We start from the raw sequence: 60446 nt of genomic DNA on the forward strand, positions 1-60446 counted from the left end.
GCAAAGAAAAAAAATTAAGAATACATATGTGTGTGCATATACAGCTAATTAATATTGTTGAGGAGCAGTGCTGTGTCTGTAGGGTTGACCACCATTACCGTCAAAGTGTTCCCTTCCATTGCTGTAGCAAAGCAATAATTTTCACAAAAATGGTGTTCCCTTCATTCTGCCCACATCTCCCAATTAATTTTCCACCAGAATCCACATACAGTACCATCTTTAAAACAACCGAACTTGATCAAAATAGATCACCATATCCTATAGTACAAAAACTCTACCTTCAAGGATTTTTTTTCTTATATCAATTTATAATATATCACTTAAATTTTAGGGTAAACTACCACTTAACTATATCTTTCTTATTTTGAACATCGAGCTTTTAATTTTATCCATAAGACCATGTAACTATTTAATCGTTGCCAATCAAGCACTAACCGTTAATATTTTATAGAGATGCTGACGTGATAATTAATAAAATTGATATAGTAATACATTTGGTCTTCATTATTTACAAATGGTGACACTTTTCACCTCATAGTTATAACATAAATCAATGATGAATAATTATTAAATGTAGTGATAATAGTGTCATAATTTTAGTATTAGATTGAATTTTGAATAAGGGTAAAAGAAAATGTAAATTTTGTTAGATCGAGAGAGAGGATGCTAAACGGTACTCAAACATTATATCTTTAAGGTACCTAATCACTTTAATTTGGAATTTGAGTAATTATGTACGAGGACGTATTCGTTCATTGAAAAACAAAGGGTTAGAAGACCTCAAATTCTCCTATTGAAAAACAAAACAAACTATAACTAAAAACAGTCTAATTCGTTTGCAATAAAAATGAACAGAGATAATCAACACAGACACAACTCCTACACTTTCCTTTTTGTTTTGTACATGCACATTGTAAATTCCCTGGTTAATTATTAGGCATTTTGTTCTCTAACAACTAATTAATAATGTCAGAAACTAGAGCCAAAGTGCTCCGGCCTCCTTGAGAAGTGGCACTAAGGTTCCATTAATATGGGATGCCATGACTCGGTCCATGGAACCGATCAACTTCCCTCCGATGAAAACAACCGGCACCGCCTGCGAGTTGCCAAGCAGCCTCATTAATGCGGTCTCCATGTCTTTCCCTCTAGGGTCCTGGTCCAACTCGTACACCGTAGGGTTCACTCCCATTCCACAGAATAACCTCTTCACAGCATGGCACATGCAGCAGCTGCTCAAACTGAATATCACCACCGCGCTCTCCGACGCCAGTTTCACCACCCTCTCCATCGGATCCGACCCTATGCTCCTCGTCGGCAAATAGAAACCCCAAGAATCTCCTTGATAATGCATTATTCCCTCTTCTAAACAAAACACACTTTTTTGGGTGATGAAGTTAGTGAGAAAAGGTAAAATTGGTGAGGTAGTGAGGACGGTGTCGAAATAACATAAGATGAGGGCTTTTATAAGGATGAGAGAGGGCATTGTTGTAAATAAAGAGAGGGTTTAGCCAAGGTTGCAGCGCATGCGTGGAGGAGATGGTGGTAATTGGCTTAGGAATAGGATTCTTGTCCGGAGCAAGACGACAAAGCATGCATTTACACTCGTAGTGGTCGAACAGGAAGCAAAGGTGTCAGTTGTGGAAGGCGGCTAGGGGTAATTTGTCTACTCTACAGAGTAAAGACTCGGTTCCAACTTTTTAATACTAATTACTGCCTTTTTTATTTGGCAAATCAGACATGAACAAAAATATTACTAAAACGTAAGTCTAGAAGTGTGTGTATTATATTTAAAAGTAGATTTTAATTTTTATTATAAAAATTAATATTTTAGACTCTTAAAATTATTTAAAATTTTAGTTTACTCTATTATAGAAAGATATATTTTAATCTTTATACATTTTAAAAAATAATTTATCTAAAATTTTAAAATTATAATTAATTGATTTTAATATTTTAAATTTAAATACCATTTTCCCTCTAAATAAGATTATATGCCTTGTATATAGGGAGAATCATTTCATCAAAATTCGACGAGTTTTGAACTAATCTATCATAGTTGATATTTTATTTTAAAAATTTAAGATTGAATTAGGTTTTTTTAAGGGTGAGGTCGGGTTCTGGTTTATGTAAAAAAATTAATTGACATAATATTATAATTATCCCTTATACATGTTTAATGATATTTACAATAAAGCTCTTTATAATTTAATTTTTTTTTTAAATTAAGTCCTTATTTTATCAAATAAATATAATTTTTAAATATATATTGAGATCGGGTCAGGTTGAATAGGGTTTGACCTAAAAATTGAGTTGAGTTTCGAGTAGGTTAGATCCTCTTAAATGCAGATCAGATCAAATACTGATGGATATGATTAATTTTCGAGTGAAATTCGAGTGAAGGCAAAAATCCGACCCATTGCTATCCTACTTGTATGCATCAATTATTAACCTCGGAAAGTTGTGTGCTTCAACATTGATTTTCAATTTGTAAACTTCTGCTTAGCTACTAAGCTTTCATTTGAGTGTGCAAATTACGTGTTTTGAATTTCCAATGCAAAAAGAAAAGAAAAAAGCGAGAGCTATAGAGTTAGTATAACAGTAGCAACAGTGTTTCTTCCATTTGCAAGTCTTTCTATACTGTGGATCAAGAACAGAAGCCGCAACTTTATTGATATATCTTTCCTAGAGAAATACTGTTTGCATGTATAACACGTTGGGTGTTATGTTTTACAGTCAAAAAGATCAATCTTATCCCTTACCATTACTTTCTTCTTTACAATCTTTTGTAATGTTTTAATCAAACAACAGATTTCCTTATTTTGAATTAGTCTAAGAAACTAAGGATTCCAAACTCATCAGCATATAGTAGTGTTTTTTATCTGTTTATCTAGAATTAGATTCTAAAAACTTTGTTCAATAATATGGACTTACCTAAGATTTTATGTTAGAGAACGTATTTATAAAATTCTAAAGACGAAAACATATTATCAATTAAAATGATAAACAATTAAAAATATATAATAATTTAAAATTTTCAAAGTAATTCTATCCTGTCCGGGTCATCCCGAAAGGGAGTAACAATGAAGAAAAGGCAAGCCCAGCACATATTATAAATGATAGTAAATGATTGTGAAATTAATAAAACTAGATGCATGGTATAAAAGAAGCAGGCAAGCATTTTGCTTTAAATATTTTAGCTTTCTGCCAACATGTTCACCTAAAGCAGAGACAAAGCCGCAGTTGCTACATAGTATTAAAAAAAAAAAAGAGAGTTTCAGAGTTAAGGCGTGGCCTGCTGCACCAACAGGCAATCTTGGGGCGGAGGGTACGGTTTTGCGCCGAATACCGGCTTAATTTCAGGTTCCTTTGTTGTGGGTCGGGCAGATCCGACCACATTCTTTACTTTATGTTGTTGCTGTTTATATCACATTGGTTTTTTTCCTCTCACGGTGATATTAGCAGCCCAGCATTCAAAGCATGTTTTTTAATGAAGAAGAATGTTTTTAGCAGTCGAGCATTCAATTCTCCTTTTTAATGAAGAAGAATGTTGTTGGACCTTGCTAAGGTCGGCTATTCGTCAATTAATTTTCATTTATATAAAATTATTGAGCTTCATAAATGAATTTGGATAAAGATAAGAGTTTATTTTAATTACTTAATTTAAATTTTAATGTTATTCAGATTCAAGATTTAGTGTTAATTAAAATTAAAAGTAAAAAAGAATAGGAGTGAATAAAAAAAATAAAAAGAAAATAATTTTTGAACGTGACTGATAAGAAAGAAATCTGATGAAAAAGAAAATGAGAGCGATCATTTTCTATCTTCATGTGTACAAACAAAACATTCTAATTTAAAAGGAAAATTAAGAGATGTGAGTTAGTTTAAAATATGTATTTTTTAAAAGTTTAATTTTATTCTCTTTTATTTTTAACTATATTAAGCGATACATAAAAATTATACTTTTATTAATATTATCATCCTCCTTATCAAGCGATAAATAGTATTGAGAGAGGAGTCAATAATGCTTGTGTACGAGTTATTTAAAAAAAATTCAATATTAGCAAAGAGGATAAATGTTGATTATTTAGGATTGTGTATCTTATCGAGGAGGATGGATATAGATTATATTTGTATTGTGTCGAGACTTGACGATGATATAAGATCTAAGTATTTATAGATTATAAAATTATCATTTTAAAATTTTATAAATTCATTTTTTATTTAAAAACTTACATTCCTAACATAAAATTATGCGTCCATCCTAGTGATCAAACTAAATTCAAGCAAAAATATATAAACATTTAATTTTAATTAATGAAGTTATATGCATGCAATGCTTCCTTTCCAAGGTAGAAATTAATTAAGGTTTTATTATTTATATTTTTTAACCTCAATGTAATAATAATCTCTATCTAACATATTTTCTCTCTCCACTTGGCATGCTTTGTACATCAATCTCAATAATATTCCTTGGGGAAGTTCTGATGTGAGGCGGTTAAAAAACGACTAAAAAAAGGTGTGATAGGTTAAACAAGTGACCGGTTAAAAATGGCTAATAATGTAAACGGTAAAAAAATAGGCGCTATAAAAACAAGATGGCGCACGATTGCAATTCTCTCTCGGCGTACATTAGCAGGACTAATGGAAACTGATTTGTTGCAACTGCGTTCCCGGTGATTCGCTCGTTTCTTCTCTGATTTTCTTAATCGTCTCTTTATTCTTCATCAGTGTTTCAAAGTTTGCCTGGGTTCTGATGGATTGGCGAAAGATTTTCTCATGCTCTGCTGGGATTCAGCTTTGATACTTTCCCCCAAATTTGCGTGATGAAACGCCGACTGTTCACCCACCTCCTGAAGTTTTCGAAGAAGGAATTACATAATGAAGACTCTCACTTGTTGGGCACTTCCTTGGAGCAGCACCAAAGTTCTCAGCACTACAGCAAATTATAGAAAATTTGTGGAAAAAACCCTTACAGGGTACTACGGTGCAGACCAGCTATGCAGGTAATAATCTTTACCTCTTCTCTTTTAATTCAGAGAAAGCTAGGGATTGGGTTATGGAGAATGGACCTTGGCATATTTTCAATAAACCCTTAATTCTACGTAAATGGGAGCCTAACATGTCTAAGTTAGATTTTGATCTGTCTAGAATTCCATTATGGGTGCATTTATATAATATTCCCCTGGAATTGTTCTCGAACGAAGGCTTGAGCTACATAGCTAGTGCAATTGGCTTTCCTCTTTCTATAGATTCTGTCACAACATCCAAAACTAGGCTTGAATTTTCTAAAGTCTGTATTGAGATCGGGGCAAATGATTATATTCCTAGGTATATTGATGTTATTATAAGTAATGGCCAAACAGCTTCAATTGTTGTTGAGGTGCCTTGGATTCATCCTTGTTATAAGAATTGCAACGTGTTTGGTCATAGTACAAAAGGATGTAATCAATTCCCTAGTTCTTATCAAGCTTCTTTACTTGTCTGGAAGAAAAAGGAACTGCAAATCCATCTTCTCTTGCGCTAGAAGTTATTAGTACTGATGATAATCAAATCCATGATCTTTGTAAGGATATTGAAGAAGGGATTAAATCAGGCACTGATTCGCATACTCAAGATAATGTTTTGACTGATTCTAGTACTTTTAATTTCCCTAAAGATTCATCCCTCACTGTTAAAGATCCAGAAACTGCTCTTGTTCATGTTCTTAAAGAAGAATGTAGGTCTTCCGAATATGACATGAAAACGGATTCCTCCTCTAATCCTCTAACAAAAAGGGGCAGGGGTAGGCCTTCGAAATCTACTAAAGCCTTTACAGGATCTTCAAATAGATTTGATTTACTCAGTTCGATTGATGAGACACAATCTTCCTCAGAAAACCTTGTTGATAAATCTCGAGATACTGCTCGGGGGGTAGCTGAGCTGATTAAAGATCCCAAATTAAAAAAAAGGCTCACATAGAAAAACACAAATGAGCATCAGTAAGTAGTAAGGGAGGAGACATGGGCTCCTCGTCACATGGGAAATGATTCTCGTATTCTGGAACGTAAGAGGGTTAAATAACCCTCTTAAACAAGGCAGTGTTCTTAAAAAGGATGCCAAATATAATGTTGCAATTCTCTGTTTGATGGAAACTCGCGTGAAAGTGGATAAATCTGTTAATATTCTTGCTACTTCCTTTACAAATTGGAACTGTATTACCAATTATGATTTTGCGAAGAATGGAAGAATTTGGTTACTTTGGAGAAAAGATATTGCTCTCTCTTTATGTTTTGTTTCGGCTCAAAGCATCACTGTTAAGGGATTGTTTAATGATGTTCCTTTCATTATCACTGCAATCTATGGTGGTAATAATGGAATTTTTAGAAGACAACTATGGAATGATCTTAGGCATATTAAAGCTAATTTTAGTAACCTTCCCTGGACCTTGGAAGGCGATTTCAATGTGATTCTGCACAATTATGAGAGCTCAGACAGTGAGCTTATGGGAACGATCACTTGTTCTGATATATTAAAGTTTCAAGAAGCTACTCAAGATCTGCAGTTGCAAGATCATCCTTATTTTGGGCCTACTTTTTCATGGAGCAACAAGGAAAGTGATAACTATTTGGCTCGGAAATTAGACAGAGTCTTAATTAATCCTTCATGGTTTGAATGCTTTCTCCATTCTCATGTGGAATTCATGGCTCTGGGTCATTCTGATCATTGCATGGTTTTGGTGAACTTAAGTGAAGAGGTCTATTCTAGTGAACCGAAACCTTTTAAATTTTTTAATTGTTGGGCTCTCTACCTAAATTTTCTTGAAACTGTGAGACACTCCTGGAATTTAGAGACTGATGAAAATCCTATGATGATTTTATTCAACAAGCTTAAACGTCTCAAATCTAACCTCAAAAATCTAAATAAGGATTATTTTAGTGACATTTCGGCTTGAGTCATTCAAAAGAGAGCTGAACTTGAAATGAAACAACTACTTACCTTGAAATGTGATGGTCCCTTAGAGAAAGAACTTGAGCTACAGAGAGAATTCAACTTGTTAGAAGTAGCTGAATCGATGTTTTTAAAACAAAAAGCTAAAGTGCATTGGATTAAGGTAGGTGATAGATGCACAAAATTTTTTCATTCAGTCATTGCTACCATGAACAAAAGACAAACTATCAGAGCTCTAGTCAACAATCAGGGAGATAGACTTGATTCTTTTGAAGATATGTCAGTGGAAATTATTGAATATTTCAAGAATTTGTTAGGCTCTAAAGATCCTAATTCCAAAGGCTGTCCTACATCTCTACTTAAAGATTTGGTCCATCCTATTTCCTTGGATAACAAAGAAATGTTGGTTAAAGAAGTTACCAATGAGAAAATTAAAGAAGCCATTTTCAGTCAAGGCAATGACAAGGCTCTAAGTCCCAATGGATACTCCTCTTTATTCTTAAAAAAAAGCTTGGTTGGTGGTTGGTAATAATGTTCTTAAGGCTGTCAAATACTTCTTCCAGGAATCTTTTATCTACACGGCTTTTAACTCGACCACTATTGCTTTAATTCCTAAAATGCCAAATCCGAGCAAAGTTTCTGATTTCCGTCCTATATCTTGTTGTTCAGTGATCTACAAAACTATTACCAAGATCCTTGTTAATAGGATAACTCCTATGCTTCCCTGGATTATAGCTCCAAATCAATCTGCTTTTGTCAAGGGAATAAGTATAATTGACAATACTCTTCTTGCTCAAGAGATTGTCAAAGGTTATGGGAGGAAATCCATCTCACCGAGATGTGCTTTAAAAATAGATCTTCATAAAGCATTTGACTCCATTAATTGGGATTTCATTTCGGCTGTCCTTAACGCTTTGGATATCCCATCCAAAGTCATTGAATGGATTACAGTGCGCTATTCGAATGCTCGATACTCTATTGCCTTCAATAGAAGCTTGATTGGCTACTTCAAGGGTGCTAGGGGGATAAGACAAGGGGATCCACTATCCCCTATTTTATTTGTCCTGATTATGAATGTTCTGTCCACCCTCCTCAACACTGTTGCTTCTAAAGGAATGTTTTCTTTTCATCCTAAATGCAAGAATCTTGGACTCACTCACTTATCTTTTGCTGACGATTTACTTATCTTTTGCAAAGAAAACCTTGAGTCTGTTTTGGGTGTCACCACTGTCCTGGACTTCTTCTATGATTTTCTGGACTTAAATTAAATGCTGGAAAATATGCACGGTTGGTATTTCTCCCCTCAACATCGAATCTATCATAAGTTCTACTGGCTTTAAACATGGAAGATTACTTGTTCGTTACTTGGGTGTCCCTTTGGTCACCAAGAAACTTTCTGCTAAAGATTGTCAAGCCCTTCTTGATAATATAAAAAACTGGCTTCACCAATGGTTAAGAAAGTATATGAGTTATGCAGGAAGAATGGAGCTCATCAAGAATGTTTTTTATAGCGTTGCAAATTTTTGGTGTAGGCAACTTGTCTTGCCTCTTTCCATTATCAAGAAAATTGAACAAATGTGTTCAAGATTCTTTTGGAAAGGTTCGGATACTAAAGCTACAGGAGCAAGGGTGAGCTGGAGAAATATTTGTTATCCAAAGTCAGAAGATGGATTAGGTCTAAAGGATATTAAATCCTGGAACTGTGCGAACTTAATTCTACTTACCAGAAAAATTCTTGCAGATCAATGATCACTATGGGTAGCCTGGACTCAAACTAATACTATCAAGAATCAAGATTTATGGACCATGACTGAACCTCCTAATTCGAGCTGGATATTTAAACGTATTCTAAAAATATGAATCATGGCCAGATTATTGCTGCTATACCCTGCGAGTAACACCAAGCAAAGTATCTTGGCATAATCTGCTCTGGTTTTCTCTCCATGTCCTGAAGCACAACCTTATTTCTTGGATGAACATACTGGATCGTCTTCCAACCAAGGATAGATTACAACGTTTTGGTATTTTTACTAATGCTGAGTGTATTTTCTGCCATGATGATAATAAAACCAGAGATCATCTTTTTGCCTCTTGTAGGTACACGGCTTCTATATGGAGTTCTCTGCTCCAACTGTCGGGGTTGAACTTACAGTTCACCAATTGGTCCAGTCTACTCGAATGGGCAGTAAATTCATGGAAAGACAAGTCCTTGATTTCCACTATATTGAGGCTCTCTTGGTGCGATCATAATTACATCATTTGGGAGGAAAGAAATCGTAGGATATTCAAAGGCAAGAGTCGAACTGCTGAAGAAATTATCAACTATGTTAAGATGATTGTAAGGGCTGTCTTATCTAATAGGAACAGTAATAGGAATGATAACAAAAATTTAGATCTATGTAGCAATTAGGGTATTGATTAATTTTGTTTGTACATTGGTTCCCCATTCTTTGATACTTTGATTGTATTGTTTTGTAGCAGAATCTGTTATTTTGGGTAATAAAGCTTAATTATCCAAAAAAAAAATAGGCGCTACCTATTATATTAAACTATATATCGGTTTTTTTTAAGGTTGTTAATAATGCAAACGGTAAAAAAAATAGGCGCTACCTATTACATTAAAATACCTACCGGTTTGTTTAAAGATTGCTAATAATGTAAACGATAAAATAAAATAGGCGCTACGTATTATATTAAAATACCTACTGGTTTTTTTTAAGGTTGTTAATAATATAAACGGTAAAAAAACAGGCGTTACCTATTACATTAAAATACCTACCTGTTTTTTAAAGGTTGTTAATAATGTAAACGGTAAAAAAATAGGCACTACCTATTACATTAAAATACCTACCGATTTTTTTAAGGTTGTTAATAATGTAAACGGTAAAAAAAATAGGCGCTACCTATTACATTAAAATACCTATTGATTTTTTTGAAGGTTGTTAATAATGTAAACGGTAAAAAAAATAGGCGCTACCTATTACATTAAAATACTTACCGGTTTTTTTAAGGTTGTTAATAATGTAAACGGTAAAAAAAATAGGCGCTACCAATTATATTAAAATACCTACCGTTTTTTTTAAGGTTGTTAATAATGTAAACGGTAAAACAAATAGACACTACCTATTACATTAAAATACTTACTGTTTTTTTAAGGTTGTTAATAATGTAAACGTAAAAAAAATAGGCGTTGTCTATTACATTAAAATACCTACCGATTTTTTTAAGGTTGTTAATAATGTAAACGGTAAAAAAATAGGCGCTACCTATTACATTAAAATACCTACCGGGTTCATTATGACAAAACCGGTAAAGAGCTACTGAATATGTTGAAAGTGTTGTTACTTTATAAAAATGTATTGATACATAATAATATAACAGGTAAAAAATGATAAAATCAGTTTCATTATGACAAAACCGGTAAAGAGCTACCAGATATGTTGAAAGTGTCGATACTTTTTAAAAATGTATCGATACATAACAATATAACAGGTAAAAAAAATGACAAAACCAGTTTCATTATGACAAAACCGGCAAAGAACTACCTGATATGTTGAAAGTGTCGATAATTTTTGTACATGTATCGATACTTTGTTGAAAGTTATATAATTTATGTTTCAAAATTTTTTAATAGTGCTTCATGTTTTCCGCCTACAATATTAATATAATAATTTCATTTACACAAAAAATTACTTAATTGTTTAGATATTTTATAAAATATTATTTAGAATTTAAATTTAACGATTTTAACCAAAGATAATAATAAATATGTAATATCTATGTTTATTTTTTAAAATTCAATAATAATATATACCGTAACATAAAAATAAATCATTAGACGCGTATAATTACTAAATTAATATCTTAAAACTCAATCAAAAGATAACCTTAAATTAATGTTTTCCACAGTGAAATAATTATAGACACTTATATATATGTATCGACACCTACCGATAACCAAAGTTTACCGGTTACCAATTTTTTTAATAGTTTTTCATGTTTTCTACCTATAACATTATGAGTCTTTCAACATAATAGGTAGCGTTTTACCGAATTTATTATCTTATTAAGTTTTCGATCACGCCATTTTTTAACCGTATATTAATCGCATTTTTGAGACAACCCCTATTCCTTGAGATGTTCTTTTTTACAATCTGCTCAAATACGTTATATTATAATTAATTATATGGAGCTCTGGAAATCATGAAAATTGCTGACAGTTAGTGAAGGTGTAGTGTAGTTAAGATCCAAGTCTTAGCAATTAATATATATACCATAAGCTTATGTAATTATGACAATTGTCGTTTTGATGTCAAAATAAATTCATTCTTCTCAATTAATAAATAAAGGAAATACGTAGTAAAGAGAAGTAAGGGTCGATCCACATGAACTTAAAAAATTCTCAAATTTCGATTTGAATTGCCTTGACCAGGTGATATGAGTGGATAAAAGGTATTTTGGTAAAAAAAAGTATTAAATAATAAATAACGATTTAAAGTAAAAATAAAAAAAATAAAGTTGAAAATAAATATGGTAAAAACAACCTCAAGCCTCGCTTTGACTCGATTTTCTTCGGATAATCGAATTAAATTTTTCCTTCGAGATTCACGTCGGTTACTTTGTCTACAAGGACAATCCTCGTGACTCTACTTTGTATAACGAATACCCAAGGCAATCTTTGATTCCGACTTCGGAAATTGATCTGATCAACATCAATTGTCGTAGATCAATATCCGTTTAAGTTCGTGAAGACCAACTCGGATTGTTGTTTCAATAACTACTAATTCCGATCTCAATTCCCTCTTAGCAAGACAATTTCGCCAAGTGTGTTCCCAGGAAGTCGAATGTGCTTTCAATAAGCCAATCATTCCTCCCACATATTTAATTGCAACAACATCTTGACCAAAGTCAATTTTTAATTTTGAAAATTGTTTTGATTTTGAAAATAAGTGCAGAGATTGAAAGAGATATTCCGAAGTTATTCAAGTGCTTTTCAATTCTCACGTTGAAATTGAGTTATCGCGTAAGCTCTCGGCTTATGAAAAAATTAGCTAAGCATGACAAAAGTCATACTTAGCATGCTTAAAAATAAAACTTAAAATAAAATAAAAATGACAACTTGAAAATAAAATAAAATAAAATAAAACAAAGAACTTTATAAAACTATAAGTAAGAAGAATATTGAAATCTGAGTTGTGAGTTTAGGATTACCCCAAGATGGTATTTATAACCTCCAAAATCCTAGACATAAACACATAAATTAAAAAAAAAACCTAAATATAATTCCAAATGTTTTCTAAATTCAAACTTTAAAATTTAAAAATAAATCTCCTAAGATATCTATGCTCGTCCACCTTCCAGAAGGTTCTGTCTAGATATTTTACAAAATTGCTACTGATTGGACCTTCTAGAAACTATCACGTCATGCCCAGAGTCGTGCCCATGTCTCCAACCGTGATCAAATAATAATAAAAATACAGAATGCACCCTTTTTACTACTAATTCTGGAAAGTAAGATCCTACACAAAAATAAGTATAACACAACCAAATCAGCAGTAATAAATCCATAAGATCGAAGAATATACAAACAAATATTATCGATTTAGAACACTCGTCAAATTAAATGTATATACCATTGATTTTCATTTTTAAAATTTTCAATTAATAAAATAAACCATGAATTCAACAATCAAAATCTTTCAACAAATAATATATATACCATAAGCTTATGTCATTAAATGTAGTGCTTATGTTTAGTTGCTTATGTAATTAATAAAATAAACCTTGAATTTGTTTGTATTATAATTTATAATTTAAATTATGAAATTAAATGTAATGCTTATGTTTAGTTGCTTACTTTCTCTATAATATTAGTAATTAACATTTGAAATTGATATTCCAGAAATACGAAATTGATAAGAGTTGGATGGATTTGTCAAGGGTAGGCGAAGAATATCGAAATAGAGTCGAAACTTTTCTAAATTTAGCTTTTGTGAATGCAAGACAAGATAATATGATTATTTGCCCTTGTAAGAAGTGTGCTAACATTAATTGACACATTCGTGAAGTTGTCTACGAGCATCTAGTTGTTTTTGCCTTTGTCCGAGACTATAGAAAATGGATATTCCATGGAGAGTTTACATCTCATAGATATTCTTCCACGAGTAATTCGACTTATCTTTCTAATTCTTGCCATCAATCTGTTAGAGAAATGACATGGAAGGTATGGTGTGAGATACATTTAATATGCACAATCATCATCAATCTATTAGAGAAAATGATTGTACAATAATGTTAATATTTCATTGAGATGAAAAGAAGTGGATGTGGTAAAGAGTCAAATGGAGAAGCGGCAAAGTTTTACAAGTTACTTAATGAATGAATGAAAAAAATTATGAGGGATTAAAATATTCAAAGCTCTCTTTTTGCATTCGTCTTTTCCACTTAAAATACTTGGGAGGGTGGACTGATAACTCTTGTACGCAGTTATTAGAGTTTCTAGGAGAAATGTTTCCTTTTGCAAAAATCAATCAATCATGCAAATATATGAAGAAAATGATAACAGATTTGGGTCTTGGTTATGAGAAAATTCATAGTTGTCCTAATTATTTCATGTTGTATTGGGCTGATCGAAAAAATCAGGAGTCTTATCATGTATGCGAAAAATCTCAATAGATGACTAGGGACGCAAAAAATATAAGTGATTATGAATTTAAAGCACGATCAAGAAAGAAACCAGTAAAGATTATGCGATATTTTCCTCTAATAACTAAGCTTCAAAGACTTTTTATGTCCTCAAAGACTGCTGAGTCTATGAGGTGGCACCATGATGGAAGAACCAATGACGAATTATTACACCATCATGTAGATTGTTTAGCTTGGAATTCATTTGACAAAAACTTTCCAAGTTTTGCAAGAGAACCTCGAAATGTCATGCTCGGTCTTGCATCTGATGGGTTTAATCCTTTCAAAATCATGAGTACTTCGTATAGTACTTGGCATGTTATACTTGTTCCCTACAATTTGCCTCCATGGATTTTCATGAAACAATAATATTTTATCTTATCCATGATAATCCCTGGCGATTAAGGTCCCGAAAATGATATTGATATTCTATGCAACCTCTTATTGAAGAGTTGAAACAATTATGGGTAGAGGTTGAAACATATGATGTGTTAAAGAATGAGAACTTTAATTTACGCGCAACTTTATTATGGACAATTAATGACTTCCCTGCTTATGCAAATTTATTTGGTTGGAGTACCAAAGGTTGTTATGTTTGTCCTTGTTGTGTTGCACAAACATGTTCGAAGTGGTTGTATAATGGAAAGAAGTTATCTTATATCGGTGGTTAGCTGAAAATCATAAATTTATAAATCAAAAGAATGTGTTTGATAATACTAAAAAGTTCTGAAAAACTCCTAAGAAAATAATCGGGTCTGATATCTTCTCGATGTTGAAACATATCAAGTTTACTTATGGAAAGATGAATCAACAACCGAATACACGATCAAAGAAAAAGGCAAAACATGTGTATGATTGTGATGTTGACCAACAGAGTGATGATGAGTCTGATGAAGAAGATGATTCAAATGTGGTAGATTTGTGGAAAAAAGAAAAAGTATTTTCTTCAAGTTGCCTTATTGGAAGAATCACATTTTGAGACATAATCTTGATGTCATGGACATTGAGAAGAATGTTTGTGAGAATATTATTGGGTCCATTCTCAATGTCGAGAGAAAATTTAAAAATAATCTAAAGAGTCGACTTGACTTAGTCGACATCAAAATTCAACATGATCTTCATCTGCAGTTGTATCCTAATGGAAATCTTGGTTGTCTCCTTCTATTTTTTGTGATGTCGGAGAAAGAAAAAAATTGTTTTGCACGGTGTTGAAGGATATAAAGGTCCCATATGGGTATTCATCAAATATATCTCGATGTGTCAGTGTTAAAGATTTAATACTTTATTCTTTAAAGTCGCATGATTATCACATATTAATGTAAGATTTAATGACAGTAGCTTTACGCGGTTATATGTCGAGCAAGGTGACGTCTTGTATAATTAAACTTTCTAATATAGTGAAAGTTATTTGTGGGAAAGTTCTTATGGTTGAAGAACGTGAGAAACTATAAGATCGAGCCGCCTTGACTTTATGCAACTTGGAGAAGATATTTCCACCTTCATTCTTTACAATTATGGTGCACCTTCTAGTTCATCTTTCTCACGAAGCTAAAGTTGGTGGACCAGATTTCTATCGATAGATGTATCCTTTAGAGAGGTGTTAGTTGACTTATATGTATTAAATCACTATTGATTATACCTTTCATCACAATTATTTACATAATATTTTGTTTTGTGTCTAGGTTCTTGTGCAAGTTGAAGTCTTACTGTCATAATAAATGTTATCCAGAAGGATCAATTGCTGAAGGGTATTTGGCAGAGGAGTGTATGACCAAATATAAGTGAAGTGTTCAGTACTAATGACTTAGCTGAGACTTATTTGTTTGGAAGTTATGGTGAACCATTCGACAAAGTTGAAATTGCACACTTAGATGATAAATCTTGGGAACAAGCACACTGATATGTTCTTTTTCATCACGATTCAATAGATCCCTTCAGCACTTAAGTTTTACGAACTAAATCCTAATGTATTTACTTAATATTTTATATTTCTCATTCTTTAACAACATAATCTACTTTATAGTGAGTTTAAAGAAGTATTGATATCTCGTGCATGCTCTCGAAGATTACATCGACGATAGATACATAAGTTATTCATAAAAACTTTTTATGAATGATTAGGGAAAACAATAAGCAACTAAATCATTGTGCATAGTTGTAAATAATATATAACTCTTGTTTTAATATATCAACATAAATGTTAATTAATTCACCTTTCAAATGTAATAGGTTTGGAGTGGGAGAGAAGTTAGTGAATATGTTCAATGGCTTTCTCAATGTCCGAATAGAATTGTTAAAACATATAATGCCTTTTTCATTAATGGGTTCAGGTTCCACACGAAATCTCGTGAAAAATTAAGGATGACACAAAATTATGAAATAATTGTTACTTCTTCAACTACAAGTTATACTAGTGCTAAGGACAATCATCTTGTGAAGGGAGATGTAGAATATTATAGAATTCTTATGGACATTATTGAGTTAGATTATTATGGAAAACGAAAGGTTGTGTTGTTTCGGTGTAACTGGGTTAATGTAAATACTACTCGAGGAATTAAAAGAGATAAATTTGGTTTTACAATGGTGAATTTCTCTCAATTAATTCACACTGGTCAACAATTGATGAATGAGCCATATGTATTTTCTTCTCAAGTCAAACATGGTTTTTACTGTCACGATCCAATGGATGAGGGTTGGTATGTTGTGCTCCATAATAACCCCAGTGAATTGATAGACAGTAGGGATGAAAGTAGAGATAACATTGAAACAAGATCAGAAGCTTCACCTTTTGTAGCACAAAACTTAGATGAAACTATCACTAATACTACTTCATAATTTCAATGGGTTCGGGAGGACGTGGATGAAGATATTTATGAAAATTGATATGACATAACAATGTAGTAAGATTTTATATCTTAATTGATTAATTTATAATATTATAACTTATAACATGTTGTCGTTCAATATACTCATTAATAGTAATATTTTCACTAAAATTGTTGTTTGTTTGTTGCAAATATTATGCCCATGAGAAAATTAAGTGATTTGTGGATTGTTCGAGCTTCTCAAAATTAGGAAGAAACAAATAATAAGGAATCGAGTGGTGTTGGATCTTCTGAAGTTTTGAATATTGTTGAAGAAGATGTACAAATTGGAGGTAATGTTCAATAATTTATTTAATTGTTGGTTCATTTTCAAAACTTACATTGAATTATTTCTTATATAGTTGAAAATGGTCGAAGACGAAAGACTAGATGGCGTACAACGTTGAAGGCATTATAACAACTTCCTCCTGGGAATCGTGTGAAAGTTTCAAGAAACGATGTCGGTTAACCTATTGGCCCATAAGCACGTCTTCTATTTGGTTACTTAGGCATGGTTACACGTAATGCTAATCTTTTACCGATCAATTATGAGTCATGGCGTGAAATGTCAAATATTAGCAAAATTCAAGTTGTTGATTTTGTTAAGATAATAATGTCATTATAATAGATAATCCATTACAGCTCAATAGTAATTTATATTTACTTTGAAAACTTATGTTATTTGTAGGAGAAATTTTCTTTAAAGGTCTCATACAATTATTTGAAGCAAAGGTTAGGGAAGAAATGGAGAGATCACAAGAGTTATTTAAAAAAAGAAATATTTCAAAAATCATCTCATCATTGAAGAAAAACTGCAAATTATCCCACCTGGAATACTCAGGTATCAATGAAAAGATGCAATCAGGTTTTAAAGTTCAAAGAAAAGAGAGGTATGATGCATTTTTAAAAAATAATATTATGTCATTATAATATTGACTGTATAAGTACAAAATTTAAATTGTAGGACCAAGAGCATGTTGGTGTTGCTAGCAGATAACAACAAAAGTTTACTCACACAGCTGGATCGAAGAGCTTTGCTTGTATAACTAATTATGAGGTATTATTGATTATTCACATAGTGATTCACAGTTGGTATCACATAGTAACGAAGATTATTTATATTATTAATTATTTTTTTTTAAACTTAATTTTTATTATACATTATAGGAAAATGCGTCTAGTAGTAAAGTTGGAAGAATAAATCTCTTCGACATGACATATACAAAAAATGATGGTACTCTTATGACTGATGATGCTAAAGAAATTATGGTACATTTATTGGACACATGATTTGAATTATGTTATATTTATATCTATAGTATGGCATTTTATTTAAAATAATGATTGAATTGATTATTAGGAAAAATTGAGGGATAAAAAGGCGAAGTATTAAGCTACGACTTCAAGTTATGGTATTGTTAATGCGGATGAGATCGAAAATCAAGTTATTAATGAAGTTTTGGGTCTTGAAAGATATGACCAAGTTTGCTTCCAAGGATCATTCGTTATCCCAACCAAATATTTTGGATCTAATGCATCCCAGTACATGTCATCACACAATCAGACTTCCCAATCAAAAGTTAGTCGTTTAAAACAACAGTTGGCTCAAATGGATGAAAATTTTGCTCAAATGGATGAAAATTTTGCTCAAATGAAAGTCGAAACTGAAGCGAGGGAAGCAAAGAGAGAATCAACATATCAGAAAAAATATGAAGACTTTCAAAATCAACATCAAGCTATGATGCAGATAATACAAAAAAATAAACCCAAAAGTCTACCATCTTAGGTGTTATTTTAGATATATGCTTTGTTTATTCTAGTTAACAATGTTGAACTACATTATATTTCACTTTAATGTAAACTTTGATTTATTATTATGGATTTCAAGTTTGTTGTTATGGATTTCAAGTTTATTGGATAATGCTACAGGTTAAAATTTTAAATTTGAGTAATAAAAGAGCAAAAAATATCATTTGAAAAATTAGTTTTAATTAGCTGCGTTTGTATAATAAAACACCACTAAATACATAGTTAATACCGGTGTTTGTAAAACAAAATGCCACTAAAGTTCAAGATCTTTTGCAGCGTTTATATAGAAAACACCACTATATATGTAGTCAATAGTGGCGTTTTACATTCACAAACGCCACTATATATCAGAATATTTAACGGCATTTTTGGGAACAAATGCCACTAAAGAAAAGATAAATAGTTGCGTTTAAAGAAACACTACTAAAGATCATAACCTTTAGCGTCCTTTATAAAAAAATGTCGTTAAAAAACATAACTTATAGCAGTGTTTTTTATGATTTTTTATACCAAAAGGTTTTTTAGCGGCGCTTATATAACTAAAAAAAAGTCCACTAAACAATAAATTCTATGAAATGTTATAATATATTCAAATATATGTTATATTCATTTGTTGTTATAACTTTTATGATTATGTTATGTTTAAGTTTGAAATATTATACTTCGTTTATGTCTTAATTACTACATTGAGTTTCTTGAATTTAAATTTATTTTTTAATTTTTTTTTGTATAAATTTGGTCGTATTAATGTGTTCTATTTTACATTTTAAGGTTCACAAACCAATTCTTAATATTCTATTAGAGTAAATTATTTTGTTTTTGAAAACTCTTAAAAATATGACATGTACAGGTCTTTGGGACTAATTGTGTTGTGATTCCACATTTATTATGTCAATGCTTTGTGTTAAATTTATGTTATGTTTAGATAAAAAAAATTCTTTTAGCAATTACTATCTAATGGGAGGGGAAGAAGAATTTTGCTCTTAATTAGTATTGAACCCACAACTCAAGAGAGAGAAAAGACGTCAACTGAGAACTTTCAACTATCTACTTTATAGATTGTTGACATGTTTGGATAACTTAATAGTTTATAATTAATGCAAATATTGTAAAATACGATGGTATGCAAAGTGTATGCTTTAGTTTAGTATGTCCATGGTTAAATGATATGCGAATACATTTGACAATGTGTGTCATTTGATAAGTATCGTGATATGAGTCTTGCTTGAATATTAATTTTTCAAGTTTATATATTGAGGTATGTTAAAATCGAACATTAATGATGTTGTATTGACCTTTAAAGTATCATATTATGTATAAAAAGTACGCTAATTTGGTTATCTATGAAGTTGCGGTAAACTATATTAAGAAAGATTTAAAGACCAAATTTTGGATTTTTTTTAGAAATTTAATTTTTTTTATTGATTTGAGATAAGTATAAGATAGTATCTGCTCAAAGAACACTTTCAAACATTGAACGCTCACACCCTTGGTATTCCTGATGCTCGAACCTGTGACCTCAAAAGATAACAACAATTCTCTTATCATCGAGATCGTTTAATTTGTACTTAAAAATTAATTTTAAATATGAGTATTTATATAAATAATAAATGAATATTTTTTTAAAATACCATCTTAATATTTACACTCACATAAAAATATTGATATCTAGATTGAATATCGATATCATAAATTTATGTTTCTTTTAAACTTTATTGATTAAATTTTTTGGAAAATATATAAATAACACGTGCTAAAGCAATATTATTTTAATATATCATATGATATTAATATCTCAGAAAAATTAAAACTTAACATTAAAACTTATCAAATTAATTAATTAATTTTAATATTTAATTGATTCAATTCTAAATTTAAAATTTTAATTAAATGATCATTTTTAAAATTTTAATTGATTTTTTTAATAAGGTTGATATCATGTATCTTTGAGCCAATAAAAAATACACAAATACATACATATTCCTGGTTCATTTGTAGTGGGGGATTTGAAAAGAAATGAGGTACAAAGAACTCACTACAAATTCATAAACTGGGGGTACCTACATTCTAATGCCTAAATCAAACAGGACATTCATCGGAATCTTCCAAGGTTTTCGCATCCTTTTTGTTGGCCTCCCCTGTCTGTTCATTCTCTGTCTGATCCTCATTTGTCCTAACATCTGGTTTAATATATACAGCAACTGGATAAACTTCGGAGGGGCCTAATGTGCTGAGCACAACACCACCTTTCATTTGTTCCGGTAGCTTCTTTTCCCCTACAGCCGTTTCGCTGTTCCGGTAAATCGCGTACAGCAGCATCTGGAGCATCCCCAGGACGAAGCCGACCACGTTCGGGAGCTGTAAACAAACCAGAAAAAAAATCAATTTGTGGCTCTGTTGATGGATAAGATGGACTCGTCGACCGTGAGTGGTTCATCCCTTTTAGATTGAACGAAGAATCGTTGTATGTAAGATGGCTGGAAGTGGAAGAGAAAAAGGAAAAAGAAAAGCTCTCCCTCTCCTCATAATTGAGGGAGATATACAGTGATTATATCTAACGATGCCAGATATAGGATTATTATATACGACTATTTATGGGTTGACAAGTTAAATAGATTTGGTGGTTAGATCTTTGAATTTCACACATGCGGATTGTTCAGATTTTTCAGTAATTTTGTCTTTAAGAGTCTGTTTGCATATTGTAATTGATTTAAGAGATTATTGGTGACTTCTGATAGAAGAGGGTATCTAATTTCAGGAGAAGGATCCCGTAGGTATAACAGGCTCAATGTTGAAAGTAATGTAAAAGTAATTGAACAAGACAACAACTTACAGCTACACAGAAGTCCTTCATAAACAATCCATAAGTGAACCACATTACTGCACTTATTGTTAGGAAAAACGACAAGTTGAAAGGCATGAACTCAACGCTCTTTGTTCGAATTACCCGAGCCTGGGGATAATAAAATACGACACGGTTAATAACTTGAAGAGATTAATGTCCAAAAAAATGGATCATTACAGAGTTTTGTACTGACCACAATGTTCAAAGGAGCTGCAAAGACGCATATAGAGAAAGCAACACACATCCAACCAAGAACCTGGATACGAACTGAACCTTTCACCAGGAAGTGTGTGAGAATCAAAATCAATGAGAACAACCCAACGTTCAGAGCTACAAAAAGTTTTATAGCATATGCCTACAATTTCAAATTCAGAATTAATAATCAAATTAAATCATTGAAGAATAAAAAAAAGATGAATCTGATGATATGAATTAAGTACCCTGTTGTTCTTGGTAGCATAAGTTATGAACATAGATATGTATATAGTTTCCACAACACATCCAAAGGAGTTGATGGTGATGAGCAGGAAAGCATCTTTTTTCATCAAGGCGTAGTAAAGCCATAGCATGGAGCTAAACAATGCCACCTCGTAAGGCAGTGACTGGAAACTCTCCGTTGATTTCTTTCTGTATATTCTGTAGAATGTTGGTCTGAAAATTTTATGCAGAAAACAAGGGTTATTATTATTATTATTATTGATAGATAAAACTGAAACCGTTGGTTTTGATTTAAAAGAGAAGATGAAATTCTTTCAACAACAAAAAAATAAGATGAAATAGAGCGATGCTTACACTGGAGCCAGGTATACAAGGACTGAGATGATGTTACCTGCAACCAATTGCAAAAGAATTCATTAGTTGATTTGTATATTAATCAGAAACTTCTGGTTGCTCAACTAGAAAAATGCATTCATGCAAATGCACATCGGTATTGTTTCCACATAAATGAATAATTTCATATGATTGGGAAGGTGGATCTTAGGTGTCAACACTAAGCGAAACACGTCTTGTACCTTTTTGTTAAAAACCAGAGGCCACTTTGAACCACGAAGAAAGAATAAAAATAGTACGTGTATTAATTAGTAGTTTAGCTTAACCAAATAATGACCAAAAACATCCAGAACAAGGCAAAAGAATGAAGAAGCTAAAGCCCTAGCGTAACGTGTAAAATATATATTGCTTAAAGAGAGGAGAAAAAGGCTTCAATGAGCTCTCTCCAAAGAACAGAAAACTAAAGCCAAGAAGATAGAATACAAAGCCAAGATGCCAGCATTTTTTGTATTGATTATTACCTAAGACTCCGAATGCAAGTGCCCAGGAATGGTGATCTGCCATTTCTTTGTATTAAACGAAGGAGAGAAAGAGAAATGGTAAACCCTAGAGCTCTCTCTCACAAACTCTTTATGAGGGTTTTTGTCATGAAGTGAGAAGAAAGAGAAGAGGGGGTTTATATAGAGAGACGAGTGTATGCGTGGTGAATCATTGATGCAAAGCACGCACAGTGTATGCGTATCAAACTCCTCCTGCTTGCATGACAAGTGGAAACATAGTAGGTAGCTTCGCATAAAATCATTTATACTTTTTTGGTCTTACAAAATTCTCCCATGTGCCTTATTACTCGCGTGCCCTTCGTTCCAACTTATTTGGCAGTTCATTTCCTATCCCCATCCTCACCCTCACCCCCACCCCCACCCCCATACTAATACATTATCAGTAGGTACGGATAATCAATAAAAAAATATAAGAAGAAATCTAAAATATAAAAGAACTTAAAATTTTTAGGGAGTACAATCGTATCCCAACACTTCTCTCAGTTCATCTTTGATTATTAGTATATAATTATATATATTAATATTCAATATATAAATATATAAATTACTATGTGTTTTGATAGGTTAATAAAAGATTATTAATATTAAGATAGTGGTGGACACGCGCCGAGAACGGCACAACATCAGCAAAAAGAGAGTTTGTAAGATAGTAGAAGAATTAATTTACGTTACAGAGTGACCGGAAAGGTGTCCGTCGAAAAGCCGAGATTCAAGTGAAGTAATGTAAACACAACCTTTGGTTCTGTTTAAGATGACATTATAATAAGTTAAAAGACACAAAGTGGAACACGCTCATCCACGTCAGCCCTAATTAATTCATCTCTCTCAGAAGTAATATCTTTTGGTTGGATTGCGTTTTGATGTTGTGCATGGCAAGGGTTTCGTATGGTATACGATAATCTGAGACCCTTTTTTTCTGTTTTAAACCTTCTTTTCTCTACGCCTTGCTATACGAGAAAGAGGTGAAAAGCGTGGATTTGGACAACAAACCATATTGTTTTCATATTAACAGTGGTCAATAAGTAACATGTTTTTTTATGATGCAAGCAATTGAAGTTATAAAACAAAGTATAAGAGGGTTTTTTTAGAGTAACATGTAAGTTTTTGTTAGATTATTAGTATTTTTTTTTTATTTTCTATGAAAAAATAACCTCATATATGTGTCTAAATAATTTCGTGATGCATCATTATTTGGTAATGCACCAAAAGGATAATATTCTTCCCTTGCGATTAGACGTACAAATAAATAAAAAAATTTCGATCTTGCAATGTTTCAGAAAGAAATTATTAATGACGTTGTAATTTCGTCGTTTGAGTGTATTATAACATTGGAATTCGTAGTTGTACGTAAACGTGTGTCGACAAAATGTTACATCGCTTGGATTTCTAGGATTGCTTTAAGGTTTCCTTTTTATGGAACTTTATGATGTGAAGCATTCATCACCCACCAAATTAAATTATTCCAGATGATGCCGTTGCTATTCATAGCTCTCTACTCATTCATTCATACATACCGACAAAATTTAAGATTTTCCTTAAATAATCTCCCTCTCCGAATGACATCAAATACATATGAATGATATATGAATTTGGTATTTAAGTTTTTTTTTTCAATTGGGTACTTGAACTTAATTACTTGGTTCGAATTGATATATGAACTTGATTTTTTATTCAAATCCTTTTTATGGAACTTTATGATGTGAAGCATTCATCACCCACCAAATTAAATTATTCCAGTCCAATGATGCCGTTGCTATTCATAGCTCTCTACTCATTCATTCATACATACCGACAAAATTTAAGATTTTCCTTAAATAATTTCCCTCTCCGAATGACATCAAATACATATAAATGATATATGAATTTGGTATTTAAGTTTTTTTTTCAATTGGGTACTTGAACTTAATTACTTGGTTCGAATTGATATATGAACTTGATTTTTTATTCAAATTGGGACTTGAACTTGATTTTTGCTTCACATAAGTGCTTATCATTTCTAATCAATTTGAATTAAAAAAATTATGTTCATATGTTAATTTGAACCAAAAAGCTAAATTTAAATATCTAATTGAATAAAAAAAAAGCTTAGTTATCAAATAAAATAGTAAAGTCGAGTTCATGAAACTAATTAGACAAAAAAAAACTATGGTATTATTGAATCTAACCTTAAAGCAAAATTCAAGTATCAAATGTGTTGGGAAATAAAACGAGTAAATTCCCTATAACCAGGTTAGTGAGAATACGAAATAAAAACAAAAAAATAATACCCGAAATTGATAACGGAGTTCGGCCAATTATGCATACGTCTCTAGACTGCTGCAGATCTTTTACTAAAGAGAAAAAATTTACAAGTGCTCACAACTCACAAGAAAACTCTCTAAACTCTTTAGTAGTGGGAGAAAGAAATGATTTTGGGATGATTTTGAAGCTAAATGGGTTAGGGTATTTATAGTTGAAGCTTAAGGACTAATCTTATAAATATTCTAAAGTTTAGGGACTTAATTTGGTAATTATCCCTTCCATTTTCAATAATTCCATGCTGTCTAATTTTGACAAATTAGCAGCCCCATTTGTCATTTAGAAAACAACCGCCCCATTTGCATTTAGAAAACAGCTGTCCCATTTGCATTTAGAAAACAGCCGCCCCATTTGCATTTTTATTATTGAATTTCAACAATCTCCCACTTGAAGACTGATTTTAATCTGTCTTCACACCTCGATCAATGCAGCAGTATTTCTGGTCTTGTTATTCTATCATGCCAACTGAAGATGAACACAACTTCAGTTTGTCCGTAGTCACCGTCTTTGTCAACATGTCTACCGGATTTTGATATCCTCTAATATTTTCAAGTTTCAAAATCCCATCTTCCAGAAGAGACCGGATAAAATGATATCTCAATTGTATGTGCTTCGTCCTGGAATGAAAAGAATGATTATTTGCTAGATAGATAGCACTTTGACTGTCGTAATACTAAGACATTATTTTCTTGTTTCTTGCCTAACTCTTCCAAGAAACATTGGAGCCAAACCATCTCCTTGATGGCTTTCGTAACAGCGACATATTCTGCTTTAGTTGTGGAGAGAGCAACTATCTTCTGTAGTTGAGAAACCTAACTCATTGCGGTTCCTCCTAGAATATAAACATACCCTATAGTGCTTCTTCTGATGTCAACATTTCCGGCTAAGTCAGCATCTACATAGCCTATCAGTATCGTATCTCCACCTTTGAAATAAAATATTTTGTTTGTGGTACCCCGCAGATATCTGATGATCCATTTGACTGCTTCCCAGTGTACCTTGCCTAGATTATTCATGTACCTACTAACAGCTCCCACTGCTTGAGCAATATCTGGTCTGGTACAAACCATGGCATACATCAGACTTCCAATTGTTGAGGCATACGACACCTTCACCATGTGTGCACGTTCTTCCTCCGTCTTTGGTGACTATTCTTTGGAGAGTCTAAAATGAACACCTAAAGGTGTACTTACTGGTTTAGCATCTTGCATGTTGAACCTGGAGAGTACTTTGTTGATGTACTCAGCCTGTGATAACATCAAAGTCCCTGAATTTGTGTCTCTCTTAATCCTCATCCCAAGAATCTGCTTTGCAACGCCCAGATCTTTCATTGCAAACTATTTTGACAATTTTTGCTTCAAGTTTATAATATCGTGCATGTCTGAGCCTGCAAGGAGCATGTCATCAACATACAACAATAAAATAATGAAGTTGTTGTCGAACTTCTTGATGTAGAAACAATGATATGCTTGGTATCTGGTAAAACCACTACTACTCGTGAAACTATCAAACTTCTTGTAGCACTGTCTAGGAGCTTGTTTTAAATCATACAATCTCTTCTTAAATCTGCATACCAGGTTTTTCTTGTATGCCTCTATGAAGCCTTATGGCTGTCTCATATAGATTTCCTCTTCCAAATCACCATGAAGGAAAGTTGTCTTTACATCTAACTATTCAAGATGTAGATTCTCTGCAGCTACAATTTTCAACACCAGTCTGATTGTAGACAGTTTCATGACTGGAGAGAAAATTTCATTGTGATCAATACATTCTTTTTGTTGAAAACCTTTGACAACCAATCTTGCTTTATAGTGTTTGCTCCCATCGTGCTCTTCTTTGATCCTGTAAATCCACTTGTTATAGAGCGCTTTCTTGCCTGGTGGTAGTTTAGCTAATTCCCACGTCTGATTTGATATAAGCGAGTCCATCTCATCTTTCATGGAAGACTCCCACTTGACTGAATCCTTCATCTGCATTGCTTCATCATAACACTCTGGCTCACCATTGTCAGTCAGCAACAAGTAGTGCAAAGAAGGTGAATAACGCTGGTTGGTTTAGGAATTCTGGAGGAGCGACTCAGTTCTGGTGTGCTTGGTTCTTCTTGAACTGCTTTAGGACTGATCTGAACATTATTTCCAGAAATCTCCTCAAACTCAGCAAATTCATTTGTTTCATCTTTGATATTGAAGTTACTTGATTCTATGGTTGACATATCTTTGTACATCACATTCTCATTGAGAATGACATCTGTACTTCTGATGATCTTTCGATTTTCGTAGTCCCAAAATCGGTAATCGAACTCATCACCACCATAACCAACAAAGACACATTTGTTGGACTTGGCATCAAGTTTACTTCTTTCAGCAGAATTTATGTGTACATAAGAAATACACACAAACACTCTTAAGTGTGAAAGGTTTATTTCTTTTATGCTCCAAACTTCCTCTAGTATTCTGCAATCCAATGGAACCTAGGGCCCACGGTTGACCAGGTAAGTTGCAGTGTTGATAACTTCAGCCCATAGCAATTTGGGCAATCCGACATGTATCCTCATGCTTCTGGCACGTTCATTCAGAGTTATGTTCATATGCTCTACTATGCCATTCTGTTGCGATGTCATGGGAATTGTTGTCTCCATCTTGAACCCATTGTTTGCGCAGAATTCTCTGAATCTACTATTTTTGTACTTTCCTCCATTATCAGACCTCAACCGCTTGACTTTCAAACCAGTCTCATTTTCCACCATGGCCTTCCATTTTTTGAAAGTATCAAAGACTTCTGATTTCTTCTTCAGAAAATAAACTCACACCTTTCTTGTAGAATCATCGATGAAAGTGATATAATATAATGAGCCTGCAAGAGATGGAACTGGAGATGGTCCTCATACATCAGTATGAACTAACTCTAACTTTTCTATCTTGAGTGTCTTGTCAATCTTTGCAAAACTGACTTTCTTTTGTTTGCCAAAGATACAATCCTCACATAGTCTGACATCTATATTCTTTAGATCCGGCAGCTTCCCTTTTGACAAAAGTGTCATCACCCTTTCTCACTCATAAGGAAAAGTCTTTGGTGCCATAGGTTTGATTATCCATCAGCATCTGCTACTGCAATGATATTCTCCAAATTTGAGGTTACATAGAGAGTACTAGTATTCTTACCAAAAGCAATGACGAGTGCTCCTTTGGTAATCTTTCATTCACAACCTGAAAAGGTTGTACTATATCCTTCTCTATCAAGCTGCCCTACAGAAATCAAATTTCTCTTGAGGCCAGGAATATGTCTCACTCTTTTCAGCTTCCAGGTGGTCTGGTTTGGAAACTTTAATTGGATGTCTCCTTTTCTGACGATCTTCAAGGTTTTATCATCAGCTAAATGAACATTCCCAAAATCACCACTGGCATAGTTCTCCATGATTTCTTGGCATGGGGTGGAGTGGAAATATGCCCCTGGATCCAAGATTCATGATTCAATCAGACTGTTGACGCTTAGAATCATGACATCACTTGTCTCCTATGTTATGTTGGTAGATTCCTGTGCGCCGGTATTTTTCTTCGGTGTTCGGCAATCTCTTTTGAAGTGGCCCTTCTTGCCACAATTATAACAGTTAAAATCTTTCTTTCATGTTCTTGATTTCCCCCTTCTGGATTTTGATCTACCACGATTTGAATTTATTTATGAAGTTCTTCCTCTAGACTCCGTGTGCAAGGTTGAGGAGCTTGATGCTTCACCCGATTCTCTCCATCGAATTTCTTCACTCGATACCAGATCCAGAACATCGTCGAATTTCAATTTACTGTTTCCCGATGAGCTACTGACTGTTGTAACAGTAGCATTCCAACTGTCTAGTAGAGATGATAAAAGAATTAAAGCTCGAACTTAATCATCGAATTCAATTTCCAAGGAACTCAACTGGGTTGTGATTGTGTTGAGTTCATTTATGTGTTGAGTCACTTATGCCCCTTCTGCTATCCGCAAATTGAATAATCGCCTCATCAAGTGAAATTTGTTTGAGGCCGATGGCTTCTCATACATACTAGAGAGAGCCGCCATAAGACCCGTCGTGGTCTTTTCCTTTGCTATGTTGAAAGCAACATTGCGGGATAACGTCAGTCGGATAACTCTGAGGGCTTGTATGTCGAAAAGAGCCCAGTCTTCATTCTTCATGCTCTCTGGTTGTCTTCCTGAGAGAGGTTGATATAGATTTTTCTTGAACATAAAATCTTCAATTTGCATCTTCCAAAAGCCAAAGTTCGCACCATCAAACTTCTCAATTTTCACCTTCCCTTCGTCTGCAGTAATCGCTCCCACTCGAATCTGGCTTCTTTTGGATCGTTTTTGACAATTCTTGTGAACCACCGTGTATTAGAACACCTCCATCGATAAATTCGTATCGTCGACCAAATTTTACTATTCACAAAATTCACTATTCATATGAATAGTAACCTCGAAAAAACTGGAAAAATTCAACACCAAAAGCTCTTGATACCAGTTGTTGGGAAATAAAACGAGTAATTTCCCTATAAACAGATTAGTGAGAATGTGAAATAAAAGCGGAAAAATAATACCTGAAATTGATAACGGAGTTCGACCAATTATGCCTACGTCTCCAGACTGCTGCAGATCTTTTACTAAAGAGGGAAAATTTACAGGTGTTTACAAAACACTCACAACTTGCAAGAAAACTCTCTAAACTCTTTAGTAGTGGGAGAAAGAAATGATTTTGGGATGATTTTGAAGCTAAATGGGTTCGGGTATTTATAGTTGAAGCTTAAAGACTAATCTTGTAAATACCCTAAAGTTTAGAGACTCAATTTGGTAATTATCCCTTCCATTTTCAACAATTCCATGCTGCCTAATTTTGACAAATTAGCAGTCCCATTTGTCATATAGAAAACAGCTGCCCCATTTGCATTTTTATTATTGACTTTCAACAAAATGTATATTAACCCTATTTTTGCTACCAACAAATGTTGAGTAAAGTGATGAGGCACACATTAACTTCAGAGAGAGAATCAATGCGAGAACATTAGAGATAATATTACTGGGAGGGACAACTATAAAACCTAAACATAGATAGTAAAATGATGTTTGATTGCATCTTTAATCATTGGGTAAATATACATTTTAAGACCTCAATTTGGCTTCAATGTTTTATTTGGTGTCTAAAGTTTCTTTTGTCCAATTAAATATATGAACTTAGCTTATCGATTCAAATTGTTACTTAAACTTAATCTTTTTTTACAAATTGCTATTTATGATAAATGACATATTTAAACCAATTTGAACCACTAAGTCAATTTTAAATATCAATTTAAATCAAAAAAGTTAAATTCAAATAACTAATTGGACAAAAAACATAAGTATCAATTTGAACATTGAAGCTAAAATTATGTATCAAATATATATTTACCCTAAGTCTTGGCTTCATTTGATTTTACTTGTGGCCGACGATCATCACATCCAAAAATAATAAGAAAAAAAGGCTCTATCCCTATCATTTGGCTAATGGACGTGCTCATAATTTGTGGACAGAAAAGAGTAAGGAATTTAGTTAAAATGAGCGTGCATTTACAGAATTTGTTACTCATGGCAAATGGCTTGGCTTGCTGGCTCTCCCTTCGTCGCAAGGAAATGTTCATTCTAACCATCGGTGGTTTCGCAGTTTTTTGAGGTGGTGACATCGTTATCTTAAAATTTAAATTTTCTTTAATTAATCATCTATCTTGTTGATATTGTTCATTTTAAAATTATATTTTTATTCATTTCATTCAAAATTTTTATGTTATTAATACACATATATATAAACACTTTTAAAAAATATTTCTAGATTCACATGCTATGCTTCCAACAACCAGCTATTTTAATTTGAAAATGGACTTATTTGTAATATAAATATATTCAATGACATACATATGATTTTATGTTGGGTGAACTTATAAAATTTTAAAAATGATAAACTTATAAAATTTTATGGACAAAAGTATATATAACCAACCTAAAATATAAGAGAATTCAAAAAAATTAAGAGGACAATCGTCTTTTCCCATCCCCTCAATCCATTCTTAAATATATTTATTTAATACATAATTTAAAAATTAGATTGCATTATTATTATATGGAAAAAGGACATTTCCTTTATAATTGAATCCTGAGAATTGTGTTGAGGAGATAGAAGAAAGTGCGTTGGTCCACGATGGCCTTAAATTCACTAATTATTGGCATGCAGATAACGACATCATTATTGGTTCTGTGGTGCGGTGAGATGTTGACCACGTTGTCTCCCTTTTTCTCTTTTCGGATTTCCTCCGTCTCTTAGCCTAATCAAACACTGTTGCACCAATTCATTATTATAACTAATATCCTCCAATCATTCCACCCGTCATCATGTTAGGTAATTCTCCATGGAAGGAACACATGAATAATTAGTGCTTAATAAGATTTCCCAACCATGTTGAGGAATTCTCCATACGTACAACTCTTAAGACTACTCTCAACAATTGTTTGACTCCTTTAATGTAAACATGCACGAAGATTGAGTATATATTAATAATAATATTATTTGACAAACGTAATCATTATGTTATGTTTCTCAGACATATACGTGTACTTTCTTTTTAAGAAAACATGTGGACAATTATGCGGGATAATAATTTAATTTAAGATTAAAAAATATGAAAATATGTGTAATTGAAAATGCGATAAAAATATAATATTTGATATTGAATGCGACATAAAATATTAATTTTTCTTAATATTTTCAGTTGACTATTAAATATTACGAAAAATATAATATTTTTTATTATCAATAAAAAATATTAAAAAAATTATATTTTAAATTGTGTCTAATTTAAAATGTTATATTTTTTATTATATTTTCTATTAAACTTAAATCTACTGTTTTTAAATCTTAAATTAAGATATCGTTTCGAATATTTTCCCGAAACATATACTATGTAAATCAAAACACGTGGTGCTTTTTATAACTTGATTATGCCGACGCATGTTGATCATCTTCAACGTAAACGTATATACGTGGCAGCCCCAGCAGTGAAGACTTGAATGATCAACCTTGATTTCTTCAACTGACAAGATAATTCGGTAGTGTTTGTTTTTACTGTGCAAGCTCTTTAAATCACTTATGTCTGCGTCGCGCAGACCACGCGCAGACATTAAGCTTCGCAGACTGTTTGTTTTTTAGAAGACAGAAGTTCTTCAAACGTCTGCGCGAGTTCTTCTTGGTGCAGACTTGATTTTATATCTTCAAAGGTCTTCAAACTTCTTCAAGAACAATTATAAAATATAGTTATTTATTAAAATAATTTTAAATAATTTAATAAGGTTATTTATTTTAAAATAATTTATTTTAAAATAATTTATTATAAAATAATTTATTTTAAAATAAATTATTATAAAATATGGATTGATTTATTTTAAAATAATTTATTTTAAATAATTTATTAGTATGGATTGATTTATTTTAAAATATGGATTGATTTATTTTAAATAATTTATTAGTATGGATTGATTTATTTTAAAATATAGATTTATTTATTTTAAATAATTTATTAGTATGGATTGATTTATTTTAAAATATGGATTGATTTATTATTATAGTTGTATGGATTGATTTATTTTAAATAATTTATTAGTATAGATTGATTTATTTTAAAATATGGATTGATTTATTTTAAATAATTTATTAGTATGGATTGATTTATTTTAAATAATTTATTAGTACGGATTGATTTATTTTATATAATTTATTAGTATGGATTGATTTATTTTATATAATTTATTAGTATGGAATGATTTATTTTAAATAATTTATTTGTATGGATTGATTTATTTTTAAAATATGGATTGATTTATTATTGTAGTTGTATGGATTGATTTATTTTAAATAATTTATTAGTATGAATTGATTTATTTTAAAATATAGATTGATTTATTTTAAATAATTTATTATTGTAGTTGTATGGATTATTTAAATTTCAGTATTGTAAAACTAAAATTATTTAAATCTCAGTATTGCAAAACTCTTTTAAGTTTAAAAAATCAGTTTATTTATATTTCAGTTCATTTTAGCAGTCTGCAGACGTTAAAAAACAAATAGTCTTTTTCTTGCAGACTGCAGACTTTTGGTCCACCTCTTCTGCTGCATATGTCTGTAGATATGATCCGCAAACTGCAAACATTTTACCTCTGTAAAAACAAACACCACCTTGGTAGTTTCCATCCCTCAACCCTCAACTCATCACATCATTAACGTACGTTTTCATGAAGAGGAAGCATTTCTATTAGAATCACCCCTGGCTGCAAAGCTTCCTCTTAACAACTCTCCCTGTTTCTGTCATCACTTTCACGTCCCCAATCATGCATTTTTTTACCTAACATTTTTCCTTTTTTCTGCCCACCCGCAATTAAGATGAAGCCGGTATTACACGAATTAAATGATTTTATTAGTTAAAATATTGGTTATTATTTTTAAACGTCTTGAATTCAAGTCCATTTTTATAAAGATGTTTAAATGTTCTTCATTAAATGATTGAATCTTTCAAACATACACTATTTTATACTTAAGTCACATCGGATTAATAAATAAAAAAAGATGATGTAGGTAATGAAGTCTTGGTAATAACCGTTTATTATTTCTCATATAATTAAGTCGAATGAATTAATTCTGTTTTATAATTAATGTTAATGTCAAATTAATTATACTCATTTAAGGAAAAATTATACATTTAAAATCAATGGAATCCACTATCGGTAAGAGTTAATAATTATGTATGTACTAATTGAGATACTCAATTATAATATAATAATTTAATTCTTAAAAGTTAAATTTAGATTTGAAAATTAACATTGCAACTTATATAACACACTGAATCATAATATAAGAAATTGAGAGTAGTAAAACGTGTGATCACAAAAAATAATATGATCATGATTTAAATATATAAAAATATTAAGAATTATTAATATGTAAAAATTATATAACACAAATGATATATGTTTGAAAAATAATGAATTAATATGAGAATTTGAACAGAATATATTATGAATTAAAACATAAAAAATATAATAGTAATACATAAATTATTTTTAAATTAATATATCCTAATTTTATTAAAACATAAAAAATATAATAGTAATAGATTTTTTTTATGAAAGAGGGTATTTTGTAGTACGATTGATTACAAATTACATCACCTTAATGACTTCATTAAAAAACTTCTCTAAACCTAAATGGAGTAAAAAGAGTATGCCTTTTGATGGTAGAGATGAACAAACACAAAAACTTACATCACAACATACCATACAAACCACACCGCCGGTCATACAACGTTCCCCCGGCAACACAATAATAGACCAAAACCAGGCACGCCATTAAAGAAATAGAAACTAAAAGTGGTTCAAACAAAACCAGCAACAACAGGAAAGCGAACCAACACCTCTAGCTTAACATCAGCAGCAACCAAAGCTTGAGCGAAGACACGAACTGAGACAAGAGATACTCTCTAATTGAAGCTAATCCAAAAGGATGACTAAAGCTCGAAAAACTGAAGAGCACAGCAGACTAATGAAAAAGCATCGAAAGCAAGCAGAACGACCGAAACAAACCAGCTCCCTCATTGGCCAATCTGCCAACATACTCATGAAAGGACCAAAGCAAACAACCCAGAGCATAAAAACTACTCCAGCCTACCCAGCTAAACCAAAATATCTAAGCATAGCAGCAGACGACTGAAACAACACCATGAACGAATACTCCAGAAAACACATAAGACGAACAAAACTGGAAACAAACAACGGATTAAGAAAGATCAACCCGACCCCATCCATCGAGACGAAACACCGCTCAGCCCTGCAACCACCGCCTATGAATATCCGATTAAAACTTAGCACCACAGTAGTGGACTGAAAAAAAACCACGATTAGAAGCATAACCAACAACACCAATGGAGAACGAAAGCCACCAAGCAACCACAGAACGAAACAATACTGCCAAAAAATAAATCGCCCAACCTCCCACCTGCAACGGATACAGCAGAAGAATACAACCAATGCAACGAATCGCTTCTCAGGCCTGCAAACTCCACCCCAAAGCAACGGCAGCCGCTAAAGCCATCTCCTCTTCAATAGAATCACCTTGAACTCCCTCATAAAGCACTCCACCTCTGTCTCCAAGAATAAAATAATAATAATTATTGTTTATAGGTAGGGGTTGTTAAATAATAATAATAATAATTCCATGAATAAAAGCGGAGTCCGTTCACAGGTGATATATTCTGAAAAATGTTAGATTAAGAATACAATAATGATACACTAAACGTCAATTCACAATATGTACTCATACAATGAATAAGTAGCATAATTATCATTGCTGAGACAAATCAAATGCATTATTGTTTATAGGTAGGGGTTGTTGAGGTAATTACTGTTCCTGGGATAAATCGTATGTCATGTAGGTGTGTTTGGTTCACGGAATGTAAGATTATTAGTGTGAATGTAAGATTACCAAGGAATAAGATTACTGAGAATGTTGTATTTTGTATTTGGTTGACATAGCAGGAATGTAAGATTACCGTGTTTGATTAAAGGAATAAAATATTATTATAATGTATATTTAACCAAATTGTCCTTATTATATATTTGTATAATATTAAAAGTTAGAAAATATTTATATGTTTTATTTAAAAAAATTAAATTCATAATATTTATATAATATTTTTACAAAATTAAAAATATAAAAAAGGTTTAATGAAATGGTAAAATTTTATTTTAACCTTTAAACTTCATATAAAATTTTAATTATAGACTTTTTTTTTTTGTAAATCTAAAATAATTAAAGATAAATTTGTAATTTAACCTTCGTAGAATTTTTATTATTCAATGATAGAAGAATGATATTTTTGGAAAAAAATAAAAAAAAATTAAGGGCATTTTAGTCTAAAACACCGGTAATCCAATAATACCTAAGAAAAGGAAGACAATGACATTCCCGGTAATATACCCCAAAAAATCTACTATTGGTAATCTTACATTACCGGAAATGAGATTCCCGGACTAACCAAACGGAAAAATGTAAATTTCATTCCCATGAGAATCACACATTCCCCATTCAAACGCCCATATGAGGTTGGAAGGGATACCATACCATGGCATGGTGTTGAAAATGCTATTTTGGGGTGTGTTATTAATGTATGTTCAAGTTTCAGCGCTCCTCACATGGCTATGAATAAATCATCATTTTTAACTAGGTTTTAGGGCATGGGCGGATTCATCCCTTTGGGAGCCGGGAGGATATCACATCACACCCCCACAGATTTTAGGCGAATTTTCCGAAAAATTACCTTAATCTTTTTTTTATTTTCTGACAAATACCGTTTAGACTTTATTTCTCAATCTAATATTTTTTTATATAAAGGTGAGCCCTTGCGTCACGTCTTACTCCAAGTGGGGTAAAGACGCGCCCCTAAAGCGTGTCTTGTGAAACGTATAAAAAATTAGGTGTTAATTTTATAAATATTTTTTAAATAGTGTCTAATATGTAATTAATTTTTGTTAGGACGATATTTATGTAAAAATGTCAACTTTTTTTATTTATTTTTTTGTGTGTGAAAAAAAACTTTATACATTAAAATCTTTAAATATTATTTTACAAATTATTTTATAACTCGACAAATTTTGATTTTTGCATGAAATTACACAATACGTATAATATAATATAGGAAAACTTTGAGGGTAAGTATTTTAAAATATGAATAATTTTATAAAAGTTTTATAACTAGTATTTCTTTTTCAAGATGATGATGATGATGATGATAAATATTTTATAATTTAAAAAATTATATATTTTATATATTTTTGGAAAAAAAATTGATTTTACATTCTTTTTGTATTGAATTTTATTCACTTTTAATTCTTTTTTATTGTATTTTTATTGATTTTTAAAAAAGTGAATAATAATTTATTTGATCTATCAATTGTAATTAAAAGTTTATTTTTATATTTTTATATTTTTAAACAATTAATATTAAGAGTCAATAAACATTATTAACTGTTAAAAATAATATCACACAAAAAATAAATCAATAAAGTTGACGTTTTTATTGAATTTTATTCACTTTTAATTGTAATTAAAAGTATAAAAATGCAATAAATAAAAATTATTCATATTTTAAAATAATTACCCTCAAAGTTTTCTTATACTAGATTATACGTATTGTTTAATTTCATGCAAAAATCAAAATTTATCGAGTTATAAAAATAATTTGCAAAAGAATATTTAAAGATTTTAATGTAGAAAGTTTTTTTCACACACAAAAAAAATCAATAAAGTTGACATTTTTACACAAATATCATCCTAACAAAAATTAATTACATATTAGGCACTATTTTAAAAAAAATTACAAAATTAACACTCGGGCTTTTTACACATTTCACAATATGCGCTTCAGGGGGCGCGCCTTACTCTACGTAGCGCTAGATCAATATAAGGCGCGCCCCTGAAGCGCGTCTTTCTGCAAAGGGTGTTAGATCGGGAAATAAAGTCTAAACGATGCCTAACAATGAATAAAAAAGGTTAGGATGATTTTTCGGAAATTTACAAGTTTTTACGGATTTTTGCGGTGAGAATTAGAGCAATTTTCTTCTTCTTGTTTTTGATTAAAAGTGTTAAACTTTTATTTTATCATGTTAATGACTTTTTGTTGGTTAAGAAAAAACACTTAGAAAATCTCTTTCAAATTTTTTTTCCAGTGATAGAGAAAGTCAAGATTATGTTCGATTGATCACTACGATTGTGCTTACTGTTGTGATCATTCGTTATTGTATACTAGGAGACCGAAGTCCAATCTTACTCAAAGCACCGAGGAGATGATGAATTTGTCTTAAGAAAACTGTTCATATAGGCCTCAACAAAATTCTTTTTCTAATTTCTAACTCCGCTCATCCCATTTCATGCCTATATACGAGTAACAAATTCTGTTTTTATACTTTAATTCTCTTTGTTTATTGTATTTCGTTTGATTCTATAATAATATTTATTTATTATTATTATTATTATTTTATTCTTGGATTAATATTTTATCTAACATTTACAAGTTATAAAACACCGATCAGAATCCTATTTTCCCACAATAAAAAATTCACCTGAGAAAAGGTAATCCTGCAAAACAACAATGGCTGTATGATATAAGTGACTACCAAAAAGTACCGAAAACCCTATTTAAATAACAAGATAAAGAACCGAAAAAGGTAGTTGTCACTAACATTCACATATAAAGGACAAAACTTACAGCCGTAACTCCGCCAGAAAACAAGGTAATTTTTTTATTATTTTCGGCCAACAGAAAACAAGCTGGATCTAGAAGCACTACAATAAATTTATTTATTTTTAACGTTAGAAATATTATCATTGAAATTTATATTTGCGTTACTTTTTATGTTTTGTGACATAAAATTTGACGTTATAATAATCATTATCTTAGGTGTATCACTAAATGTCTAGTGTGACGTTATATCTTTTTATCGTCATGTATTGTTAAACATATAGTGACATTTATGTATAATATCATCTTATTATTTATATTCAATGACATTTAATTGTGTCACAAAATAAATTAAAATTTTATCATGAATTATTTATATGATCACTAATAATATTAAAATTTAATGCATAAATGATAAAAAAAATATCGTTACAATTTTTTATTTAAAGTTCTAAAACAAAAAATACTTAAATAAAAATTATTATATTATAATAAAATTTTAAGTATTTATATAAATTACAATAAAAGTCTAATTCTTTTAAATATTAAAATAAGGGCCAAAACTTTTTATAAATTACAATAAAGATCAAAACTATCTATAAATTACAATAAATACCAAAACTTTCTGAAAATATAATAAATACCAAAACTTTTTATAAATTACAATAAACACCAAAACTTTTTATAAATTACAATAAATATCAAAACTATTTATAAATTACAATAAAAAATGCTTCCCATAAATTACAATGATGGCCTATAATTTTTATAAATTACATCAAAAAGTTTACATTTTTCAAATTTCAATTAGAAAACATCGAAATTGATTGACCAGCTTTATATGTGTTTGGCGACTTTTTTGTTGATACAGGAAACTTTATTTCACCTCTGAGTTTAGCACATATTATTCGTCTTTTATGTACGTTAATCTATTTTTCAGATTATTTTGTACTATGATCAAACATGATCCTTTTACACGCAATATATAAAGTTAATTTGATTTATACAATTTCATCGGAGCTTGATTGGGCAAATAAAATGGTTTGAAAAGACATCAAGAATATTGAGAAGACAATTTGAAAACAAAGAGAGTTTTTCAAAGTACTTGTCAAAGTCTTTGTTAAATAACTCATTGTTTATTATTTTTTATATCTGGACATTATATCAACTCGGTGCACGGTGATCAATAATTTAGCGCCAATAGGATGCGAACCAAATCGAATTTATGATGGTGAATGTTAGGAAGAAGCTAATGATAGGCAAGCGTCTTTCTAATCTATTGAGGGATTTGCAATCGACACTTCCGGAATTAAAATTTGTTCTCGTAAATCTATATCAAATTTTCAAAGATGTTTATACATCGCCTGCATCCTATGGTGAGTATTATTCTATATTTTGGCTCAAATCTTTGACCTTGCAAAACTAAAATTGAAAATTTACTGATTTCTTAACTGATGATTTTCTTCAGGATTCACAGAGGTCAAAGGAACTTGTTGTAAATAAATTAATTGACAGTTGGACTAAAGGATGCCTCCCAAATGTAGCACCATGCAGTGATAGAAATAAGTATGTTTTTTTTACGCATTTAATCCGATCGAGAGTATACATTTCATATGGACAAGGCGTATGTTAAATGATTCATTGATCACTCATCCTATCAGCTTGATTCAATTAATTGAGTCATAAATTGAAGTGTATGTCTCATATTTTCTTACTAAAATAGAGAAAATAATAATAATGCAGTCGATCAATTTATTCTTAGTTTTTTTAGAAGAACATTACTAATTAGGTTCCATCTCTCTCATTTGGGTGTAAAAAATTTGACGATTGTATATTTGAGAATTAAATTGTTTAAGTATACAATGAAAGTCACAAGTAATTTGATGATTTTTTTATGGTCCCGAACTGAGCTTGAAATTTAGACCCACTTTTGTACCCAAAATGAACATGCTTTCACTAATCGAAAATGTATGTTAATATTTGTTGTCTTACTGTATGATTTTACATGCAAGATAGAAAGTTAATTTGATTTATACAATTTACTAGAGTTTGATTGTGCAAGTAGAATGATTCGAAAGTAGCCAAAAAAAACTGAAAAAGCAATTTAAAAGTAAAAAGAATTTTTCAATGTAATTTTCAAAGTCCTTGTTTGATAGCAGGTAACGGATAGCTTCATGTGGTCTTATTGAAAGATGCATTTGGGTTGATATGGTTTTCTTTCCTGTGTCAGTCTGCATTTTTCGTACTGGTAGATGCCTTCAGTTGCAGTTGGTGTCTTGGTCTGTTTTATTTCTGCATTCTTCTTCCTGCTTTTATTGTGGTTTGAAGTCGGGATATTAAAGAACCAAGGCTTGAATCTAGAGGTCATTTGTTTTAGATTAGTAGTTGTCTGTGATGCAACATTTTTAACATGTGTTTAGATTAGATTAGTAGCTCTGTTTCAAAGTGGTGTTGTGCATCATTTTGTCTTGGACCACCAAGTACCCAACGCCCCTCTCTGGAAAGTTGCAGGTGGAAGCGATATGTAATTATCCTGCTTTTTGATGGTTTCGATATGTGTTGAGCCTATGCATATTGAGTAAATTTATGAAGCTTTCATTTTTGCTGAATCTGTGTTGTTACCATCTTCCTTTCGTATTTAATGAGATTAAGTCTGATGTGGAGATCGAGCTCGCCTCCGTGTTGAGTAATGGTTGCAGGTTCAACTTTATGCGCATAAGCTGGTTCCGCTTTTGGACCTGGTCGTGTGGCTGCAGGGTTAATTCGTTTTTGCTCGTCTTTCGGCTGATTGTTATGCTCGTTTTCGACTGTTCGCGTTGTTTTCTTCTGGCTTTCTGGATGCTTGGAGCTGGGTTTGAGAAGCCAGGTGGTGGGTTTCATTGTTTCAAATTGGCAAGGAAGTTTTGGGAGGTGGATTCGATGGGTTGGGTCTGGAGGTTTTCTAAATGGTTTCCTAATGCTCCCTTAATTCCTCTCAGAGCCTGTGCTGTGTTTTATTTATTCCACAACTAAAATTGAAAATTAACTAATTTTTAATTAATGATTTTTTTAAGGATTTACAGAAGTGAGAGGAACTTGTAGTAAATTAATTAAGGGTTGAACTAAAGCATGTATCCCAAATGTAGCACCATGTGAAGACAGAAATAGTTATGTTTTCTTTTACCCATTTAACCCGGCTGAGAGTATACATTTTATACGGACAAGAAGTGTGTTAAATGATTCATATATCACTTATCCTATCAACTTGATTCAACTAATACAATCATAAATTAAAACATATGTCATATGTTTTGTTAATGAAATATATAAAAATAGTAATAATTCTATTGTACAAAATTCGAACTAGAATCACGATCGGGCAATATCGTATATGAATTGGGACATATAATCGAGATCATATCATTTGGTATCAGAGCTAGCTGATTCAGTAAGCTTATCATTTCATTTTCTCTCTCTCGTGTTAGTACAAAATTAAAAAAAAGTTGAAAAGATCGAGAAAAAGAAAAAAGAAGAAATATTTAAAGAGGCGGGAGCAATTGTTTTCATCTTTGAAGAAAATTATTAAGAAGGTTTCGTATTCGTTTTATCGTTTTTTTTATTATCTTTACGATTTTATTACCTAATATCATCTTCATTCTTTCTTGTAGCCAATTTTTTTTACACCCATCATTTTTCCAACCAAGCCCCAATAGTTTCAGCTGAAGTCTACGAGACACCTTGTAAACCTTGAGGGAGTTCCACAAGAACATTAAAAGAAAGTAAGAGCGGTAAAAGAAAAGGGTGTGCATTAAGGGTAAAAGCCATCCCAAGTGAAACACGAGAGAAGAGACTTTTCTTTGGAGTGTATTGGTCAGGTTTTGTGTTGGTGAGGTCTATCTTTCATTTTTTATTGCTAATCATGTCTCGCACATCTAGATATAATTCTCATATTTCAGGAGGTGACGTCCAAAATGATGGTGGTGCACCAAACTTGCAAATGCAATCCATGACACGAGAGATAAGGAGTTTGTTTCAAAAGCATCTCGACCCAATCTCAACGAAATTGGAGTGAATGATAGAATGACCTTCTTGTTCACAAACATGTCCAACGAAGATCAAAACACAACTAAAAAAGAGATACGACACTCGTTCATTTTCTAGTTCTACACCGAATTGTAGCAGAAGATCATTCAAGGAGGACCCCAACTTTCTAACAAGAAGAAATATCAAAAGTTCAACGCTAAGTGAGCCAAGGAATTTTGCATATTTCAATCCCGAAAGTCTAGCTCATCTTCAAGTGTGTTTTGATAATTTTGTTAAAGAAACACAATTGCAATAACAACTACAAAAAGAAAGTGATTGCAAAAAAGAAAAAGAAACGAGAGTTGAAAAAGACATTGAGAGCATTAAAAAGAGAATTGAGAGTGAAAATGAGCACATTGAAAAGCAGAAGTGTGGTATTGAAGAGATAGTTCAAAAGAAGCATGAAAGTGAGACAAAGGAAAGTGAATAGTTGGAAAATTTGTTTTCCAGTAACCAATCTGTTCTTCCTTCTCATCCTCTTGTTTTACAGTATATTCCAAGAGTCATACCCTTATAAAATGATGATTCAGAAAGCATGTCCATTGAAGTTCTAAAAGGAGTGACACTTGAAGTGTCAATGGTTGTATCTCTTGAAATTCAAAGGGACGTGTTTATATTAACATTCCAAGTATACTCCATCCATTCGAAGAACCTCATAAAAGGGAAGTTTCAATGAATATGATTCTTGAGAATGTCAAGGGCCAAATTCCATTCACGAACTTTCATGAATTTTATATGTTCATTTATTTTATTAATAGTGTTCCATGTTCTAACTTATATTTATTTTGTAGAACATTGATTCATGGAATTTCTCTTGCTTTTGATGATCGATCCAAGGAGATGAAAGGGACATTATCGATATATTCAAGGTTCATAATCTGGAAGGGCACTAAGATTAAAGTTGGCATGACCTACCTACTTGAACGAATCCAAGAGAATTATGCACATGCAAACCCAAACCATTTATTCAATTAAGGTTTACAGGAGCTTCATGCATTAAGCAATTGGCATGATGATTCCAAGGGACACCATGAAGAAAGATCGCAAGAGCCAATGCATATTTACATGAAGAACCTCAACCATCGACCACTATCTCTGAATATTTTTGGGTTTGTTTCCCCCATCTCTTTAAATCTGATTTCCTTTTCTACTAATATAGTTTTGATTGTAGGAAATGACCAATACATCTCGCCTGCTTTGGGCATTTAGCTTAATAAAATTCTTGGGCTGTTAGATGAATAGCAGCATAAACGCTCTCAGCCCAATAAAAGCTCCAGTTCTGTTCTTACCAACAACACAGGAAAGTAAATTAAAAAAAAATCTTAGTGCATATATATCTTATTTAATAATTATTATAAAATATAAGCTTAAGGAGGTCAAAACTTCTCAATTCAATTACTTTTTTTCATCTAATTAGACTCTTGTATTAAAAAATGCTCAAACTTTGGGAATATTTAATTGATTATCAAATGTTAAATTAATAATTCAAATTTAGATGATGAAATTTTAATAAATTTATTCATACAATCTAAAGCCTGTTGTGTTGAGATGAAAATGAAAATTCAAACATATATAGACAAAAATAAATTGAGTGATAGGCGAAGATAATACTCCAAAAGTTGTCCGCCTTCCCATTGGGATGGCAAGTTGCTGGGTTGCACCCGACAGGCACGCAATTGGATGGAACCCTAATTCACAAACATTACCATCATCGGTCTATTTCAATTACTTACGTAGTAAAGTTGGAAATGTTAAGACTTAACACTCCCAACTTGTCTCAATCCCCCTTCAATCACGTTTCACAGATGCCTATCCAACCCTTTTATATATATATAAACAATAAATTAATTTCAGCCTTTAATTTCCTCTCATCCAACGATCCTAAAAAGATGTAAAACTAAAAAATTTACACTAGGTGTAATTGGATCCTAACCCATATATATATATATATATTTTCAAAATGGGACATGTTTATGTATACATTCTGTCACAAGTGAATTGTTTTACAGGTATTGTGTCCCTGTAATTATTCTTAATAGTTCGGGATGATTTACAATGTAATATATGTTAAAAATTTTCTTAACCTATTAATAACATACATACTCTACATACGCAACTTTTTAAATACGACTCCTTAAGAAAGAACAATATTTTCTTTTACCACTATAGGTTTTATTATAATTTTTTAAATTAAAGTTTTTATATAATTTGATACGTCTAATAGAATTTATACATACAATATATAAGTGACAAATATTAATAACTTTATCTAACAATCAAATATTATTTAAATATAATTTATATGATTTAAAAAGGTATAGGAGCGGCTTTCTTCCTTCCTTCCTACCATGGTCCACCATTTTATATGTATACATGTAACAAAAGTGCTTTACATAGGGGAATTGATTCATATAGATTTAGGGGATTCAGATTCATGGAATGAGTTCTTATTTTATCAAAAACCAAAGAGAGAGATAAAAGAGAGCACCACCTTTTTCTTTTTCTCTTTATAGGCTAATGCCAAATGATGGCTACACAAAAGAAATGCCATTATACATAAATGATTGACATAAAGGGTATTTATTAAAGCCATCATGTTAAAAAAGCACATTTGTGAAATGTTGTCTTCTCTCTTTATTCAATTGATCCTCATGACTTGAAGGCAACAACCCAGTATTTATTCCTTTCTTCTTTACCTCGCTAGCCTTTTTTTTAAAATTGCATGGGAAGGTTCTCCCTTCCTTAATACACTTTTTAGGTCAAATTCATGAATTAATACTGAACTTTCAAAATTTTAAAAATATAGATACTAAAAATTACCAAATTGTAATATAACTATAAAGATTAGATCTATAATTTAAATATAATACAAGGACTGATAAAAGAATTTGACCCAAATTTTAATTGTTTTATGAATAATAGTAGGAGAAAGGACCATGTGAGCTAAAAGGCAACTTCTTTAAAACTATGTTATCTCTCTCCGTATGTGAGATGAAAGAAGCTATGCCTATGTGTAATCCAATACATAGGATTTTCTTATATTTATATTTGCTATAACAGAACGGGAATCAAATGCTTAAAAGGAGGGCAATCCCATAAAGGTTAAGCCAGGATTGAACAAATAATAAAAGGGAAAAAATTATAGGAAAAAACAAACCCTATTGTCAAACTAAAGGATCATAAATTTTTTGGTTATTTAAAAAGAGGGAAAATATACTCCATGTGACTCGATTATTAGATAGATTATAAACTGGTCATTTTTTTTCTTAAAAGTTACAATGTAGTCACTTAACTAAAATATTATTGCGAACATTTCATTGACCGTTAAATATTGGACAAAATAGTGATGTGGCCTCGTATAATAATGATTTTAGTTCTTGAAACTTATACATCATATCAACTTAGTCTTAATTCAAAATAATTCAATAAATATAACGTCGAATATTTAAAATTCCTATCATTTTAGTATTTATTTTTCTCTTAAATTGTTTATTCTTCTCTCATAAATATTTTATTACTTTCGTGTTACTTTATTGATATAATAATAGTTTAATAGTAACTCGTTGTTTCTTTATAGAATGCAACTATCAAACTATAATTTTGATATGATAGACTAATTTAGTTCAATAGTATCATAAAAAAAATTAAATTGATGAAATTTTTAAATATAAAGATTTAATTTATTGAATTACTTTGAATTATTATTAGATTAATAGAATATATGAGTTTCAGAGATTGAAATTATTATAATGGCAAGACACGTTAATGTATGTTTTGGTTTTAACGACAGAATGGCATGTTTATAATAATATCTTAATTTAATTATTATATTATAACCTAAAGATAACTTTGTAACAGAACTAATGATTAAGTGACTTGGTGCATGTTTTAGCCATTAAAAGAGGGATTAATTTATTTATAGAGAGAGATTAAAATAATGAGAGCACAAAGAGACATTTTGCCCTATGATTTTTTTAAAAATAAAAGAATACAGGAAAAAGAGAGATTTTCCGGTGAACAACGTATTTTACTAGAAAAACATAATAATTGCAGCCTTTGACGTTTCTGTGTTACTCCTTAAAATCCTCCTCAACACCCACACGCAAACTCCTTTGACTCTTAATCTCAGTTTACACACTTTAATCTTAATAAACATTAAATTTTGAATTTAAGCTTGACAACCTTTTTTCATTCTCTTGTCAGTAATAATAATAATAAATAAATAATTTTTTTCTTCATGTTTTAAAGTTTCGTATTCACTAATTCAGGCCAACTTATATTGTACACCTGATTTTGATGAGTAAGTTTCTGAACATGAATTTTTGTATATACAATGACTCAAACTTGATACCTTACTTAAGTGATATCAAGTATTTTACTGTTTGAACAAATAATTATATTTTATTTTATTTTTACAATTCCATGAAATTGAGGGAAAAGGGGTTTCCCTTCCTCCTACGGAATCAGGCAGTCTTATTCATTTGTCAATTTTTAGGATCCCCGTTTCATTAAATCTCAACTGTCCCGCCGTTACTCCCCTCTTTCCCCTCAAATAACCTCATTTTTCATCATTATTTCAGTTCTGCCACTGTCTTTTTTTTTAATTACCTTCTCTCAATAATATAATAATTAGTTGATTACATGGGTGCTTGGGGATCATTGCACATTTATGTACGATGCCATTGATTATAAAATTAATATTATCGACATAAAGAATAAAATTTCATCATTGCATACCAAATGATATAATTACTTAAATAGAATATAATAGTCTATGGCTCGCCAAAAAAGTTGCAAATGATGGAATTTCATCATTTATTTATAAAAAGAATTTGATGTGGAATCGTGCAACTATTGAAACAATAATATAATAAAATTCGAGTTTTATCAATAATTTATTTGATTTCTAAAATAAATCGATAAAACGAGTTTGAAAGTGTTACGAGGAGTATAATTGTCTTTTAAAGAGGAAGAGATGGATGAGATGATGTCTTCCTAAAAATATTTTATCAGACGTTTCACTCATATTTACTGTCTTAATCTGAATTCGATCTAATCTGGAATAGTGAGACAAACAAGATTCGGAAAATCTTGAAATGGGGCTCCCCTTTGAAGGTGGCAATTTTGTCACTTACCCTCTATCCGACGTGGGTGCCCGTCGTTTTAGAGGCAGGTAGGTCCCCTCTTTCCCCTTTATTCTCTCACCCTCACCCACCTCCAGTTTTGACCTTATTACCCTTTCCTAATTCAAACAAAATACTAAATATATAATATTACCATTAAGGGTGTGTTTGGTTCACGGAATGTAAGATTACCAGAGAATAAGATTACTGAGAATGTTGCATTTTGTGTTTAGTTGGCTTAGCAGGAATGTAAGATTATTATGTTTGGTTAAAGGAATAAAAGATTATTGAAATGTATATTTAACCAAATTATTCTTATTATATATTTATTTTTTTAACAAGTTGAAAAATATTTATATATTTTCTTTAAAAAATTTAAATTCATAAAATTTATATAATTTTTTTACAAAATTGAAAATATAAAAAAGTTTAATGAAAGGGTAAAATTTTATTTTAACACCTGAACTTCATATAAAATTTTAATTATAGATTTTTTTTATAAATCTAAAATAGTTTAAGGATAAATTTGTAATTTAACCTTCGTAGAATTTTTATTTTTCAATGACAGAAGAATGATATTTTTGAAAGAAAAAAAATTAAGGGCATTTTAGTCCAAAACGCCGGTAATCCAACAATACCTAAGGATAGGGATGTAATGACATTCCCGGTAATATACCCCAAAAAATATATTATTGGTAATCTTACATTACCGAAAATGAGATTCCCGAGCTAACCAAACGGGGAAATGTGGATTCCATTCCCATGAGAATCTCACATTCCCTCATCCAAACACCCCCTAAGGGTATTTCTAATTTTGTTTTTGTCATTAAGAAAATTACGCATATGTTTTATAAGATGTCTGGTTTGTAAGTGAAATGTAATATGAGTGAGTTGTACAACATAGATGTTATAGATGTTGATGAGGGTGTGTTGCATAATATTATCTATCAAGTTTCAAGTTTGGATGATTGTCAATTAGATACTCAGGGTACCAACGGTTACTGGAAATTTTAGGGTGTTGAATAATATAATAATATCATACTTAAAGTGATTAATAATTAATTCTTTATGTCACATTTCATAATAAAATAGAACACAAAAAATTACGATAATTATATTAATAAAGTTTAGCAAATACATTCACAATAAATTAATAAAATTTCTTAAAGCAAACATTCATTAGATATATAGACATAACGACGAAATATACCATCAATAAATATATAATATGTTTATTTAAGTCAGTAGACCCAACCACCAAATCACGTGTTAGCACCAAACAGAGTCTTCATAATTCAAATCAACCTTAACACGAAACAGAGTGAATTAATCTTAATAATAAACAGAACGAGTCCTTACCTAGAATAATAGAACGAGTCACAATCCAAAATAACAGACTGAGTCAATTTTAAATAATAAATAGAATGAGTCATAACCTATAATAATAGAACGAGTCTGCTCAAATGATAACAAGAGTGAACTACAACCCAAAATAATAAAGTGATAAATTGGTGGTGTATAAAATAATAAGATGAAATCCTACCAATGGAAATATTTGATCGTACTTCTCACTTTTTCTATTGAATATAAATTTTAATTTATTTACAAAAATAGTCATTAACTTAGTTCTTAGTCCTAGTGCTGTCCTCTTAGTAGAAAGCTTATTATAATTAACTAAATAAACGAATGAAAATGTCAATGGACCGTCGTCTTTCTTTTTTGTTAAGAATCTCGGCGCATTGTCAATTTCAAGGACCCCTCAACCAAAGCTATTTTGCTTTCTTCTTTTTCATCAAATAGGTTATTTTTCAAAAACAATAATAATTCATGAGATGGTTAATCAAGGACCCCATAATTGCAATTGCTTTACTACCAATAAATATTCTTCTCTTCCTACGGTATCTCCTAAATTTCAACTCTACGTTTGATTTAAAAATTTAAGAGTTAATTGTACTAAATGTCCCTAAATTATAACTTTTGTTTTAGATTGGTCCTTAAACTTTTGAATGTTTTAATTTCATGCCCAAACTATTACTATCATTTTAAAATACTTCTTAAACTTTTGGACATTCTAATTTCTTTTTTTTATACATCTGGGGTAAATACATGACAATATTTGTTCAAGGACTCTCAACCAATTGATAATGAATGCTCATACCCCTGTCGGTGCTCGAACCCATTACATCTAAGGAGAATAACGAGTCCCTTAACCACTGAGGTCAATTGGTTCGTGCAACATTATAATTTCATCCCTAAACTATGTCCCTCTTTCTAAATTGGTCCCCAAACTTTTAAACATTCCAATTCTATATCCAAATTCATCCAAATATGTAATTAGTTTCAACCATAGTTTAACCTACATTTTTTTCAAACATATAATAATATAACTTGGCCTAACAATTTTATTAACAACGGATGTGATTAGTATATTTGTGGAATGTTCAAAAAAAATTGGGATCAATTTATAATGAAGGTCATAGTTTGGGGATTAAATTGAAATGTTCAAAAGTTTGAGGAATAATTTAGAATATAGTCATAATTTAGTGATGAAATTGAAATGTTTAAAGTTTAGGAACCAATTTAAAATTAGGGTGACACTTTGAGGACATGTGATGCAATTAACTCAAAATTTAGTTAATAAGTTGTTTAAATTTTAATATATTTTTTTATCATACACAACTAAACTATATATTATAAGTACAGTTTAAAATTCGACATGATTATTATTTATGCTAAATTATCAATTTAAAATATATTTGTATTATAATTATTATAGAGACTAAAATACATAGAGTGTGATAGAGGTCTAATAATATTTTAAGTCTTTATTAATTTAAATTTAAATTAAATTATTTTTAAATTTTTTAGATTAAATATTTAATAAAATTTTATTTTGATTATAAATAATTTGCTTCTAGCCCGGTCTCTGTATACAAAAATAATTTCTTTTACTATTTATACATTAAATAGCTATCTTAAATAGTATATACGAATCTTAATAAAACAGTGACATAAGCATATTAATTAACAAATGTAATAAAGATATTGGGGAGGAGGCAGGGCGGCTGAGTTAAAAATGTGTAGAGAAAGTAGGAATTTTCCCAATGGAACAAGCAATCTAGATGTAGGGATAGGCATGGGTCGGGGTTGGGTTTCAGCTAACTCTTCTTGAAACAAAAATTTTACACTCTCACCCGACTCGACCCAAAAAAATATACTCTTCACCCGACCTGACTTTTTGAGATAAAATCCAAACCTGATCTTATGTCCTCAAATGATAAATTGAATTAGTAAATAATATACTTAATTGCATCTTATATCCTCAAACTATAATCTTTATTCTAAATTGGTCCTTAAATTTTAATATTCTAATTTCATCCTAAAACTATGACACTTAGTTTAAATTAGTCCTTAAACTTTTGAACATTCCAATTTTATCCTCAAACTATGACTCTCATTCTGAATTGATCCCTAAACTTTTAAATCTTCCAATTCATCCCTAAACCCATCCAAGTATGTAATTAGTTTTAACCATAGTTTAACCTAAAATTTATTTTTTCTCACATCTAATAATATAGCTTGGACTAACGATTTTATTAACATGAAATTTGATTAGTATATACATATTATTTGGGATGAAATGGAATGTTAAAAAAGTTTAGGAACCAATTTAGAATGAAGGAAAAATTTTGAGGATGAAACTAAAATGTTAAAAAGTTTGAGGACAATTTTAAAATGATAGTCATAGTTTAGGGATATTATTGGAATATTTACAAGTTTAAGGGCCAATTTAGAAAGAGAATAATATTTTGAGGACGTATGATGCAATTAACTCATATTAATATATATTTTGTTTGTAATGTATGAAAGTTAAGTGGGATTTAGCTAATTTTCCCAATTATTCATCAAATAAATGGGAGGTTTGACTTGAACTATGGCATGTAAAAATTAAGTTACGTTTTCAATTTGGAAATGAATTATCAATTCTGTATTTTGATTCTATCAAAAATAATAAAATAAAAATAAAATTTCCATGGCATAAGGCCTGCCAATTGCGTAATGCTGCAAGCAAAAATCTCCTTTTACTCAATCATTTCATTTGCCAAACTTCCCAATGTGAAAAACTTTGATTTCAGCAATGCAATTAGTAATAATCATGGCCTGGGTAGCGAGAGCAGTCTATAATTTAAATTAATTGATTTTATTAAACTAAATAATTTTAATTAATATAATCAAAATGATATAAAGGCGGGTGAGTTTAGTTGATTAAATGGGCCAACCGATTTACTTTTTACAAACAAAATTATTTTAAATGGTTAATTATTAATTATATTTATTATTGATTATAAATATACTTAAAACAAATATAAATAATATATATAATAATTCGGGTGATTTAATTGTAAAATTTCATAATAAATATTGATAAACTAATTAAACAAACTTACCTGATTAGGCTGAAACTAACTAAATCAATTGGATCGATTCCAATCATTAGAACAAAAAATTGATTTCCCTTGATCAAAGGGCACAAATATATTATCCTAGTAAACTCCATTTTTGGTCCCACAAATAACCACTAAATCATAATAAATAATTTTTTAATCGTTGAAGTTTTAAAAATTATAAAATGATCATTAAAATTTGTTAAATTTTTATAAATTAATAGTTAATCTTATTAAATTATTAAAAATAATATTAAATTTATCACTATTTTATAACATACATATTTTATAGCATATCAATAAGTTTAATGATTATTATATAACTCATGAAACTTAAGTAGCCACAGATATTATTTCACCATGGTTTAGTGACCATTAAATGTAATTGACCTTTTTTTATTGGCACGGTTAGGGTCGGGAGTAAGGGGCCAATCCGAAGGAAAAGTATAGACATTTCGTGAAAGCATTTGCTGCTTTATCCACAAACCAACGGCTAACAATATTTTATGCCCAAGCCGATTGGTCTAAAATGTGTCAAACCAAGGGTAATTTGGTACTTTCAAAAGTACGGCATTAAATTAAATACCTTCAACTATGTGAGCTCCAGCTGTATGTAGCACATTGGGTGGTTGGACTTGCAACCTTTTTAGTCCGTATGAGGGCAACTCAGAATTAATTTTGTTAATAATTTTTTGCATGGTCCTATTGCACTATTTAGTAATAAATTTCTAAAAAATTAATTGGTTAATTTGATTAGTTTGCTATAAATTCTGTAAATCATTTTTAATTAAAAATTTAATTATATATTTTAAATTATTCAACAAAATTAATTATTATTTTTATTTTTATTTTTAAAAACTTCCATAATATTTTTTTGTTAGAAATCAACTCTATTAGGATTGACATCTATTCATCGCTACTCAATCAACAGGTGTCACACTCCTAATAAAAACTTACTTTGCATGAGATTTGAGTTGTTCTCTCCAAAAATTCGGGGATGAGCAAAGAAATAGAATAAATTTAAAATTGAAATGTAGTATTTAAATAGTTAATTATATATAATTTTAAAGATTATGGTTATTTGAAATTGAATTAAATTTATATACTATAAAATAAATACTTTATATCTCAAATACTAAAAATAAATTTAAAATAATTTATGAGAATTATAAATTATTTTTATTTACTTTAAATAATATTTCTTTTAATTTTTTTAATTTTATCAAATAATATAAAAGTCCATAAAAACAAAATATTTTATCAATATAAAAAATAAAACCAATGATTAAGAAATGTTTTAAAATCAAACCGAAATTAACGGATCTCACCCTAAAAACACATATCGGATAAAATCACCAAGAAGAGACGGGTTGAAACAGAGGTTTAACAGCAAAGGTTATTCCCATCCACGCAATGTGTAGAAGCCGAACACAACAAGGCTTAAAGTTCGGACGGATTCGATTCCGTTTGGATTAAAAAAAAAAACTCAACCTTTTTTTCCGAGCGGAGGGAAAGGAGATGAAGGAAGAGCTTGAGTACGGTTTACGCCAAATGTGTCGTCCTTATTCCTCTTAACAAACCCTTATAAAGAAGTCACACTTTCCCTCTCGCAATATGACAATACCAACCTTCCTTCTCCCTCTCTCCACTACTTTTCCTTTCTTTTTATGTCCTCCTTTTTCCTTTTCTTCTTTTTGTTCCCCCTTGTTCATATTCTCTATTTACTAGTATAAGAACCCAAACTGGGATGCTGCTGCTATTGTAGGCTCAATTGGGTGCCCCCAACTCTTCTTCTGTACCACCTTCACTGTCTTTTTTTTTATGGAGAAACTTAATTTTGTTAAGGACGGTGTGCTAAGATTGCCTCCTGGATTCCGGTTCCATCCGACCGATGAAGAGCTGGTGGTTCAGTACTTGAGAAGAAAGGTGCTTGCTTGGCCTTTACCGGCTTCCATCATTCCTGAAGTTGATGTTTGCAAAGCCGATCCTTGGGAATTACCAGGTTGGTTTAACATAATATTCACAAAAAAAACTAGTCTTTAGGAGAAATCAACTGATACATTTTCTTGTGTGTATTATTTTTTATCAGGTGATTTGGAGAAAGAGAGGTACTTCTTTAGCACGAAGGAAGCCAAGTATCCCCATGGGAATAGATCCAACAGAGCCACACTTTCGGGTTATTGGAAAGCAACCGGAATCGACAAACGAATCGTGACTTGTAGGGGCAACCAAGTGGTTGGTATGAAGAAAACTCTGGTTTTTTATAGGGGAAAACCCCCACAGGGAAGCCGGACCGACTGGATCATGCATGAATACCGTCTGGTTAACGGAGAAACAACAGCCTGCAATGCCCCACACAAGAACCAAACTCCGGTCAGTTTTTTGGTCTTACCATTTCATCCCAACCACATTGTTGTTTTAATTACGTCATGTTTTGGTCAGTTAAATTAAATGATTTTGTTGTTAAAACCTATGCAGAGCCATATGGTGGCCGTGGAAAACTGGGTGCTGTGCCGGATATTTTTGAAGAAAAGAAGTGGTGGCAGTACTAAAAACGACGAACACAGCAACAACAGCAGCAACGAGAAGGGAGTAAGCAAAGCAAAGACAATGAGGCCTGTTTTCTATGATTTCCTGACCAGGGAGAGGACTGACTTAAATCTCCCTCCTTCAGCCTCTTCTTCTTGCTCCAGTGGGATCACAGAAGCTTCAAATAATGAAACGGATGACCACGAAGAAAGCAGCAGTTGCAATACTTTTCCATATTTCAGAAGAAAACCTTAGGAAAAAAAACCCAGTTTCGCACTTTTGGTTTTCATCATGCATCAGCACTTGGGCTTCTGATTACCCAATCAGAATAATAACCCTCTTTTGAACAAAAGAGTTCAGCATGCGTTAACTATTATTTGAATAGCAAAACTTTGTTAAGCACATGGTTCAAAAGTTAAACAAATGTCATCGTGGAACATGTTATGATTCACTTTTGCAAATGAACACCCAGAGGAAGTTCCAAAATGCAGGTCTGAGTAAAGAGAAAGTATAAAAAGTTAAGGCATATTAATAAATAAGCATATATTGTTGACTTTGGCAAAAACAGAGCTTTTTTTTTTGGGGAGCACAAGAATAAAGATATAATCTTTGCAGATATGAATTTGCACGGTGGAGGTTGCTGGGAAAGGTGAAATGGGGTTGATAAAAGAACCCAATTCTCTCCCACTATTATCTCCACGATGGGATCGAATCTCCAAAATTCTTATCTTCCTATACAAGAAAAACAAGGAGACATTTTGGGACTGATTTTTTTTTTCCTTCAGCATTAGCAACTACTGTCGCATGCTCAGAGTAGGTCTAAGTTTCCAATCCTCAATCTCCCCATCTTATATTACTTTTTAGTTGTGGATTTTTAATCCGCATACTCTGGTTGATAAAAATAAATATTATTTTTTAAAAGATTTAAATTTAATTAATTTTTTGGGATATATATATGTATTATTAATAGAATAATAAATTTTTAAAATAATTTTATCTTATCATCATCTCAAACTATTTAAAAATGGTAAAGTAGTTTAATATTCCAAGTATTACTTTTGATCTGTTTTGGTCACCTAATTATTTTTTTTAAATTCATACCTAATATTGCGTCTTGGTTTGATTTTGGTCACCCGACATTAAAAAATTAACACTAATATTGACGTGTCATCATAAAGTAATTCAACATCATCATTAAAAAAGCCACGTCAACGTAAGATAATATTTACCGGTGGGTGACCAAAATGAAACCAAGACGCAACATTATGTATGAATTTAAAAAAAAAGTTAGCCGACCAAAACAGAACAAAAGTAATAGTTGGGATACTAAGAGTGTAGTTTATCCAGAAAAAGTAGTTGTAAATTTTGCGCCTGATTCTTTTGAAAACTTAAGCCAAAGATTAAGCTCTTAATTATTGAACACGGAAACAACAAAAGAAGTTCATCAATAATCAGCAGTCAGATCATGGCTTTATTTAAGTATTCCTTGTGCGTAAAGAAACGTACGTAAACCCTTGTTTTCCTCAAATTTTCTACTCCACCCCTTTCGCATTTCAAATTTTGTTGCTAAACGTCAGCACATAGCTAAGAAATGGGGAGTTCAAGTTTTAAACATTATTACCCTGCAGTTTGACTCTAGTAATAATCAATAGTATATAAAGATCACATTAACAAACAAACAATGTTCCCCATAGCACTACAGTTTTAATTTAATTCTTAATTAGTATTTTTGCCAATACTGTGGTACAATTAGCAAAGCCGAGGCCTAGTTTTTAAACATTATGGTTTGACTCTCATTTATGTAAATTTCATGTTCAACCTATCATGTGTGGACTGTCTTTAAATGTTTATTTCAATTATTATTATTGTGATTGTGATTTATCATATATTTGTAAATATTAAAAAATAATTAATAATTTTTATAATCAATTGAGTATTAATTTAGCTAGTACAAAAGTTGTGTAACAACCAAGTGGAAGCAAGACACCTGTGGTCGGCCTTGATTATCGTCCATAATTGAGGTAGTTTACTTTGTCATAAAAGGAAGGCAAAACCAAAATTATAAATTACAAAAAATATGGGGATGATGACCAAACATATTAATTCAATATATATGCCCACCAGAGTTTCTTGTGATGATGGTTTTACCATCAAAGTTTGGTAGTATTGAAGTGGATTGGATGTATATAACTTCAAAACTATTTAAATTTAAGAGTTTAAATATATTTTTAATATAAACTAAATCTATAATTTATATATAATATAAAGATTAATGATAGAATTTGATCAAATATAACCCTAAAATATGAAATATCCAGTAAGACAAAAGTCTTTATATCACAACAGAAATGCAGTTGCAGTTGCAGTTGTAGACGAGAAATTAATGTATTATCAAATTATATATGTAAGGTGACCAGTTCTGGAAAACCAACCACTTTTATTATTATTATGGACTGATTTACCTAGTTTAAAAGGCTTGATTGACTGGCATCTCTGCTGCAACATTAACATCTCCATACATTTAACCAACTTCAATATTTTATTTATTGCTGTCACCATCCATCTAGTTTTTTCGTTATAAATGCACTCAAGCCCTACTCCCTCTCTCTCCCTCACAACGTTTAGTCATTGTATTATTAGACAAGAATGGCACGTAGGCATAAACAATTCGTGCCCCGAAATGAATTGACAAAACAGCTGAAAATGTTGTGAGGGATAGAGGCATGATATTTTTGTTTGGGAACGAATTTATAAATTTTTAGGAGACTAAAATAAAATATCAATTAAAAATATAAAAACATTTTAAATATATAAAAATTGAAACAATTTGAGGAAAACAAGTTTTGGAGAAGACTGCCCTGTATTTGAAAACTTGTTTGAATTTTGTTAAGTTTATGCTGGTGGAACAATAGTTAAACCCTAATTTGATGGTTTGTTGCTCTTGACTTGATCTGTGCATTTCAGTCTAATTGACGTAAAAAACAAGTTAGGGCAAAACTTGCCAAAATTCAAACACGTTTTCAAATACAACGAAGTCTTCTCCAAGATTTTCTGGGAAGAAAAGAGAAGATGAACATCCAAGTATAAAACCAATATACTTTTAAAAACCAGGTTGATAAATGCAATCTTTTAATCAAATTGTTAAAACTCTATTATGACAGGGTGATGACTATTAGTTTTCACATGTATGGAGATACGTTGGAGGAGGAGGAGGAGGAGGAAGAGCGTAATAGACCAAAATAATTTTTTTCGAACCTATGAATAAAATAGGACGAACCGAAAACACAGAAGACCAAACACCGTATGACCTTATTTTTACGGTAATGGACCAAACATTATCCATACAACAAGATTCAATGCTATATATTCTTTGTGACCACCATTTCAAAAGCTATATAGGCTAAGTTGGTTCATTTAAAAGACACAAGATTCCATCAATCCTCTAAACTTAGGAGGGGACCCCTCCCCCCTGTTGCTGCCAATACGGATGTAATCTTCAACACCAGTTTTTATTATGATGTGTCACTGTCAATAGCCTAAACAAGCATTACGGCGGCTGCTACATTTTAAACATGCATGCCCTCCCTTATTTTAAGTGAACCCTTTCTACCATTTCAAACCTTCATTCTTTGACCCCCCACAACCCTAATGTATCCACACCATGACACTTGTCAATAATACCTAGGAAACTGCGTCATATTCATTTACTGGCTCTATGTCACAGCTTGGTGAAGGCGATTTGTTATATAAAAATAGAGCAAAATCCCAACCCTCCACCACCGGAGTGCAGCTAAGATTCCATATTCTAAAGTTGATGAAATGTTGGAACTTAGCTTAGGCACTGAGCTTCAATCTTCACTTGAAATTATGCTTTTGGTTTTCTAATGCATCTCTCTGATTTATGTCTACTGGTATTTCCTGAGTTACTGTAGTATGCTAACTAGTATGCTAATTAGAGATATGATGAAGTTGATGATCAAAGTTGGTTTGTTTGCTGGATATTCCCCAACTTATTTTGAAAAATGCGAGCGTTGTAAATTAGGGAAGATAATAGCAAATATTTTTTATTGTAAATCAAAGGAAAAGATAAACGAATACACAAATGTGAAAAACATTTAACTGAAAAAAATAATGGATAAAAGATAAAAAATACATTACAGTCAATGACAATGTCATACGAAATGTGTAGCACCCACCACCAACACTAAAAAAATCCGAGATATATATGTGTGTGTGTACAAGCACTAAACAATAGACAATATATATATCAGATTTCTATCTTCAAGAATCTCCACATCTATATTCTATTATGATATATTTTTTTTCATTTGAAATTGGTCTTAACTCCAAACCATTGTTTAGAGCCCAAATTGCAGCCCAGTCTTTGAAGTTCCAATTGTCAAAGTGTGCATTCTAATAGAAGTGGGACTTTCTTTTTCTTACTATCTGTAAGTTTAATTTTTCATAGATGGATTTGATGTCGTTAAAATTGATCAATATATAGTGCTTATTTATTATTCAACTGATCTTTGTTATCTTGGACCTTCAGATTGGATTTGGAGACACGATTTACGTCTGTAGATAATTTTCTTACGGCGCTCGATTCTGATTTGCGGTTCTCGATGATCTTTTAGTAGTTTAATCTCATGTTGTAATTTATTTGCCGATGCAGTCAGATTTGTTTGTATCTATTTTTTGTTCGAGCTTTTCTGACGTGTTTTAATATTTTCCTTGTATGATCATTCTATAATATCGAGTAACTAGTTATCTTGTGTTATTGGTTATAGAAAATTATTATAATTATGTGTTTAGTTTACGGAATTTATTGTAATTTTGAATATTTTATCCTTTTAATAAAACTAGTGGCTTATTTACATAAAAAATTCTTACTTTTTTATCAAATTAGTCCTTAAAAGTTTTTTAGTTAAACTTATCTATAAAATTTTGGGTAAACTACATGTTTAGTATGTAAAATATCAATTTTATTTCATTTTAGTTCCTAAACATTTATTTGTTCAAAATCATATCTAATTTTTACTTTTTGTTTCAATTTAGTACTCTATTGTTAAAAACTTAACGGAACACTTACATGTGGCATTTTTTATGGGTAAACTACAACATTCATCATTTAACTATTTTCTCACTCATATTTTGGTCACTAAAGTTAAAAAATTTCAATTAACCACTCAGCTTTCGAATTGCTCATGTTTTAATCACTCTAATTTATTTTATTAATAACTTTTATGGCATGAGATTTTTAATTATTATTTTATTAATATGTAATTAAAAAATTATTTTTGAAAGTTAGAGTGATTTAATTAGGAGTAATTTGAAAGTAAAGTAATTAAGCTATAAAAAATTAAACTCCAATGACCAAAATAGGAGTGAGAAGATAGTTGAGTGATGAATGATGTAATATACTCATAAAAATGTGACATGTTGTAGCAATTCCATTGAGTTTTTAATGGAGAAATACCAAAAAGAAACAAAAAGTAAACATTATGTATGATTTTAAAACAAATGAAAGTTTAGGTATTAAAATGAAACAAAATTGATAAATTAGGTACTATTATAGTTAGTACATATTGTTAACCTCATTTATTAAGATATTTATTAGGGATGGAAGTATGACCCGAACCCGACGGAGAAATCCGAAACCCGATTATATATATATATATATATATATATATATTTATATATATATATATAATTTTATATATTTTATATTAATTATATATAACATTTTATATATTTTATATTAATTATATATAAAATATTTTCGAGTTCGAGTTTGGGTATAATATTTCGGGTCGGGTTCGGGGACGGGACAAAAAAAATCCCCGACGGGACGCCCCGACATTCCTAATATTTATGCCGTTAAATATTAGTTTGATATCATTGGTCGCAAGATTATTATTTTTTTTATAAAAACATATGTAATAGAATATGCAATAGCACTGCTTGTATATCTTAACACCTGTTATTTTGCTTTCCTCTTTAACAATTTATCACTTTTTGAAACCAATATGACCTACAAAAAATTAAGGATTAATTTGACCAAAATTGTCAAATTTAAAGATCATTGTGTTTTAAGCCAACTTAAAAATCTCTCTCTCTCTCTATTTTTTTTAGGTTTGGAGTTAAACAATTACTCATTTGCGGTTCTTTTTCATCCTTTGATTTTTCCCATTTTAGTAATAGCTATATTTTGTTGAATGATTTTTTTTAAATGTATATGCACTAATTATTTTA

At 31.0% G+C, this 60446-nt stretch overlaps 3 protein-coding genes and 1 long non-coding RNA gene across 4 annotated transcripts; 1 reads left to right on the top strand and 3 right to left on the bottom strand.

The window, feature by feature from the left end:
* Window positions 1-775: 775 nt before the first annotated feature.
* LOC120167209 (glutaredoxin-C1-like) lies at window positions 776-1351 on the bottom strand. Its single transcript, XM_039176294.1, has one exon. It carries the CDS (start codon window positions 1349-1351, stop codon window positions 977-979), a length of 375 nt encoding a protein of 124 aa, XP_039032225.1. The 3' UTR covers window positions 776-976.
* Window positions 1352-20306: 18955 nt separating this feature from the next.
* LOC120167221 (bidirectional sugar transporter SWEET15-like) lies at window positions 20307-22533 on the bottom strand. The gene is made up of 6 exons (XM_039176301.1): window positions 22422-22533; window positions 21922-21958; window positions 21570-21780; window positions 21323-21484; window positions 21118-21237; window positions 20307-20642 (listed from the first exon to the last, which is right to left on the bottom strand). The coding sequence occupies exons 1-6, from the start codon at window positions 22462-22464 to the stop codon at window positions 20364-20366; spliced, it is 852 nt and encodes a 283-aa protein (XP_039032232.1). The 5' UTR covers window positions 22465-22533; the 3' UTR covers window positions 20307-20363.
* Window positions 22534-42964: 20431 nt separating this feature from the next.
* On the bottom strand, window positions 42965-54193 carry LOC120167244. The gene is made up of 3 exons (XR_005520028.1): window positions 54058-54193; window positions 53152-53156; window positions 42965-42975 (listed from the first exon to the last, which is right to left on the bottom strand). It is a non-coding gene; the product is annotated as an uncharacterized LOC120167244 (long non-coding RNA).
* LOC120167233 (NAC domain-containing protein 83-like) lies at window positions 53284-54645 on the top strand. The gene is made up of 3 exons (XM_039176308.1): window positions 53284-53667; window positions 53755-54038; window positions 54144-54645. The coding sequence occupies exons 1-3, from the start codon at window positions 53487-53489 to the stop codon at window positions 54447-54449; spliced, it is 771 nt and encodes a 256-aa protein (XP_039032239.1). The 5' UTR covers window positions 53284-53486; the 3' UTR covers window positions 54450-54645.
* The last annotated feature ends 5801 nt before the right edge of the window (window positions 54646-60446 follow it).

Source organism: Hibiscus syriacus, unplaced genomic scaffold (assembly GCF_006381635.1).
Source record: "Hibiscus syriacus cultivar Baekdansim isolate YM2019G1 unplaced genomic scaffold, ASM638163v2 tig00003041_pilon, whole genome shotgun sequence".
Taxonomy (NCBI): domain Eukaryota; kingdom Viridiplantae; phylum Streptophyta; class Magnoliopsida; order Malvales; family Malvaceae; genus Hibiscus; species Hibiscus syriacus.

Coding starts and splice junctions, on each gene's coding strand:
- LOC120167209 (XM_039176294.1), bottom strand. CDS start 1,351: ATGCATTATCAAGGAGATTCTTGGGGTTTCTATTTGCCGACGAGGAGC.
- LOC120167233 (XM_039176308.1), top strand. CDS start 53,487: ATGGAGAAACTTAATTTTGTTAAGGACGGTGTGCTAAGATTGCCTCCT. Junction 53,668..53,754: donor CGATCCTTGGGAATTACCAG/GTTGGTTTAACA, acceptor ATTTTTTATCAG/GTGATTTGGAGAAAGAGAGG. Junction 54,039..54,143: donor CACACAAGAACCAAACTCCG/GTCAGTTTTTTG, acceptor AAACCTATGCAG/AGCCATATGGTGGCCGTGGA.
- LOC120167221 (XM_039176301.1), bottom strand. CDS start 22,464: ATGGCAGATCACCATTCCTGGGCACTTGCATTCGGAGTCTTAG. Junction 21,959..22,421: donor ACTTGCATTCGGAGTCTTAG/GTAATAATCAAT, acceptor AATTGGTTGCAG/GTAACATCATCTCAGTCCTT. Junction 21,238..21,322: donor CAGCTCCTTTGAACATTGTG/GTCAGTACAAAA, acceptor TATTATCCCCAG/GCTCGGGTAATTCGAACAAA.